At 42.3% G+C, this 66,473-nt stretch overlaps 5 protein-coding genes across 5 annotated transcripts; 2 read left to right on the top strand and 3 right to left on the bottom strand.

Moving 5' to 3' along the window:
* The first annotated feature begins 14,793 nt into the window (after positions 1-14,793).
* On the top strand, positions 14,794-17,663 carry bag1 (BCL2 associated athanogene 1). The gene is made up of 7 exons (XM_080521519.1): positions 14,794-14,903; positions 15,876-16,001; positions 16,378-16,460; positions 16,540-16,653; positions 16,740-16,847; positions 16,929-16,991; positions 17,080-17,663. Exons 1-7 carry the CDS (start codon positions 14,867-14,869, stop codon positions 17,167-17,169), a joined length of 621 nt encoding a protein of 206 aa, XP_080377645.1. The 5' UTR covers positions 14,794-14,866; the 3' UTR covers positions 17,170-17,663.
* A 1,036-nt stretch (positions 17,664-18,699) lies between these two features.
* mul2 (mitochondrial E3 ubiquitin protein ligase 2) lies at positions 18,700-27,693 on the bottom strand. The gene is made up of 6 exons (XM_080521518.1): positions 27,556-27,693; positions 25,488-25,628; positions 24,885-24,972; positions 24,521-24,641; positions 21,098-21,329; positions 18,700-20,464 (listed from the first exon to the last, which is right to left on the bottom strand). Exons 2-6 carry the CDS (start codon positions 25,602-25,604, stop codon positions 19,961-19,963), a joined length of 1,062 nt encoding a protein of 353 aa, XP_080377644.1. The 5' UTR covers positions 25,605-25,628; positions 27,556-27,693; the 3' UTR covers positions 18,700-19,960.
* A 315-nt stretch (positions 27,694-28,008) lies between these two features.
* Positions 28,009-35,300, top strand: alg3 (ALG3 alpha-1,3- mannosyltransferase). The gene is made up of 9 exons (XM_080521511.1): positions 28,009-28,209; positions 29,452-29,551; positions 29,862-30,009; positions 31,873-32,033; positions 32,164-32,284; positions 32,361-32,566; positions 33,188-33,263; positions 33,428-33,573; positions 34,091-35,300. The coding sequence occupies exons 1-9, from the start codon at positions 28,017-28,019 to the stop codon at positions 34,272-34,274; spliced, it is 1,335 nt and encodes a 444-aa protein (XP_080377637.1). The 5' UTR covers positions 28,009-28,016; the 3' UTR covers positions 34,275-35,300.
* Positions 35,301-35,346: 46 nt separating this feature from the next.
* Positions 35,347-55,185, bottom strand: vwa5b2 (von Willebrand factor A domain containing 5B2). The gene is made up of 20 exons (XM_080521522.1): positions 54,948-55,185; positions 52,214-52,414; positions 50,418-50,643; positions 50,147-50,304; positions 49,531-49,662; positions 49,317-49,441; positions 49,040-49,216; positions 48,825-48,935; positions 47,388-47,590; positions 45,290-45,404; positions 44,062-44,247; positions 43,361-43,981; positions 41,586-41,829; positions 41,165-41,506; positions 39,350-39,481; positions 38,895-39,023; positions 38,768-38,818; positions 37,470-37,581; positions 37,146-37,269; positions 35,347-36,067 (listed from the first exon to the last, which is right to left on the bottom strand). Exons 1-20 carry the CDS (start codon positions 55,105-55,107, stop codon positions 35,360-35,362), a joined length of 4,257 nt encoding a protein of 1,418 aa, XP_080377648.1. The 5' UTR covers positions 55,108-55,185; the 3' UTR covers positions 35,347-35,359.
* Positions 55,186-58,087: 2,902 nt separating this feature from the next.
* Positions 58,088-60,394, bottom strand: LOC308148095 (calcium homeostasis modulator protein 2-like). The gene is made up of 3 exons (XM_080521525.1): positions 60,251-60,394; positions 59,431-60,040; positions 58,088-58,797 (listed from the first exon to the last, which is right to left on the bottom strand). Exons 2-3 carry the CDS (start codon positions 59,980-59,982, stop codon positions 58,384-58,386), a joined length of 966 nt encoding a protein of 321 aa, XP_080377651.1. The 5' UTR covers positions 59,983-60,040; positions 60,251-60,394; the 3' UTR covers positions 58,088-58,383.
* Between the last annotated feature and the right edge of the window lie 6,079 nt (positions 60,395-66,473).

Raw genomic sequence — 66,473 nt, forward strand, 5'->3', positions numbered from 1 at the left:
GTTTTTTTAAAACCACAACAGAAGAGACATCGGATTTAATACTTATTTGCTCACAACATTGAAAACGCCACCATAATGTTCATCATGTGCTTCAACATCATTCGTTGATCCCAACTGACCCATCATTGGTTTCACAAATGCATTTCAACTGAACACAATTTCTGCTTTGAACCAAGCTTCAGGTTTCTCTTTATCAGCTGACATGAAACCCAACAAACTTTCATGTACACATTTGGTGTCATTGCACACCCAAATCAGCCCATTTTGTACCCTTGATTGGTTGTTTGCCATGAAACCTTGGATGCGATCCCTTACACCTGCTGCTAGGTCAGGCTTAGCCTTCGAGTTTGTAGCCCACTCATCATGACAAGGTGCCAAGTAGGGACAAGACATACTTTGCACACAAGACAAACCCAGACAGGACAGCATACAGGAACAAGACTAACAAATGGTATTGCAGCTGTGAATTCTTGACAATTAAAAATTCAACCAATATGAAATAACTTAGAACCTACTAAATCCAGGCTTTTCCATTGAATCAAGGTTTTTTTTTCTTTACTACAATGAAAAGGTGCTGATTTAACCCGTTTTCCCATTGATTTGCCAACAACATTGTAAACGCCACCATCATTTTCATAATGTGCATTACCATTGTTTGAAACTCAAAGTTGCATCTCAGAAATGCTTTTCTTTTTTAACACCATTTTTACCTTGAAACAAGTTTCAGCCCTTTGTTTAATCAGCTGACATGAAACCCAACAAACTTTCATGTATGCATTTGGCATCATTGCACACCTGAACCAGGTCTGTCAAACCATTTTGTACCACTGATTTGTTGTTCGGCATGAAACTTTGGATGTGATCTTATAGTGGCTGTAGGTCCAGCTTTGCATTTATGATCCTGGGATGAAAAACAGTTAGACTGCTTTCCTTTTCCTCCTTGTGGTCATGACTGATTGGTTGAGAAAGATTCACTCCATTGGATATTTTCCTTCAGTCTCACATCCTCCTGTTCATTATGCGATGGTTTGAGTCCTCCATGTCCAGGCATTTCCAAGGTTGAGTTGCTGGATTTAAGGTTCCGACAGATGTCATTTTACTTTTCACAATAAGAGCTCATTGCTTTTTAAGAGGCTTGGGGAACATCCAGTTTCTCTGACATTTGACTGGTTGTTTTGCAGATGTTGCAGCAAGGTTTGCTTCCAGGTCAAGCAGCTCTTCCTCCGTTATTCTTTCTGCTCCTCCAAAGCATATCTTTCCTTTACAAATGCAGCCTTTTCAGCATCTGCCCTTACTGCAGTAGAAGAGGGGCTGGATTTTATACTTTTATCTATTGATTTGTCAACATTTGATCCACCACCATAATTATGTGCATCACCATTGTTTGCAACCCAGTTGCACCTCAGAAATACATTTCATTTTGAACACCATTTCTTTCAACAACTTTCAGGTTCCGTTTTTAAATCAGGGGAACTTTAAACCAAAGAAACTTTCATGTATGCATGTGACATTGCACAACCGAGCCAGCTCCGTCACCATTTTCTTTTTAACAATTTGTTGTTTGACATGAAACCTTGGATGCCATCCCCTATGCTGGCTGCTAGGTTATGGTTAGCCTTTGACAGTTTTCAGCCCTTCACATTTAGCCACAAACCCCTCAGCAGTCAGTTGAATAATTCGTTTTTTCATTGTTTATTCCCACACCATCACTGCAATCAGCGGCAGACACCAGAGTCAATGGGGACATCAATCATAGCGCTGCATGTCTCCATGGTAACCGGGAAGTAAAAGTTCAGTGTCAAAAAGTCCTGCAACTTGCTATAGCAACCAATGCATTGGATTAACAACTATTCTTCAAAATACAAGTGCATATGATTTTTATTTAGACATGTATTGTGTGACGCTACATGGAAATCTACCTCCTTGCGTTGGGCGCCATGCATGCAGTGATTTCCAAGTCCAACGCGGCTCCAAGAACACTCCAACAGCTCCACACCAACTACAAAGCCCAGCATAGGATGAGAAGTAAAATATGCAAGCCAACATGCTGTCACCATTGAAATACTGATCGAGTAGAAACACTCACCTGGCTCCAAACTGTTTGGCCTTGATGTCCAAGAGAAACATCCATGTGGCTCTAAATTATTGGTCGTGAGGCTGATGTCACCTAGAGAACAGAATAAATGTTTAGTCAATCATCATTGAAACAAACATCCAGTAGAAACACTCACCTGGCTCCAAACGGTTGGCCATTGGTCTGTTGACACAAGAACAGAAAATAATGCAAGTTAAAATATCACCATTGAAATACACATCCAGAAGAAACTCACCTGGCTCCAAAGTATTTGGCCTTGACTTGCAGTATAAAAACACACCTGGAGCCTTTCAGCTGATGTCACCTGGAGAAAAGAAATTAAGTCAAATATCATTGAAACACCTCTAGTAGAAACGCTCACCTGGCTCCAAGCGGTTGGCCTCCACCTCCAGTAGAAACTCATCTGGCTCCAAACCGTCGGCCATTAGGCTGATGTCACCTGGAGAACAGAACAAATGTTTTCATAGTCATTGAAATAAACATCCAGTACAAACACTCACCTGACTCCAAAGCATTTAAGCTCGACAACTCGAAATTGTAGGCCATTTGGGTGATGACACCTGGAGAACAGAAGGAATCAAGTCAAAATATCACCATGGAAATAAATATCCAGTACAAACACTCACCTGGCTCCAGACCTCTTGACCTTGATTTCTAAGAGAAACACCCACATGGCCATTAGGTTGATGATCTAAGGACTTAGGAGAAACATTTTTTAAAACATTGTCACTGTAGTGACTTAACAAAAAAAATGTCTCACTGAAGTTCAAGTTATGACAATATGGATATGAATATCTGATACAATATGTTCAAAAATATGCAACTCCAATTCCCCTCCCTTCTCTATCACTCTTGAACAGGACAGAAGTTCTTGCTGCCCAAAACAGCCACCTCCAAACCAGTTGAGCAGCCTGGAATGACTGCCTCCCACCCCATGGTTAAAAAGGAAGATTTCACTCCAGTGATGTTCACCTTCTGCATTAGATGGCCAGAGTAAAATGTTGACAAGCTTCCCAGGTCTGAGAAGGCAAAAGTTCCCATCATGTCACTTCCAAGTTGTTTCACTGAAGAATGGATGGGATACACCAGTCCTCCAACTCCTTTATGTCCACATGCCTGGGGTGAAAATTGTTGGTCTGCTTTCCTTTTCCTCCATGTGGTCATGACTGGATGGTTGAGGAGATTGACTCCATTGGACATTCTCCTTCATTCTTACATCCTCCATTTGTGATAGTAGAGTCCTCCAGGTCCACGAGTTTCCAAGGTTGAGTTGCTGAATTTAAGGCTCTGACAGATGTCATTTTACTTCTTCAAATTACAGCTTATTGCTTTTTAAGCAGCTTGGGAACATCCAGTGTCTTGCATTTGATGAATCATTTTGCAGTTGTTGCAGTAACGTTTGCTTCCAAGTCAAGCAGCTCTTCCATCCTAGTTCTTCCTGCTCCTCCAAATCAGACCTTTGTTTTAAAATGCAGCATGAGAAATGCATGCAGCAGTGCTGCATTTTACACTTTTGCCCATTGGTTATTTGTCAACAACATTTGAAACACCATAATGTGCATCACCTTCATTGTTTGAAACCCAGTTGCACCTCAAACACATTCCTTGTTGAACACCATTTTTGCTTTCAAACAACTTTCAGGATTTTTTGTTTATTTTAAATCGGGGAAATGAAACCCAACAAACCTTCACATACGCATGCAGCATCATTGCACAAACAAACTAGTTCCCTCACCATTTTCTTTTTTGCAATTTGTTGTTTGACATGAAACCTTGGCTGCCATCTCCTATGCTGGCTGCAAGGTTCAGCTGAGCCTTTCACATTTAACCACAGACCTCTCAGCAGTCAGTTGACTGTTTTTTCAGTGTTTATTCCCACACCATTAATGATGGACACACCAGAGTCAATAGGGACATTAGACATAGCGCTGCATGCCTCCATGATAACGAACAAGTAAAAGTTCAGTGTCAGTCAGTCAAAAAGCCCTGTAACTTGCTACAGCAACCAATGCATTGGATTAACAACTACCCTTCAAAATACAAGTGCATATGATTTTTATTTGTATTGTGTGATGCTACACGCAACTATACCTCCTTGCTTTGGACGCCATGCATGCATTGATTTTCCAGTCCAACACTACTCCAACATGACTCCACACTCCAACTCCAAAGCCCAGCATAGGAGAAGTGAAAGATGTAAATCAAAATGCTGTGACCATTGAAATACACATCTCGTAGATCGACTCACCTGGATCCAAAGCATTTGGCCTCCACCGCCAGTAGAACCATTCACCTGACTCCAAATCATTGGCAATTAGGCTGATGTCACCTGAAGAACAAAAGGAATCAAGTCAAATTATTAACCATTTAAATTTATATCCAGTTGAAACGCTCACCTGGCTGCAAACGGTTGGCCATTGGTCTGGTGACACCTGAAGAACAGAAAACAATGCAAGTTAAAATATCACCATTGCAATACACATCCAGGAGAAACTCACCTCGCTCTGAAGTATTTGGCCTTGACATGCAGTATAAAAACACACCTGGAGCCTTTCAGCTGATGTCACCTGGAGAAAAGAAATTAAGTCAAATATCATTGAAACACCTCTAGTAGAAACACTCACCTGGCTCCAAACGGTTGGCCTCCACCTCCAGTAGAAACTCATCTGGCTCCAAACTGTCGGCCATTAGGCTGATGTCACCTGGAGAACAGAACAAATGTTTTCATAGTCATTGAAATAAACATCCAGTACAAACACTCACCTGACTCCAAAGCATTTAAGCTCGACAACTCGAAATTGTAGGCCATTTGGGTGACGACACCTGGAGAACAGAAGGAATCAAGTCAAAATATCACCATGGAAATAAATATCCAGTACAAACACTCACCTGGCTCCAGACCTCTTGACCTTGATTTCTAAGAGAAACACCCACATGGCCATTAGGTTGATGATCTAAGGACTTAGGAGAAACATTTTTTAAAACATTGTCACTGTAGTGACTTAACAAAAAAAATGTCTCACTGAAGTTCAAGTTATGACAATATGGATATGAATATCTGATACAATATGTTCAAAAATATGCAACTCCAATTCCCCTCCCTTCTCTATCACTCTTGAACAGGACAGAAGTTCTTGCTGCCCAAAACAGCCACCTCCAAACCAGTTGAGCAGCCTGGAATGACTGCCTCCCACCCCATGGTTAAAAAGGAAGATTTCACTCCAGTGATGTTCACCTTCTGCATTAGATGACCAGAGTAAAATGTTGACAAGCTTCCCAGGTCTGAGAAGGCAAAAGTTCCCATCATGTCACTTCCAAGTTGTTTCACTGAAGAATGGATGGGATACACCAGTCCTCCAACTCCTTTATGTCCACATGCCTGGGGTGTAAATTGTTGGTCTGCTTTCCTTTTCCTCCATGTGGTCATGACTGGATGGTTGAGGAGATTGACTCCATTGGACATTCTCCTTCATTCTTACATCCTCCATTTGTGATAGTAGAGTCCTCCAGGTCCACGAGTTTCCAAGGTTGAGTTGCTGAATTTAAGGCTCTGACAGATGTCATTTTACTTCTTCAAATTACAGCTTATTACTTTTTAAGCAGCTTGGGAACATCCAGTGTCTTGCATTTGATGAATCATTTTGCAGTTGTTGCAGTAATGTTTGCTTCCAAGTCAAGCAGCTCTTCCATCCTAGTTCTTCCTGCTCCTCCAAAGCAGACCTTTGTTTTAAAATGCAGCATGAGAAATGCATGCAGCAGTGCTGCATTTTACACTTTTGCCCATTGGTTATTTGTCAACAACATTTGAAACACCATAATGTGCATCACCTTCATTGTTTGAAACCCAGTTGCACCTCAAACACATTCCTTGTTGAACACCATTTTTGCTTTCAAACAACTTTCAGGTTTTTTTTGTTTATTTTAAATCGGGGAAATGAAACCCAACAAACTTCCACATACGCATGCAGCATCATTGCACAAACGAACCAGCTCCGTCACCATTTTCTTTTTAACAATTTGTTGTTTGATGTGAAACCTTGGATGCCATCTCTTATACTGGCTGCAAGGTTCAGCTGAGCCTTTCACATTTAGCCACAGACCTCTCAGCAGTCAGTTGACTGTTTTTTCAGTGTTTATTCCCACACCATTAACGATGGACACACCAGAGTCAATTGGGACATTAGACATGGCACTGCATGCCTCCATGATAACCAGGAAGTAAAAGTTCAATGTCAAGTCAGTCGAAAAGGTCCATTTGTAACTTGCTACAGCAACCAATGCATTGGATTAACTAGTCTTCAAAATAGTGCATATGATTTTTATTTAGACATGTATTGTGTGGCGCTACATGGAAATCTACCTCCTGGTGTTGGGCGTCATGCATGCAGTGATTTTCAAGTCCAACGCAGATCCAAGAATACTCCAACTCCAAAGCCCAGCATAAGAGGAGAAGTAAATGATTTAAATCAACATGCCATCACCATTGAATTACTGATCTTGTAGAAACTCACCCGGCTCTAAAACTTTTGGCCATTAGGCTGATGTCACCTGGAGAACAGAGGAAGAGAACTTTTTCACCAAGACACTCACCATTGAAATGCACATCCAACTGAAACACTCACCTGGCTCCAAACAGTTTGGTCTTGATGTCCATGAGAAACACCCATGTGGCTGTAAATCATTGGCCATTAGGCTGATGTCACCTGGAGAACAGAACATATGCTTTGTCAACAGTCATTGAAATAAACATCCAGTAGAAACACACCTTGCTCCAAAGCATTTAAGCTCCATGTCTTAAACACCAACTCAAGATTGCTTGACATTAGCATGACGACACCTGGAGAACAGAAAAGGAATTGAGTCACAATATCACCATTGAAACGCATATCCAGTAGACACTCACCTGGCTCAAAATCACTGGCTGACGACACCTGAAGAAAAGACTTGAGACAGTTTAACATTGTCACCGTCGCGACTTCTAGCCAACAAAAGTCAGAGGCTGAAGTTGGAATTCTGCACCACTGACTCGTTCCACAGAACACCCCACTTGTGTTCTTTAGTGTATAGGTTTATTTGGATTGTCAGGCAGAGAAGGAACAACATCTTTCTCACTGAAGTTTAAATGACAATATGGATATTTGAATATACAATGATACGATACATTCAACAAAAATATGCAATCCCAAGTCACCCTCTACCTCTGCCACACAGGACAATATAAACCTTCCAATCAACCACATTGGCAACACCCACATGACATCAGCAATAAAAAACATTGCATGATACGGCTCCTACAGTCACCATCAAAATACACATCAAGGAGATACTGAACTGATGACTGAGAAGGTGGACGAACTTCCTGGGTCTGAGAAAGCAAAAGTTCCCATCATGACACTTCCAAGTTGTTTTCGCTCATGGAAGAATGGATGGGATACACCAGTCCTCTAACTCCTTTATGTCCACATGCCTGGGGTGAAAATTGTTGGTATATTTCCCTTTTCCTCCATGTGGTCATGACTGGATGGTTGGAGATTCACTCCATTGGACATTTTCCTTCATTCTCACATCCTCCAGTTTGTGATAGTTGAGTCCTCCATGTCCAGGAATTTCTAAGGTTGAGTTGCTGGATTTAAAGGCTCTGACGTGTCATTTTACTTTTTCACATTATAGCTCGTTACTTTAAGAGGCTTGAGAACAGTCAGTATCTGGCATTTGACAGATCATTTTGCAGTTGCAGCAATTTTTGCTTCCAAGTCAAGTGGCTCTTCCTGCTCCTCCAAAGCATGCCTTTCCTTTAAAAAAAACAAACAAAAAAAACCAGCACGAGCAATGCCTGCAGCCTTTTCTGCATCTGAAGGTGCTTCATTTAACACTTTTACCCATTGATTTGTCAACACCACAATTACATGCATCCCTCCATTGAAACCCAGTTGCACCTCAGAAATATTTTTTGTTGAACACCGTTTCTTTTAAACAACTTTCAGGTTCTCCCTTTTTAATCAGGGGAAATGAAACCCAACAAAGTTTCACATACGCATGTGGCATCATTGCACAACCGAACCAGCTCAGTCACCATTTTTTAAACAATTTGTTGTTTGACATGAAACCTTGGATGCCATCCCCTATGCTGGCTGCTAGGTTAGGGTTTGACAGTTGTCAGCCCTTCACATTTAGCCACAAACCCCTCAGCAGTCAGTTGAATCATTAGTTTTTTCAGTGTTTATTCCCACACCATCACCACAGTCAGCAGCAGACACCAGAGTCAATTGGGACACCAATCATAGCGCTGCATGCCTCCATGGTACCCGGAAGTAAAAGTTCTGTGTCGAAAAGATCTGTGACTTGCTACAGCAACCAATGCATTTGATTAACAATTATCCTTCAAAATACAAGTGCATATGATTTTTATTTGGATATGTATTGTGTGACGCTACATGCAATTCTACCTCGTTACGTTGGGCACCGTGCATGCAGTGATTTTCCAGTCCAACACGGCTTCACACTCCAACTCCAAGGCCTAACATAGAAATGAAAGATGTAAAACATGCTGTGACCACTGAAATACACTTAGTAGAAAGACTCACCCGACTCCAAATCACTGGCCACTAGGCTGACGTCACCTGGAGAACAGAAAAGGATTAAGGTCAAATTATTAACCAATGAAATACATATCCAGTAGAAACTCTCCTGGCAAAAATCTACCTTGCCAGACTGGAACCGTCTCTCCCTCACTTGGAAACATGCAGGTGTTCAGAATCTGAAAGGTCCAACAAATTATACATTTTAAATATTTATCAAATCTAAAACTAAGCTGAACCACTTCAGATCATACATTGAACCATTTTAAGATGTTTTGCAATTGAACTCACCAATTAAGACACCAAACAAATGCTGCCTCAGCTGCTCTCACTCAGGTGTGTCTCAGTGCAGGAAGAATGCTCAGGTGAGCCAACCACTCCTTTTTATAGACCCCCTCCCCTCTTCCTGCAGATATCCTTTCACATCTGACTTCCTGTTGTGACCCTGTCACAGACATGCAGTAGAAACAATCACCTCACTCCTCTCATGTTCACTTCTGCCTCCACCAGTGATTCAGTTCTGATCATCCAATAGCTCAGGAAAAATTGTTCTTGGAGATCCCCACTTCTCTAGAGTGTCCTGTTGTAAAACATTGGAGTTAAAACAGATATGACAAAGAAAAAGGTTTATTATTCATCAATTTAACAAGACTCGAGGAGGTTGAAACTTTGGGTTTGTGCCAAACAAAACTATAAACACAATAAAAACCAGCATCACTGGTGCTTAACTAAACTAAATCACTTTGATCTGATCAACAAGACAATACATTTTTCATTTTTAAAGCTTTAACCCATTTCTTTTATCAATGTATTTTGTAATTCTTTGTAAAGCACTGTGAATTGCCCCATTTTGAATGGTGCTCTCAATGAATTAATCTTACCTCACAATAAAACCAGCATCACTGTCCAATAACTAAAAAACTGAAATATCCTGAGATTTATGAATGTAGCTAAAGGGAGCGCTAGGCTCCAGATGGGAGTTACCTGGCAAGAAGTATATAGATGGGAAGATCCCATCATGTGATGCTCACTCTATGCTGCATGCCATGTGCTAATAAAGAATGCTAAAAAAAAAAAAATTGTGGATTTCCTGCATCCTGAAATTTTCCAGGAGTCAAAGTTATAAAAGCTAAACTATATTACAATTAAACCAGCCTAACAGTTTCATTCACATGAATGAAATCTAAAGGGAACCCCAACTTACCTAAATACTCAATCACTACAAACCACTGCCTGTGGTTCAATCACCTGAATGCCCAGCGCTTCAAACACACAGCAGTTCTGCCTGGCAGAGGGGAATCCAGTGAAGAAACCTCCTGATCGCTGCAGGACCTCTCATGAGCACCACTGCAGGATGTGATTGGCCAGTCTGGAAGGAGGCAGGTGGAGGTGATTGGCCAGTCTGGAAGGAGGCAGCAGCAGCAGGTGGAGGCGATTGTGCTGATGACACCTGGAGAGCAGACAGAGGAGGAGGAGAGAAGAGCAGGAGGAAAACCACACCCACAAGCCAAACTTCACTGCACATGCCTGGCATGTAATGTGGTCAAAGATGTTAAACATCTGAATATTTCATAAGTACTTTTAACAATCTGTAATGCACTGAATACAGACAATCTGTAATACATTCAGAAGTGAGCTACAAACAGCCACAGGAATGAAGTCAAGTTAAAGAAAGTAATTTGAACAGTTTCCATTTTATTGTCATGTTAGATATCCATAACACACTAAGGACAAATAGAAACTATATTGTATGAATGAATACATGAATGATATGTGAAAATAATATTACCTGTCAAGGTTTATCAATAAATACTGTCAATGTTTGAGTAACTCATAATGACAAATGAGTAATTGTTTTCAGAACATTTAGAAAACATCGCACTTTATAAGATTAATTATTTTATGTGGAAATCAGAAAGATTGTAAGTTGATTTTTCACTAAATATGTAAGATATATTCCTGGTCTTCTTATTATGTTGTACTTGTACAAAATGCAGCTAAAGTGACTTTAAAATGGAAATAAATAGTTTAAAAACCTTCAGTTCCAGGGGGGCCTGTGGCCCCAAGACCCCCAGACCACTTTCAGCTGAAGTCGGGCAGTCGGTCAGTCAGTCAGTCAGTCACACAGTCAGTCGGTCAGTTGGTTGGTCAGTCAGTCAGTCCTACAGTCAGTCAGTCGGTCAGTTGGTTGGTTAGTCGGTCAGTCAGTCAGTCAGTCAGTCACACAGTCAGTCGGTCAGTCAGTCAGTCAGTTGGTCGGTCAGTCAGTCAGTCAGTCGGTCAGTCAGCCATCCGGTCAGTCAATCAGTCGGTCAGTCAGCCAGTCAGTCGGTCAGTCAGTCAGCCGGTCAGTCGGTCAATCAGTCAGTCAGTCAGTCAGTCACACAGTCAGTCAGTCAGTCGGTCAGTCAGCCGGTCAGTCAGTCAGTCAGTCACACAGTCAGTCGGTCAGTCAGCCAGTCAGTTGGTCAGTCGGTCAGTCAGTCAGTCAGCCGGTCAGTCGGTCAGTCAGTCAGCCAGCCAGTCAGTCAGTCAGTCAGCCAGCCGGTCAGTCAGTCAGTCAGTCAGTCCATCAATCAGTCAGTCGGTCAGTCAGTCAGTCAGCCGGTCAGTCGGTCAGTCAGTCAGTCAGTCAGTCAGCCGGTCAGTCGGTCAGTCAGTCAGTCAGTCAGCCAGCCAGTCAGTCAGTCAGTCAGCCAGCCGGTCAGTCAGTCAGTCCATCAATCAGTCAGTTGGTCAGTCAGTCACACAGTCAGTTGGTCAGTCTGTCAGTCGGCCGGTCAGTTGGTTTGTCAATCAGTAAGTCAGTCGGTCGGTCGGTCAGTCGGTTGGTCGGTCGGTCAGTCACACAGTCAGTCTGTCAGTCAGCCAGTCAGTCAGTCAGTCAGTCAGCCGGTCAGTCGGTCAGTCAGTCAGTCAGTCAGCCAGCCAGTCAGTCAGTCAGTCAGCCAGCCGGTCAGTCAGTCAGTCCATCAATCAGTCATTTGGTCAGTCAGTCACACAGTCAGTTGGTCAGTTGGTCAGTCTGTCAGTCGGCCGGTCAGTTGGTTTGTCAATCAGTAAGTCAGTCGGTCGGTCGGTCAGTCGGTTGGTCGGTCGGTCAGTCACACAGTCAGTCTGTCAGTCAGCCAGTCAGTCAGTCAGTCAGTCAGCCGATCAGTCAGTCAGTCAGTCAGTCAGCTAGTCAGCCAGCCAGTCAGTCGGTCAGTCGGTCAGTCAGTCCATCAGTCAGTCAGTTGGTAAGTCAGTCAGTCAGTCACACAGTCAGTTGGTCAGTCTGTCAGTCGGCCGGTCAGTTGGTTTGTCAATCAGTAAGTCAGTCGGTCGGTCGGTCAGTCGGTCGGTCAGTCACACAGTCAGTCTGTCAGTCAGCCAGTCAGTCAGTCCGTCAGTCAGTCAGTCAGTCAGTCAGTCAGTCAGCCGGTCAGTCGGTCAGTCAGTCAGTCAGTCAGTCAGTCAGTCAGTCAGTCAGTCAGCCAGCCAGTCAGCCAGCCAGTCAGTCAGTCAGTCAGTCAGTCGGTCAGTCAGTCCATCAGTCAGTCAGTTGGTAAGTCAGTCAGTCAGTCAGTCAGTCAGTCACACAGTCAGTTGGTCAGTCTGTCAGTCGGCCGGTCAGTTGGTTTGTCAATCAGTAAGTCAGTCGGTCGGTCGGTCAGTTGGTTGGTCGGTCGGTCAGTCACACAGTCAGTCGGTCAGTCAGCCAGTCAGTTGGTCAGTCAGTCAGTCAGTCAGCCAGCCAGTCAGTCAGTCAGTCAGTCAGCCGGTCAGTCACACAGTCAGTTGGTCAGTTGGTCAGTCTGTCAGTCGGCCGGTCAGTTGGTTTGTCAATCAGTCAGTCAGTCGGTCGGTCGGTTGGTCGGTCGGTCAGTCAATCAGTCAGTCAGTCGGTCAGTCAGTCGGTCAGTCAGTCAGTCAGTCGGTCAGTCAGTCAGTCACTCCGTCAGTCAGTAAGTCACACAGTCAGTCGGTCAGTCCGTCCGTCAGTCGGTCAGTCAGTCAGTCAGTCAGCCAGTCGGTCAGTCTGTCAGTCGGCCGGTCAGTTGGTTTGTCAGTCGGTCAGTCAGTCAGTCAGTCAGTCAGTCAGTTGATCAGTCAGTCGATCGGTAGGTCTGTCAGACTGCGGTCAAGTGAGCCCACACTTGATTTTAACGATGCTTTTATTAGCGCCTTTATGGTAAAACACAAGATAGCTTATGGCCGACACAGACAGACAGAATGACAGATAGATAGATAGATAGATAGATAGATAGATAGATAGATAGATAGATAGATAGATAGATAGATAGATAGATAGATAGATAGATAGATAGATAGATAGATAGATAGATAGATAGATAGATAGATAGATAGATAGTCTACAGTTTACAATTTGTCATGAAACACAAGTATTCATAGGTTTACACCCAATTTCACTTCAGTGGAACACTAGACATTCCTTTGTCACTACAAGCAATATCAAAGACAATTACTGGAGAAAGTTGGAGTAAAGTACTGTTAAGCTTGGAGCAAATTATCGAAGATAATGGTCTCTCGTCTGTTTTCAAAATGCAATAAAAAAGAATCCTTCATAGGTTTACATCTAATTTCACCTCAGTGCAATACTAGACATACTCCTTTATTACCACAAGCAAAACAAAATAAAATGACTTTAGAAATGTGGAGAAAAGTACTGTTAAACTTGGAGCAAATTAATGAAAATAGTGGTCTCTCGCTTGTTTTCAAAATGCACTAAAAAAGAATCCTTCATAGGTTTATGCCTAATTTCATGTCAGTGCAATACTAGACATACTTCTTTATTACTGCAAGCAAAACAAAAAAAAATTACAGTAGAACTTTGGAGTAAAGTACTGTTAAACTTGGATCTGTTGGTCAAAAATAATGGTCTCTCACCTGTTTTCAAATTGCAATAAAAGAATAAAAAAGAATTCTTCATTGGTAGACATACTCCTTTGTTACTACAAGACATATGAAAGAAAATTACTGGAGGAATAGTACTGTTAAACTTGGAGCAAATTAACAAAAATAGACCCGAGACGAGACCATTATTTTCGACCAACAGATCTAAGTTTAACAGTACTTTTCTCCAAAGTTCTACAGTAATTGTCTTTCATATTGCTTGTACTAACAAAGGGGAATGCCTAGTATTGCACTGAGGTGAAATTAGATATAAACCAATGAAGGATTATTTTTTACTGCATTTTGAAAACAGGCGAGAGACCATTATTTTTGTTAATTTGCTCCAAGTTTAACAGTACTTTTCTTCAAATTTCTACAGTAATTTTCTTTCATTTTGCTTGTGTTCATAAAGGAGTATGTCTAGTATTGCACGGAGGTGAAATTAGATATAAACCAATGAAGGATTCTTTTTTATTGCATTTTGAAAACAGGTGAGAGGCCATTATTTTCATAAATTTGCTCCAAGTTTAACAGTACTTTACTCCAAATTTCTAAAGTAATTGTCTTTGATATTGCTTGTAAGGAGTATGCCTAGTATTGCACTAAAGTGAAATAGGGTGTAAACCTATGAATACCTGTGTTTCATGACAAATTGTAAACAGACTATCTATCTATCTATCTATCTATCTCTCTATCTATCTATCTGTCATTCTGTCTGTCTTTTGCGGCCGTACAATAGCTTGTGTTTTACCGTAAAGGCGCCAATAAAAGCGCAGTTAAAATCAAGTGCGGGCTCACTTTACGGCAGTCCTGAACTGAAACCAGACACCTTCAGTCTCTACACTCTCCTGAAGTTAAACCAGACACCTTCAGCCTCTCCTGAAGTTAAACCAGACACCTTCAGCCTCTCCTGAAGTTAAACCAGACAGGTTACTGCCTCTTTGAGACATTCAGAGGTATAAAACTACTCGTTATTTATTTTGACCTCACACAGCCACGTTAGTTTTCCACGAAGCTACGAAACGAACCGTGAAAGCTAGCGTTAGCTTCCCAATTTATTTACACCCATGACGGGAGAAACTTGCAGCCAATAATCATGCTTAACGTCATCATAGCCAATCATAATGTAAACGTCATTAGAAAGCGCGGGTGCAAACCCCGCCCAGGACAAATCTGGTCGCTCAGGCGCATGTGCAAACCCCGTCCCGGACATATCTGGTGCCTCCACACAGTCCGCAAGCAGTTAGCGTTAGCTGTGCGCCGCAATCTGTGGTTAAAAGACGACAAAAGCAACAACATGTCGGAGCAGACGGTGACTGTGACCGTCGCGTACGGTAATGGCTTGTTACATTCTTTATATAAAGCCGTTGTTAAACAGCCTGAATGTATTTTTAAGAACATGTTTTGCTGCTGTAGCTGTGATCTAACAATCCGAGCTGCCTGAGAGTAAAATGTTTAAGAATAATGTTCTAGTCATCTAAAAGTCAGATAACATCGTTCTTTGGCAGATAAACCTCAGTGATACTTTACTTACTGTTCTTCTGTATTTATTTACAGTATATTTCTGAAGCGATGTATAATTTGACTGTCTTCATGACTAATTCACTGAATTATTGTGGAAAGTATTTATTTTCCTCCATAAATTGTGAGGTTGAATGATTCATGACATAAAACTTAATGCAAAACAAAATAATTTTTTTCTAGTTTGAAAAAAGCTGTGTGTCTGTCTGTGTGTTCAAATATTATAAGGTAAGGAATTCATATTTTTGTATTAAAATGAAGTTTGAGGCTGCATAATGTTGAATGTTTATCTCAGGCAAACAGTTCTAACGATTTGGTCACAGGAAGTGACGTTATCTGAGGCCATTTATAACATACGTTTTGGGTGATCTGATGAAATGTGCCCAGCCTTGACACAGACACTTGTGTGCAGCATGTTTCCTGTAGGTTGCTTATACTAAAGCCGCTGTTCCACCGTTGTACGTGACGTAGCGGAGCGCAGAGGTTACGGTACAGCAAAGTGCCCCCAGGACCAAGTCTGTCTCTGGTCCCACCACAGGAAGTATGGTAAAATGTAGGCGGGGCTATGAACAACTACGGGACGTGTCCAGCGAAGAACGTGGAGGCGGCCTTCAAGTCATTCTGTGACTCAGATTAAACATTTTCATTGACCATCCGAGAAAGTGGTTTGGAGTGAAAAAGCCTTTGTTGCTTGTTCACACTTGTCTTTGGGCTCTTCACTTGTGATCTGATCACCTGAAATACATGTCAATGCAGGTCTCTCTCTCTCCCTCTCCTCTCTCCAGGATCAGCGAAGCACAATGTGACGGTGTCAGGCCAGGCTGGAGGAGGACCGATGGTTAAAGACCTGTCCGACGCTCTCGCACAGCTCACCGGAGTCCCGGGCGCTTCACAGAAAATCATCTTCAAAGGTCACCTCTGAGTTTTCTTACTGCAACAGTTCCAGATAAGTTGGTAGTTAAAGTCTAATCAGGACTCATTTATAACTGAAGTAACAGTGTGTTGCTTCCTGTTAAAAGCTCACAGGGAAACATGTGTTCTGTCATAATTACAAGTGGAAAACGGTACAGGTCAGGTTGAGTTCGGTTCTGTTGATGGGCACTACAGAAGTGATGATGAGGGAGGAGGGGAAGAGGAAGGTCAGTGATGGAGAAGATCAATGTGAGGACGGATGACAGCAGACTGGAGGAAGATTCTCCACTGTGGAAAACAGGATATACAGGAGAACACTGAAACAAGAACAGGTGGCCTTGTATAAAGCTTGAGTTTCCATTGCGTCCATTTTAGGCAAATCACTGAAGGACATGGATGAGAGTCTGTCCAGCTTCGGAGTGAAAGAAGGTTGCAAACTCATGATGATTGGAAAGCGGGTAAGACTTTTATTTTTCAGCGTCTGCAGTGCATACATTTGTTTTTGATGTCAAACAGTGTCTTTAACTCCACGAACAGAACAGTCCTGAAGAGGAAGCCGAACTGAAGAAGCTGAAAGACATTGAGAAGTCCATGGAGCAGACGGTGAAGAAGCTGGAGAAGGTGGACGGGGAGCTGACAGGACTGAAGAACGTGAGCTGTGGATTAGTCTTTACACTGCAGGCCATTGTTTGATCGTCGTTCTGCCAGACCTGCTGAAATGTTGTGCTGTCTTTCAGGGTTTCCTGGCCAAAGACCTGCAGGCACAAGCACTGGACAAACTGGACAACCGGGTGAAAGCAGCAGCTGAGCAGTTCATCAGGATCCTGGAGCAGATTGATGCCATGGTAACTTTACTCTTATTTACACAAGTGTTTATTTTAACACTGAGCTGAAAACAGAACCACGAGCGGCTCCTGTTGTTACAGAGCGTCCCAGAAAACTTCAACGACTGCAGGATTAAGAAGAAGGGTCTTGTAAAAATGGTGCAGGTCAGCTCCACTCCACTCCCTGATCATAAGGAAACTTTATGCTTTTATAGAAATTCACAAAATAAGTGTTTCTGTTCTGTGATTGTAGGATTTCTTGGCCCGGTGTGACAAGATCGAGGCGTGTATATCTGAGCACCTGTCGAAGATCCTGTCGAAGAACCGGGCCCTGGCAGACTAGCAGAGCCTCTCTCCACGTCAGCCTTCTTACTTTGCTCTGTGAGCAGCAGCAGGACGCAGATCGCTGTGTGTGTGTGAAGAACACCCTGTTTTATTTATTGTGGGAGGATCTTCAGGGGACACGCTGATTTGATGATGACGTCTGGACGTAGCAGAGCGAACCGTCAAAGCATCGCAACCGACACCTCAGAACTCCATTGACATGGGTTTGGAGATCAGAATTCACCTGCTTGTTGTGTGTGTGTGTGTGTGTGTGTGTGTGTGTGTGTGTGTGTGTGTGTGTGTGTGTGTGTGTGTGTGTGTGTGTGTGTGTGTGTGTGTGTGTGTGTGTGTGTGTGTGTGTGTGTGTGTGTGTGTGTGTGTGTGTGTGTGTGTGTGTGTGTGTGTGTGTGTGTGTGTGTGTGTGTGTGTGTGTGTGTGTGTGTCCCTCCAAACTGAAGCTGAAAACAGATTTGAATTATTCGGAGAGCTTTTGACTCAAAATAATAAAACGTATTTCTGGGATCACATGTCTTTGTCCTCTCTGTCGCTCCCTCATGGCGGCATCGCAAAGTGTCCACATGAAGAATGACTGCAGCGTCCAGTATGTCCTCGGTGGGATGCTGCCAAGCACAGCTCCATAAAGTCCGGTTCACCTGACGTGTGTTTTAATGCAGAGTCCCGCCAGACGATCCAGGACGTGGATTCAGCTTTGTCCAGACGTGTTTCACTCTGCTGATTTTTTTGTGCTTCTGACTTCCATCCTATTTTGGCTTCATTAATCTCCTTAGGGAAATTCCTTTTTCCATGTTGAGCCATCCTATTTCTAGCTAGATTGCTGTGTTTCAGAGAGCTGGTGAGGGTCCTCCGGGAGATGAAATACACGTTAGACTGAGAGCAAGTTAAAAAGTTGAAGGGTCTTGCTCAGGGAGTCACAGTGGGAAATGCTCCACAAAAAAACCTTTTGACTGGTAAATCTGCACCCGCTTTCCTTTGATAGATCCAGTCTACCTGGAAGGTTGACAGTTCAGATCCCGCCTCAACACGCCCACTTTCTACCATAAATGATCAATGCAAAGTGTCTCAGAAATTTTTTTTGCATCTCAATCAGCCTGCTGGACCTTTACAATCAATCGTGGCAGAGATGAGAAGGAATTTGTGTGTGAATGTGTGAGCGCCACCTGGCTACCACAACCTTCAGTGTGAGAATGTGAAGTGATACGGAAGATATAAAACTCACTTTTCAGGAGCAAATACAAAAGTTATGATCTATTGTCAGGTGTAGCAGGATGATGACAAAAAAAAACATGACGTGTCAGGTCTCACCACGACAGTGACACTGTTCCACACCAGCCAGTGTTCTGGCAGACTGGTGCAGGAGGCAAATTAATGATTAAAAAGTGAATGTGGTCTTCAAAAAAAATCTGAAATGTGATTACAATTTCACACTAAATAGTTCGTCTGGTTCGTTATTAGTATTCAAATAACAAGATATGTTTAAGTAAATAAATCAACACAGAACAGGAAAAAATTAAAGGAACAGGTAGAGCAAAGTTTATTTACATTGGAAGATCTTCAGGAAAGGTGAAGCCCAAGACTCAGTATTTAGCCACTATTTCTTTTTGTAAAACTATCAGTGTGATAGTTATGAAAGGTGCAGAAAGAAATGTAACTGGATAGTTCCAATTTAAAGCATCTGATCAACGCAAGTCGTTATATTATGGATCCCAACAGCAGTTAACAATAACTTGTCAAAAAAATAACTTTCTGCATTAACTGAAAATTACCATTTTAATCAAAACACACATGAAGAAAACCTTCGAACGAAGGTTCAACAAGTGGCTTTGTGAAGAGCAGCAGATTTGTTTTGCTTACTTTCATGTTCCTGAGCTTTGTACTGGTGATATCATTTCTGCCACGAATATTCCAACTGGTGATATCGTTTCTGTCACGAATATTCCAACTGGTGATATCGTTTCTGCCACTAATATTCCAACTGGTGATATCGTTTCTGCCACTAATATTCCAACTGGTGATATCGTTTCTGCCACTAATATTCCAACTGAATCAAAACCTCCACTTCTGACTGATCGGCTCCAAAAGGTGCAATAGACAGCAGCCGTACAATAGGGCGCTCCACAATACGGACAGAAAAAAGAAAAGTTAGTCTCATTGATGATGTGCCCCTCACATTTATTGCTTTTGCCATTCTGATGAGACAAGTGAAGTTTCAGCTCAATATCTTTGCGAGTGATGAACCAATTCTAAATCATAAACTCACACGAATGTGTTCTGTAAATGTTGTAAATACACAGTATGACTCAGAATCCAAAGCAATTTGATTTCTAAAGTATGCATTTCGGTAGAGTAAGAGAATTAAGTTAATTTCATAGAGTCAATGTTACCGAATTAAGCGGTTCTTTGATTAACTTGAATGGTTTTTGCAATAAAAGTTGTTTTTTCTTATTAAATCACCAAAATATTCTTAAATCATTTCACCATTTAAAGGCCCGTGAGCCACCTCTTTAAATTATTCAACTGAGAAAATATTTGGGGATGTTCATTTGAATGATAAAAGGAATAGAATTAGGGGGTACCATCAATGATGAGTGAGACAACATTAGTGTCCATAAGGCACCAAAATATTTAAATATTTGGACTTTAAAAATGTACAAATTCCAATGTTCCTCTAATTTTCACATCTACGTTCAGACACAATGACCCAACAGGAGTCGTCTCGTGAACAAAAGCTTTGCCTTATTTTAATCCACATTGACTTCTGAGCTGATGAACACACTCACCGCTGAGAAGTGTCAGGTGTGATACAGTGGAATCACTCTGGTGACGTCCTGTCTGCAGATGGGGCATGTGCGGCGGGGTAAGGCCTGATAGCAGGTGTAGCAGCAGCACACGTGTCCGCAGTCCAGCAGCACGCAGTCCCGTGGCCCACTCAGGCAAATCACACAGGTATGATCCGTGTGGTGGTCAGCTCTGTCCTGTGCACCAGTGACATGCAGTCTCAACGTCTCGGCTCGCAGCCTCTCGAACTCCCTTCGTTCCTTCTCTCGCTCCCACAGAGCTTTTCGGTGGCGGTAGTAGCGTAGCCCCACCCAGAGAAGGACCGCCGCTGCTGCCAGGGCAGAAGTGACCAGCAGCGTCTTCCACAGGACGGCCACATTCTCGTTCTCTTCGCGCAGAGCGTCAAAGTCTCTCATGCTCAGGAAGTACTCGGAACCGTTGGAAGGAGGCCGGAGACTCAGCGAGCTGCCGTCTGTGTCCAGGATCAACTCGCCCACGCCGGTTAAAGTCGAGCCCACCTGGAAAACAAGCGTTCATCATGAAGCTGATTCCTAGGCTCTGTTTCCACGACAACGTTTCATGTGACAACACCTAATCCGTTAATATAGAGTGTGTTTCCACTGCAGCAGCGGACACAGACAACGACTATGTTAGTATGCCGGGCCACAGTGGGGCACTGTTGCTTGATTTTGTAATGAAACCACACAGACGTGTGTGCAGAGAACAAAACTCTATAAATGTGAAGAAAATGCAGAGAACCTGACATCCTAGTCGACTGATGAGGCATCGGATGCTATCAGGGAGAGTCTCAACTATAAACTACTGATATGGATGATAAAACTACAATACTGATACCACTGCGCGTGCGCCATGCTTGTTTACGAGGGGTGGGAGGGGAAGGGAGGGGGAGTGGCAGTAACATGCTCCGCCTCCTTCAGTCTCTGCAGGAGGAATGAGCGGCCGTGAAACAAACTTTCCACCTTGGGACCCGGATTAAAACCTTGGCAGATACCGTGCATCCGCAGACTGGTGTCGTGTGAACGGACCCCCCCACAGTGAAGAAAGTTTAGGGGATACACTGGTAATCGTTGTCATGGAAACGGGGCCTTCGAGGTAAACGGGTGTGTACAGAATGTGGTTTCACTACAGACCTTCAGCATTTCCTCAATCTCCAGTTGACCTTTCAGCTTCTCCCCACTGAGGTATTGTCCTACAAGGTCGCCAAAACCGTAAACGCCCTGCTGAAACTTCTGGTGTGTGGTCTCCATGTGCACCCCGGAGGCCTGCAGGGGGCACTGCACCCTGACTGTGGTCTCGTCTGATCCCACCAACAAGAAGGGCACCGCAGACACTCGCTCGTGCAACACTCGGTCGTCGTCCGTCCTGCAGCGTCACACAGGTAACAAACCTGCTTTACAAGCCTGATCACTTTTTAAACAACGATCAAAGTAAATTCATTACATTTAGTAGTATAGCTTATTTTGTTTTACTAAAAAGGAAAACGGAAAAAAAAAATGCCCCCGGCCTATAATTGACCAAAAAATAAATATAAAAAAACGAAGATCATGTACAGATAAACAACTAAATACATACATTTTACAAAAATATAATACTTAAGGATAAAGTACATTACAAAGACAGAGCAGCAGCAAGAGGCAGTTTGAATCAGTCAGTACAGCAAATAATATTTCACTTTAGTATGTGGAGTAGTACGAGTAGTACTCCATGTTTAGTTGTGTTTTGGTGTGTATCTGTCCCATCAGTCCCCCCAGGATTTCTGTTTTATGATTATTGCAGTGCCACAGAACCTTTTCCACAAACTTGTGGTAAAAGTTGCAGTGTTTTTAATTTCTATTTGTTGCAGTAAAATAGTAAACTTTATTTATTTAGCGCACTAGGTACTTCTACAGTACAACAACTAATTTACGTGAGCAAACAGAAATGACTGTGGAAAGGAAAAACTCATTACAAATAGGAAAAACCTGCAGAACCAGACTCAGAGGAGGAAGAAACCTGCAGACCCAGACTCAAATGAGGAAGAAACCTGCAGACCCAGACTCAGAGGAGGAAGAAACCTGCAGACCCAGACTCAGAGGAGGAAGAAACCTGCAGACCCAGACTCAAGTTAGGAAGAAACCTGCAGACCCAGACGCAGAGGAGGAAGAAACCTGCAGAACCAGACTCAAGTTAGGAAGAAACCTGCAGACCCAGACTCAAGTTAGGAAGAAACCTGCAGAACCAGACGCAGAGGAGGAAGAAACCTGCAGAACCAGACTCAAGTTAGGAAGAAACCTGCAGACCCAGACTCAAGTTAGGAAGAAACCTGCAGACCCAGACTCAGAGGAGGAAGAAACCTGCAGACCCAGACTCAGAGGAGGAAGAAACCTGCAGACCCAGACTCAAGTTAGGAAGAAACCTGCAGACCCAGACTCAAGTTAGGAAGAAACCTGCAGAACCAGACGCAGAGGAGGAAGAAACCTGCAGAAGCAGACTCAGAGGAGGAAGAAACCTGCAGACCCAGACTCAAAGGAGGAAGAAAACTGCAGAACCAGACTCAGAGGAGGAAGAAACCTGCAGACCCAGACTCAAAGGAGGAAGAAAACTGCAGAACCAGACTCAAAGGAGGAAGAAACCTGCAGACCCAGACTCAAAGGAGGAAGAAACCTGCAGACCCAGACTCAAAGGAGGAAGAAAACTGCAGAACCAGACTCAAAGGAGGAAGAAAACTGCAGAACCAGACTCAAAGGAGGAAGAAAACTGCAGACCCAGACTCAAAGGAGGAAGAAAACTGCAGAACCAGACTCAAAGGAGGAAGAAAACTGCAGACCCAGACTCAAAGGAGGAAGAAACCTGCAGACCCAGACTCAGAGGAGGAAGAAACCTGCAGACCCCGACTCAGAGGAGGAAGAAACCTGCAGACCCAGACTCAGAGGAGGAAGAAACCTGCAGACCCAGACTCAAGTTAGGAAGAAACCTGCAGAACCAGACTCAAGTTAGGAAGAAACCTGCAGAACCAGACGCAGAGGAGGAAGAAACCTGCAGAAGCAGACTCAGAGGAGGAAGAAACCTGCAGACCCAGACTCAAAGGAGGAAGAAAACTGCAGAACCAGACTCAGAGGAGGAAGAAACCTGCAGACCCAGACTCAAAGGAGGAAGAAAACTGCAGAACCAGACTCAGAGGAGGAAGAAACCTGCAGAACCAGAGTCAGAGGAGGAAGAAACCCTCAGACTCAAAGGAGGAAGAAACCTGCAGAACCAGACTCAAGTTAGGAAGAAACCTGCAGAACCAGACTCAGAGGAGGAAGAAACCTGCAGACCCAGACTCAGAGGAGGAAGAAACCTGCAGAACCAGACTCAGAGGAGGAAGAAACCTGCAGACCCAGACTCAGAGGAGGAAGAAACCTGCAGAAGCAGACTCAGAGGAGGAAGAAACCTGCAGACCCAGACTCAGAGGAGGAAGAAACCTGCAGACCCAGACTCAGAGGAGGAAGAAACCTGCAGAACCAGACTCAGAGGAGGAAGAAACCTGCAGACCCAGACTCAAGTTAGGAAGAAACCTGCAGACCCAGACTCAAAGGAGGAAGAAAACTGCAGAACCAGACTCAGAGGAGGAAGAAACCTGCAGACCCAGACTCAAAGGAGGAAGAAAACTGCAGAACCAGACTCAGAGGAGGAAGAAACCTGCAGAACCAGAGTCAGAGGAGGAAGAAACCCTCAGACTCAAAGGAGGAAGAAACCTGCAGAACCAGACTCAAGTTAGGAAGAAACCTGCAGAACCAGACTCAGAGGAGGAAGAAACCTGCAGACCCAGACTCAGAGGAGGAAGAAACCTGCAGACCCAGACTCAGAGGAGGAAGAAACCTGCAGAAGCAGACTCAGAGGAGGAAGAAACCTGCAGACCCAGACTCAGAGGCGGAAGTAACCTGCAGAACCAGACTCAGAGGAGGAAGAAACCTGCAGAACCAGACTCAAGTTAGGAAGAAACCTGCAGACCCAGAGTCAGAGGAGGAAGAAACCTGCAGACCCAGACTCAAAGGAGGAAGAAACCTGCAGAACCAGACTCAGAGGAGGAGAAACCTGCAGAACCAGAGTCAGAGGAGGAGAAACCTGCAGAACCAGAGTCAGAGGAGGAGAAACCTGCAGAACCAGAGTCAGAGGAGGAGAAACCTGCAGAACCAGACTCAGAGGAGGAAGAAACCTGCAGAACCAGACTCAGAGGAGGAAGAAACCTGCAGACCCAGACTCAGAGGAAGAGAAACCTGCAGAACCAGAGTAAGAGGAGGAGAAACCTGCAGAACCAGACTCTGGTTTTATTTTTATCTTAATTCTGGAACATTGCATCAGAAAGGTACTGACAGCACCTAAGAGACGGGCAGCAGGAATGGCGGCCTGCCACTCCAAAATGGCTGCTGCTTCCTTCACTGTGTAAATGTGTATGACAACGTGAAGCATCATTGAAGATGGAAAACTCACTTTTCAGAAGCAAATACACGAATATAAAAGTTATGATCTATGCAGTATATTTTGAGAGGCATTGAAGTGTAGCTGGATGATAAAAAGATGTCAGTTCTCACCACGACCGTGACAGACTGTTCCACACCAGCCTGTGTTCTCGCAACATGAACTTCTGCAGCACACCAACATTTTCTTTGTGGAAGTGGCTGGTCAGAGGCTCCCCTTCTGGCTTCACTGCCCCTATAAAGAACACACACACACACACACACACACACACACACACACACACACACACACACACACACACACACACACACACACACACACACACACACACACACACACACACACACACACACACACACACACACACACACACACACACACACACACACACACACACACACACACACAAGCAGGTGGGAGAACACACATTGTCACATTCAAAGAAGTTTGTTTCTGAAAGAAAAAGACTGTCATTACCTTCGATGACAACATACTGAAGACATGCTCCTGGCGTAACTTTCAGAATGTCTTTTAGGTTTCCGTCTACAGCGAGGCGCGGAGCATTCTGATAACATGACACACACACCATCAATACACACATGTAGCTCCTACTACAAAACAGTGAACAGCACTCGAGTGTATCATGTCCAGCTTGAATTGACTACTTTTTCACCAGCTTGTGATTTCTCCAGTGAATTCCTGCAAAGTGAACTCAATTCAAATGGGACTGACTTGTGACTGCATATATTCTGATATGTCTTTAATCAACCATGTCTAACGAGCGATAAAATAAACTTCAGTACCCCAGAAGTTGATTTTACAAATGTGTCGCGTATCACAGAAAAATTCTACTTCTACACTTTCTGGTAAATGTTGTAAGGCAAGAGCAAATGTATTTTCTGAGCACCATTCAAACACAAGCTACTTCACAGTGTTTAACAAGAAAATATATAAAATAAAGCCAAAAAGAAAGGAAATAAAGTTACATCTTTTTTTTAAAGATGAAAGTAATAAAATAAGTAAAATTATTTTTGAAGACCACTGGTATATACAGTATAGTATAACAATCAAAGTACTCACATCCAGTTTGTCCACAGTCGCTCGGCTCTTCCTGTACAGGTAGTAGCAGAAGCCTGAAAGAGCCAGACTGCTCCCAAGACCGGCTGCCTCTGCAAGAGTCACGGAAAATCCAACCATCCCCTCATCAGCTCCAGTGACAGCCTGAAACCACCACCAGTGTAAACACAAAATAAATTAACTATCCATTCACTGTTTCTACTTCAGTCATTTGTAACAGTGAGGATTCAGAGAGGTTTCTTGTACCTTTGATGGGAAAAAGTAGGACTGACAATGTTACTCAATGAGATAATGACCTCAGCAATGTATAATTTAAAAAATCATGAAACATTAATGAAACATACTTATATATATATATATATATTACCACATATGTCCCATGAAATGAGGCACCATATCACCAACATATTCAATTCAACTGTATTTCTGTAGCGCCAATTATAACACAGTAATCTGAAGACAATGTTACAGAGGAAAAATCAACAATTCCACATGAGCAAGCAGAGACAGATTGATATGAAAAACTCCCATTGAACTGGAAGAAAGCTGCAGAACCAGAGTCAAAGATGGAGGCATTTTTAAAGAGGCCATTCCCACCTGCTTTGTATGGGACATTGTTTTGCTGGGTTTTTGTTGTTGTTTTTTTTCCTTCCAATTTTTGGGGGTAAAACGATTATCCGAATCATTAATAAAAGTTGTAGCAACCCACGTCCCGAATTTAAATAGCTGTCTAGGATAATAATCCATGTGCCTTGCCACCAAGGCAGGCAGAAGAATAAACCAAAAAAACTCTTCATAACTGTAAAGCCCAAACCCTGGATTTACCCATACAAATCCTCTCACGGCAGAAATGGAGCAAAAATCATGTGTAAAAAGAGCCAATTGTGAAGCAGCTTAGCTGCTTACTGGTAAATCGTCTGGATTCTCAGTGTTTGAAGCTGAAAACGTAGACTTTTCATCTATGAATGTATTTGTACGTATTGACAAATCATTGACAAATCTCATTACATGTACAGATTGGCATTTTTTTTTTTTAACACATTTGAAAACCTAATAACAGGCAGCCAAAATATGACTTAAAACTTGCAAATTCCATTTCACATTGACAAATTCTTTTACACATTGCCAACTCTCATTATGGACAGACACAGCTTGAAATACAGATAGACAACTCTCCATATGTACTGAGAAATAGTTTGGCTGCAATAATGTCCTCATACATAGCTGTAAAATATACATTACATTACTAAATTATGGGTTAGGGTTAGCAACACTTCATTACCAGTTTTGTAAATTTAGGAGATATTAAAAAGTCAAACTTCTTTAAATGTAACATTCAAAAAATTCATTCTGGAAATACCAACAACATGCCTTTGGGTTAGCAATGTGTGTGTGTGTGTGTGTATACATATATATATATATATATATATATATATATATATATATAACACCTAACATAAACGTAATTATTATATGAGGGTCATTAAAAAGTGGCTACATTGCAAACATAAAGGGAAATGCGAGCAAAGCACTGACTGTAATTTAAATATGCATAAGTTTGGTATAACTTTAAAAACAGCGATTTAACACGTCATATTAGCAATAAACAAACACCCATATATTCACAGATAGTAACTACAGCTATGTTAAAGCAGCACTAAAACCCATGTTGTGCACATGTTTAATTAAATTATATTAATAATGACTTTACTACCTTTATTCAGTCACTTAAAAGTGAAGCTACAACTGGCTGAATAAAACAACCTCCTGACTTCTAACCAGATAAACACGACGACAGCAGTCATTTAAATGAGAAAACTCATTTCCCAGGAACAATTTCGATTCAGAGGACAATGTTTGAGGGGCTGTTTTAACCGTTTTTAATGCCGGTTTTAGAGTTTTCGATGGTATTTTTAGCTTTTTTTTAGCCGCTAGCTGCCCGCACGACCAGAGAAAGTGACCTCTAAATATGTCCTTCAATAAACATGCTACTTAGAGAGAATCGTATCTATAATATAAGTTCATACACGCGACACAACATGAAAAACGCTGTTTTAATTGTGTTCAGTACCTGAAATAAGACGGAAATCTGTCGACCGTAACGAGTGCTTGAAGCTCTTCTTCGGATTTTTCAGTCCACAAAATAGTACCATGGAGCCTCTATTGCCCCCTGGCGGACCGAATCATGTGTTGAAGTTGTAGTTGTTCTCCTCCTCCTCCTCCTCCTCCTCCTTCTTCTTCTTCTTCTTCTTCTTCTTCTTCTTCTTCTTCTTCTTCTTCTTCTTCTTCTTCTTCTTCTTCTTCTTCTTCTTCTTCTTCTTCTTCTTCTTCTTCTTCTTCTTCTTCTTCTTCTTCTTCTTCTTCTTCTTCTTCTTCTTCTTCTTCTTCTTCTTCTTCTTCTTCTTTGGTTTAGGCAGACGAGACACATAGTTGTTGTTTTTTTTTTTTTCAGGCATGCAACGTCGCAGCGTCACTCAACGTGCTACGTCACGGGACGTCGCTGCGTCAGTTGAGGCCTCACGACCAGTGAACATGGCAGGAGGTGTGCGGAGAAAGGCTACGGCCTCCCTTGCGGGCTCCACGACCCCTCTGTGGGGGAAGCTCCGCACAGTCTGGCAGGACAAACACGTCGTCCTCTTCAGGGCGGAGTACACGTTACTGGTTGTGTCAGTGTTATGGTTTCTGGAGATCGGGATCAACGTGTGGGTCATTCAGAAAGTAGCGTGTAAGTGATTGCAGCTTGTTAGCATGCTACAGTGTTTCACCATGTCAATGCTCGCGCGCGTGCTAAGACACGAGCGCGAGCAGACTCACCGCGTTCGCCTGTCAAAAGGCACGTACAGGCACTTATTTCAGCAAAGGTTCCCCTTGACATGTCGTTAAAAGCTGTTTACTAATTTAAACATGTTTTTTAAATAAACTGCCCCAACAGCTCTTAAGAAAAAAAAACAATTTTTTTTAAGTGAGTTTGTGTAATTTTCTACTGTGTAAATTGATTTATTTAATTAAAAAAAGAAAGCATTCAAGCGTACAACGCGGGGGGGGAGCTCGTTTTCCAAGCTCAAAACGACGTATTGAAATTGTGCTCCAATAGGAAATTGGTGAATGAAATGCATGTATTCAAGTTAAGTTAAAGATTATTAATGACAAGTGCCGTTAATGCCATCTGATTAAACTTTTAATCACTTGTGCATTGTTGTTCTCAACAGAACACAGATTGACCCTGTTTTGCAATTTATCTCAAATAAGTCATTTATCGACAAGTGTATTTCAAAAATAACAAGTAGATTTACAGGACTGTGGTACATAAATGACTCTTTACAACCTTGTCCCAGACCCAGCTCATCAAATTATCATCTGCCATCACAGCTTATCTGTGTACACACAGAAGGTCCTGAACTAAATAAAATGACTCACAATTTGAAATTATATTTAAAGTATTGTACATGGACACATTGTTGTTTGTCTGGCAACTTGTCACAGGAGTCAACAAAAAGGATTTTTTTAACTTCCTTAGCGAATTGAAAGTTTCAAATATAATTATTTTGTTGATCTATTGGCCATCACACTCAGGCCAGGGGCATTGTAACTGTGAAATGTTAACCACTACAATGAAAAAAACATTCTCAGTCATTTCCACACCAACAAAAATAATTTGTTGAGTTAATGCAATTTAGCCATGTCACAAATTTCCATCTATTCATATTAAGTATGTTGAATCCCATTTATTCACATCTGAACGTGTATTAGAATGAACCATGTAACAACAAGAAACCTAATATGCTCATGTTAATCAAACATATTTCCCATATGTAAACTGAAAAACTGCATAAATTATTTTTTTATTAAGTGTACATGTTGGACTCGCTTGGCACTTTGGTTCAATTTATATTGCATCTGATTTCTGAGCTTTATAAGACAAATCATCTGTGACTACATTTTCTTTTGTTCATGTGATTCATGGCAGACACCGAGATAGACTGGAAAGCGTACATGGACGAAGTGGAGGGAGTCCTCAACGGGACGTATGACTATACCCAGTTGAAAGGAGAAACTGGACCTCTGGTGTGAGTTTCAATAGACCTTCAGTGATTCAGGTCTAAAGCCTGACTTGATTCATTTGTATTTTATGGCTGTTGAATTGCCAAAAATATGTCATGAGTTAGTGTTTCAACACCATTTTTGTCACAAGATAACTTTAACTTTTAGTATTTTTTTTAGATGGGCACTGTGAGAATGACGGAAACCTTTATATATCTGTTTTGTAGTATTTTGTATTTATTTTTTAATCTTAAATGGTCAAGGAGTTATTGTTATGAAAAGTATGCATGTCATGTCCTGTGAAAATTTAATGTTTCTTCCACTATGTCCTTGCAGGTACCCGGCTGGATTTGTCTACATCTTTGCAGCTCTGTACTACGTCACCAGCCGTGGGGTGAACATCCGTCTGGGCCAGTACATTTTCACTGTGTTCTACCTCATTACATTGCTGCTGGTCTTCAGGATATACCATCGCACAAAGAAGGTTAGTCTTAAAATGTCACCAAACAACTTTCCGCAGCCTTGTCAACTGTGAATATATTGGGCATTTATGATGTATTCCTGAGTTTAAAATGGCCAAATGGTGGAAGATTGACAGCACTTTGCAAAACTTTCAAAAATATAAATGTTTTTATTTTCTTTAATGTTATCACACAGAAACAGCCTCTTGCTTCCACTATGGTGATAGAGGTGGAAAAAACTGTTTGGCAGCCACCGGTTATGCAAGTTGTCCCACTTAAAAAGATGAGCGGTCTGTAATTTTCATCATGGGTTCACTTTAACTGTGAGAGACAGAATGTGAAAAAGCAGTCCAAGAAACCATGTTGTATGATTTTTAAAGAATTTATTTGTAAATTCTTGGGTAAAGTAAGTATTTGGCACCTGCGAACAAGAGAGAATTATCGCTCTCACAGACCTGTTACTTTTTCTTTAAAGCAGTCATATCACACAACTTTTCAACACTTCCACATGGTTCTTATTTTTTTCCAAAAACATTTACCGTATTTTCCGCACTATAAGGCGCACCGGATTATAAGGCGCACCTACATTGATTGACATAATTTATAACTTTGTTCATATATAAGGCGCACCGCATTATAAGGCGCATGGAATAGACCAGTGGTCAACAACCTTTATAGCTCAAAGCCATTAGGTTACATTTTCCACTGATTCTAACACCCAGAGAGGTGCACGCACTTTATTTTGATAGTCCTACCTGCAGCCTATGCCAGGAGGACACTACACACAAAACCTTCTTCACTGCTGGTTGACAACTTACAACTACCGGTAATAAACTAAACTACATGAACTAAGCAACAAAAACACAACACAACACAATTATTACCCACACCACAAACCAAATATAATCCCCAATAATTGCATTTAAAACACCACAAACAGAAACTCCCATAATTCATTGCAGCTATCGGCTGCACTGAGGAGCTCAGGATGCAAGGCATGATGGGAATTCATGTTTTGTGTTGTTGGAGGTTATTGTGGGTTGTTGTTGGGCTTGGTGTTGTGTTTATGTGTTTTTGTTCCCCAGTTTAGGGAGTCATTATTTCATCTAGTTTATTTTGGTTTGTTAGAATGTTGGTGTGCAACCATGAGTGATGAAGGTGTTGTGTGGAGTGTCGTCCGCTCTGAAGATCCGGTTGCGAAGCTAGAGTTGTCAAAATAAAAGCTTCTGGTTCTTCAGCTGTCAAATAGCAGTCTCGAGTAGAGCAATTCTTCCATATATAAGGCGCACCGGGTTATAGGGCGCACTGGCAGCTTTTGAGAAAATGTGAGGTATTTAGGTGCGCCTTATAGTGCGGAAAATACGGTAATTCAAAGTTTTTTTGCCCCAAATCCAGCTTGTCCTTGATTTTCATCCAGTTGAATATTCAACCATTGAGCCTCATTCAGTATCTGCTGGATTTCAGGGAGCTGGACTGGCTCCGCCCACATGCCCATATTAGGAAGAGGAGGAAGGGTTAGTTGTTTAATCGTGAGAAACAAAAAGAGAAAGTCTGGTTATTGTTTGTATTGAGTCTTTGAAACAATGTAGAATTTGTAAAACATGATGTCCTTATTCTGTCTCTGTAACGTCTTGTCAATAGTTTTCTGCCCCATGTAAATGAGATGTGTCTCTACCAGATTACCTGATTAAATACGGTTTGATTCAAATGAAATACCAAATGGACTCCACAATGTTGAGATGTGGACTGTTTGAGCCTCACCATTATTTCTAGTACTCCTGATCCATGCTTTTACTTGAACAAGTTTCTTAATGACATTGTTTATTTGATTGGGATTATCAGTCAATCAGACTGTGACGATGAATAAAATGTATTTGTTTGTGTAGGTTCCTCCATACGTATTCTTCTTTGTGTGCTGTGCGTCCTATCGGATCCACTCCATCTTTGTCCTGCGTCTCTTCAATGATCCAGTGGTCATGATGCTGCTGTTTGCAGCTGTAAACCTCTTCATGGATGGAAACTGGACTCTGGGCTGCGTTCTTTATAGGCAAGTATGAACTCCTTCCTCATCAGACGGGTGCCAAAGTGTAATAAATGCTTATGTCGCCAGTATTTGGTCAAACAATAAAGATTTAAGCAACATAATGACCTTTGAACTCTTCCTGTCTTTCTGACAGTTTAGCTGTTTCTGTGAAAATGAACGTGCTGCTTTTTGCTCCTGGATTATTTTTCATTCTCCTGATGGACTTTGGCCTCCTCAAGACAATCCCGAAGCTTCTGCTGTGTGCGGGCATACAGGTCACACACACACACACACACACACACGCACACACACGCACGCACGTACTTCACTCATCCTTGATCTCCACCACAGCTTCTGCTGGGCCTTCCTTTCCTCCTGGACAACCCTGTTGGCTACGTGAGCCGAGCTTTTGATCTGGGTCGTCAGTTCATGTTCAAGTGGACGGTAAACTGGCGTTTCCTTCCAGAATGGCTCTTCTTAAACCGTTACTTCCACCTGTTGCTGCTCACGGCTCACCTGCTCACATTGCTACTTTTTGCTCTGCGCCGCTGGAAAAGGTGAGAAGACGAGTTTACATCACAGCATCTCTAATCCTATTGACCTTTCTGTTCATCTCACTTTACTGATATCTACTCTGTATCGTAATTATTCCACTTGTATTATTCTAATCAACACACAGAAATTAGGAAATGTGTGTTTAGTAGTTTATTTATCTCGTAACAATGGCTATAGCTTGGCTATACAACTTCTATATTGTTAGAACGTTTGGACATTTTCCTTTGAACTAATTTCACATTTGTAAGAAATTGTATTTGTGGGATGAGGAGCAGAGCTTCTGTGGGAAAAGCTTTCTACGTATGTTACTACTCACATGTGAAATGATTTACCAGACACAATGGCCTTGATCGGGGGTGGCCAACCTGTGGCTCATGAGCTCTTTGCATGTCAATGTGGGACTCTTCGATTTATTTCCTGAGCTGGTCTAGCTGATCTAACTGGTCTAGCTGATCTTCATTTTATATCGTTTCGTGTTCGTGTGAGAGAGATTTGGTTTGTAGGTCCACGTGTGTAGTGAGGCTCATTTTTGTGGCTCTTGGTCTCTGACTGGTTGACTTTTTAATACAAACTGTCAGGAAATGCTGTCACCGCTTCATAACCTCTCCCCCCCCCTGCACCAGACCAGGACAAAATGTCTTTGAGCTCCTGAAGGAGCCCAGCCAGAGGACCGTCCCGGCTCAGAAAGTGACTGTGGATCATATCCTTTTGTTAAGCTGAGTGTTCGCCTGCATGGCGACTCTGACCAGGGCTCATTGTTCTCGCCAGGGCATTTCAGAGTAACGGGCCTTTAAGCTGTCACTACTGTCGACGCTGTGACTCGGCCGTTACGCCGTCTGCCGAGGGCCTTAACCCAATGATCACAGATCGTGCTGATTCTCTTCACTTCCAACTTCATCGGCATGTGCTTCAGCCGCTCGTTGCACTACCAGTTCTATGTGTGGTACTTCCACACACTGCCTTACCTGCTGTGGAGTGAAGGAGTCAAGAAGCTGCCACACCTGCTCCGGTAGGAGGGACTTGCAATCCTACCACCTCCATTTTTCTTCTGTTGTTTTAGGCCCCATTCACAAGACATTTCAACTGAAAATGCATCGTTTTGTATTTTTGTTTTTCAATTGGAGTACACAGACATTCCTATGGACAGATTGTCATTATGTCGACAGTCGACAATTAATCTACCAAATACCAGGAGAATGTGAACTGGGAGTCATGACACTTTGGAGCTGTGATTTCTATCGACTTAGGCATGCTCAGAAGAAATATTTACTACAACCATGGTGTGCATGCACAATATCAACGCCTCCGCCATCTACAAGGAGATGGAGCAGGAGCCTTTTCAAAATAAGAGTTTTTCGGTCGCTCTGTGGCCCACCTTCAAAATGGTACAAAAGTTTTGCGTTTTCACTCGAAAATATTTTGTGTGAACGGGCCTTCGACACACAGACAAGCGTTTGTGAACACACACACATTGGTTACCGGTCAGTGAAAAGCACTTGTTTGTTTTTTTTCTTCTTTTCATTCAGGGTTTTGATTCTGGGTCTGATCGAACTTTCGTGGAACACGTATCCGTCCACCAACAGCAGCTCGGCTGCTCTTCACGTTTGTCACTTCATCCTCCTCCTCTGTCTGTGGCTGGCTCCACCTCTGGCCTCTGCCTCCACTCCAGGAGAACTGCAACAAACATCTGGCAAGGACAAACGCCAGTGAGGCACAGCTGATCAGAGCGGGAGCTGCAGACAAACGGCCTCCGTCCTGCTCGCAGCTCGGCTGCACAGGGAATCCTCTGGCTGGATTGTTCAGGAGCCATTTAAAGCTTCTCATCTCCGCTTGCTGCTCAAAGTGAAAGGTGCCATCAGGCTGATCGGCACAGAGTATCAACCTGCAGTCAAAGAGATGAGAAAATCTTGATTCTCAGGTTTCATTTTCACACAGTTTAAAGGAGAAGTGGAGAAATCTTAAATGCTTTACTGTGTGGAAATGTTTTGGTTTTTTTTACATGGGATTTATTTCTATTTGTGTTAAAAACTTCATTCTCTCCATATTTCCTTTGGCTTACTACTTTTCTGTGCTTTCATGCTCTGTTAACTTTTATATGTGCACAGACACCTGGCAGTTTGTATTAGGACAAGAGATGGAATGAAACAAATGAAAATAGCTTTCAAGGAATTCTGTATTAGGCCTGTTGCCCTGTAGGAGTATTTTGTAAAAGTAAACTGATAAGACAATCAGATGGAAATATTTTTTGATGAATGTCATCCTGTTTTGAGCCACAGCTTGATTTAATGTGAAAAATATGCAACAGACTGAAATATGGTTCTCTCTCTCTCTCTCTCTCTCTCTCTCTCTCTCTCTCACTCTCTCTCACTCTCTCACTCTCTCACTCTCTCACTCTCTCACTCTCTCACTCTCTCTCTCACTCTCACTCTCACACATTACTGCACATAAATATTTTATTGTCCAACAACGGCTTCATTCATTAAGTGAATTAGTTTATTAAACGATCATCCTGAAATCCAGATCATCTTTGTGTGTGGTTACACTTTTGGCTTCGTAGTACATTAGAGGTACAACACGCTGAAACCTGGACTCCACAATATCCATTCACATCATCAAAGGCATTACTGTGATTGCATCAAGCAGAAAGAGGAAACAAGGCAACTCAGTATGGTGTGCAAAGTTAGAATGCCACAAAGTGAATCAAGTACATGATAGGATTTATTTCCCCATACGAAGGCTTCTATAGTCACTAGTTGCTAACGGTGTGTCAATCATTAGGCTTGGCTGTGGGTGTGTCACATGTTTTTGGGGTTGTAACACAGCATGTTGAGCTTGATGTTTTCATCCCAGTGGCGCAGCAGCAGGAAGAGCTGCCTGGCGGCGCCTTTCAGCCCAGCCAGGTCCACTCCCTCAGGCAGCTCCTGACAGCGCAACCACAAGTCGGCTTTGGCTGCCACCAGTTCCCACTCCATGAAGAATCCGGCGCAGCGGTGCTCCAGCCAGGCCAGAGCCACAGCGGTGGCCCAGCTGGAGTCCTCCAGATCCTCCCGAGGCACCTGGCTGCTCCCACCCAGCTCCGCCGAGCAGTTCTCACCAACGTCCGTCTCCGAGCCGCGGCCGCTGTCGGCCTGGGCGTGGCTCCGGCTCGGAGACGGATCCAGGGAGCCCTCGTCGGGGCTGGGCGGCTCGGGGGGAGAGACGACGATGTGTCGGTCCGACCGGCGTCTCCGTTGAAGCCTTGAAGCCATCAGCGGGGTGTCGTGAGGTCTGGAGAGGGAGCAGGAAGAAGGAGAGAAGGTAACGTGATGGCTGGGTGCTCCTGGGGGCTTGGAGGACGTGGACAGAGACGGAGCGCTGGGAGACGTGCAGCGGAAGGCTGGGCTGAGGCTGCGGTGGTGCAGACTGTATGGAGAGGCTCGTCTCAGGCGGTCCAGAGGGATCTGGACACAGTTTGAGTAGATCTCCGTCAGTTGAAATGCTCCTGATGCCAACTGAAGACACACCTGAGAGGACGACCACAGACACTAATTAACACTGGTTATATAACACACACACCCAGCTGTATATAGGTAGTTAGAATCTGTGTTTTATTTGTTTTCATTGTAAATAAATATAATTTTTGGAATCATACTTGCTGTTTTATAAATCCTTCAAGCTTTACTGTTATTTCTGGTAATTGTAATTAATTTAACTATTAATTCAAATTCCCGATAAACTGTGTACTATATCTTATGAGACTGATAGAACTGAATTGGCTATAATTTCCTGTTAAGACAGGTGTGGCTCAGGAGCTATCTGATACAGACAGAATAGTAGCGCTACCATAGTAATGCTCCCATAGTAATGCTACAATAGTAACACTACCATAGTAACGCTCCCATAGTAACGCTACCATAGTAATGCCACAGTAGTAGCGCTACTATAGCAGCCAATAGTAACGCTACAACAGTAATGCTACAATAGCAACATTACAATAATAATGCTACAACAGTAATGCCACAATAGTAAGGCTGCCACAGTAAAGCTACCATAGTTACAAAGCTGCAATAGTAACACTACCAAAGTAGCCAACAGTAATGCTACAATAATAATGCTACAATAGTAATGCTACAATAGTAACGTACAGTGACTTGGAGAAGTAACTTTAATCTGATTACTGTTTGAGAAATAGTAACTCGTCAAATTACTGGCTACTGAGAAAAGTGGTTATAAGAGAGTTAACAAATAACCTACTGCCACATCAGGCTTTGTCGGGGTTTTTTTTCTTTTAGTTCTTTTAGCTGTTTGACTCTAACTTGGAGAAAAACTTTGAAAATGAGTCTGGTGTGAAAATATATTGAAAATAAGGTTAAAAAAATGTATCTCAATATTTCCTAAAAGCTTCAGCGTCCCACTACAGAAGGGCTAAAAAGCCACATGTGGCTCCAGAGCTGCAACCAGAATGGTTCCACAACCCTTTCTATCAGTTCCCCCTTGGCCTTTATGTATGTGCTCTTTAATATCCAGAGGCTGCTGCTCAAGCCTTGTGTGAAAGGTGATTCTCAATGCCCAAGCCCTGCTGCCAGCGTTAACAGTGCTCACCAGAGAAAGATAATCTGGATACTCGTTTTCAGATCGTTTCTCCGTCTCTGCAGATAAACAGTGAGACTTTAAAGGAACCTGCTTTCCAGATGAAACAGATGACCTGAGTCTTCCCAGTGGGAACCTGCAATAGAAAACAACATTTATTCTTTTGGCGGGGGTGTTTGGACACAAATCTTTGAGGAGGTCAAATAAGTACAAACTGTAGAGGACATGAGGTGATGTCGACAGAGCATTTTAATCAACTTAATATCATCTGTTACTTACCTTGAATTTGCATTGCTGCCTTATACATTTAATTACAATTGAATGAGAATGTCTTACTTGTTACCAAAGAAGCTTTCCATTGACTTGCTTTCAATAGATCGATGTGATCGAGTGCCCAAGCCCCCAGGGTCTGCAGGCACTGTGGGACAGTAGGCCCCTGCTCTGACATCTAAAACAACACAGTGGAATAAACACTAAGCAGTCTGGAAAAGAAAGTGTCAATCATTTGTCTCTTCAATCTTACACGGTTGTATTGCTCAATAAGAAAAAAAAAATATTTGAAGTTTTCAAAGAATCAGTTCTCATTTTCCACAGAAAACTTGAAGTAAAAGTGTCTTTGTGAAGATGACAAACTGTATTGCTTATGGTGTCACTGGGGCAGGGATGGCCTCCTGGCAAAGGAGGCGAGCCTGTGATCGGGAGTTTGTAAGTTTGATCCCCACAGTGGGTTCCTAACCAAGACCCTCGAACCCCACCAGCTCCCAAGAGCGCTAAACGGTGGCCAGCCAACTTTTGGATAAAGCGTTTTCCCCAAGGGGATTAATAATGTATGAATATTTTATATAGTGTTGTTTTAAATTGAAAATATTGGGTGTGATGTCTCAAAACCTTGATAGATTAGAAATGGGAGTTGTTGTGTAATTTCACTGAGAAGAACTACTTCAAAGTCTGTGTGGTTCCAGAGGCAGAGCTCCAAGCTGGACAGGACTGTGACTCAGCAATGAAACGACTCGACCATTTTACTATTCGGCTTATTGTGTTTCTCTCTTTAACCAAACGATTTGATCAAACCATGCCACCAAGCAAAGGGATAAAACAGGCTTGACAAAAAAAAACAGATTAAAAAGAGTCAAGATTGTATAGTCAATGTGGAATCAAGCAAATTTCCTGAGGCAGTGGAGGCACTGAGACATGAGTTGAGGAGTGTCCAAAAAGACCTTAGTCTTTCACTTGGCTCCGTTAACGGTGGAAAAAGAACCATTTTTTTGGTGGTGCTCGTTTAAGAACTGCCCCTGGCACCGGCCCTGAACTACCTCCTGGTTCTTTCTGGTGGAAAAGCCCTAATAGTGGTACTGGAAGTTCATGATCTGAAGCTTCCTGAGCTGCAGTGAGTGGATCTCTATCCTGTTTGTCTGTCCTCCTTGGAATAGAAAGTCTCACCTCTGAGCTTAGTTCTACAAAGGGAGTTTTACCTTTCTACAGTAGCTTATGCTCACTTTATAGTCACTTTTTCTGTGTAAAAGTACCTTGTATTTGGTGCTATTCTGTCATTTCTCTTCTCACAGACTAAGCAGAGTTGTGACCTGTCTGTACTGAGAGGGTATTGTGTTCACTGAGTGGGCAGCCATACTTACTGGAGTCCCAAGAAGTGACACTACAGGGTGAAGCTGGGGTGTCATCTTTATCTGAGAGATACAAAGATTGTCCATGATTTAAAGTCTTTGAACAGAAATGCATACTGGTGTCACTGAGTCTGCTCACTTGTTGATTTCCAGGTGTCCTCCACCTCTTGGCTGTCTCTGCTGGTTCGTCCTCGGCCCAGGCCCACTGAGAAGGACCGCTGTTTACGACTGCCAGACTGAGAAGCCGGCCTGCTTCCCAAATGTAACCCTGCACACAGTCATACACAACCCATTCATACACTGTGACTGTGCCCACCTAACACCTTATGATGATTTATATATCACAAACAGTCACATTACAGATATTATTGCTAGCAGTTACACAACTATTCTTGTGCTAGTTAGAAATGTTTAATGTGATCTGTCTCTCTGCATGCACCTGTCATAACTGCACCAAAGGTTATAATATTAATTAAAATGGGTTCCACTTATAGTGAATTCAGTCCAAAAAAAATGTGTTTCAGTAAAATATTGACTTCATTTAGTTTTTTCAGATTTATTGATTTTTCTCTGTGAGGGGAGGAGTTTGCAGACCTGTGTTTTGGGGCTCCGTGCTCTTGGGTTTATTGGAGCTGCCGTCAGTTGTCGTGAAGGTGGTGTACATGCAGATGATGTTACAGTGCTTACTTGTCTGGATCGCCTTCATGCGGTTTCGCTTGGCGGAACCTGAGAAAACATTGAATACAACAGAGTTCAGTGTACACTTCAAAAAATTAACAAATTGCCTCAACTTAAAAATGATGTACACACTTCGTCCCCTAAAACTTTTAAGCTAAGGAAGCTCATTAATGTCAATAGTTTGGTTTCCGAGAGGATGATAACAACAACAGTAACAACAACAGCAATAATAATTAAAGCTGCAAGCAGCATTGGTCTGGACCTTGCACCTTGTGGGACTCTGGGCCGTCGGGGTGGACCCAATCATGCCCTCTGGCCCCTAATTTATATTGGTCAAATATACATTTTGAAGGTTTTAACCAAAAATTACTTTTTTTGAAAAATATGGGGTCAAAAGTTAGCGGGACCCAGCTATTTAGCTAGTGATTCGTAACCACAGCCCCCCCATTAGGCTACCCACCAAATATCAGCTCATTTGAACAAACTTTGTTGGCATTCTTACTGGCATGCTCGGCTGCGATCTACCTGATGTACCTGAAAATCACACAGATTACTCCCCAGGTGTCCCTGACCTGGAATCTGGTCTTATCTCATATGTTAATATGCTAAGCTAACTACCCGAGCTATCCATTCAAAAATTGAACTGAATTATTGAGCAGAAGAATCTCCTGAAGATAGCGTTTGCAAATCTTATTTTGAAAGGCAAATTGCGGACTTCTTGTTGAATTTTGGTCCGGGGTATCAGTGTGTGATTTTTAGGTCTTGATGAGACAATCAATTGCGTTAGGGTTTGATCTCCATATGACATTCCTACAGGCCATGGTGGATATTTTTGTATTACATTTGTATTTCGAGGTGGTGCTATATTTTTCGCCAGTCTTGATGAGCGTGCTAAATTTGGTAAGCAATTGAGTGAGTTTAGGGCATAATAGCATTTGGGCAAGGTCCTTTTCCCGGTGACGCTGGAGAGCACATTTTGGCACTCTGCGGTTGCATTTTTACACTTCCTTCATTTTTTTGGTCAAATTTAATCAACATTTGAGTGTGTTTAGTGGATGTTTCAGGAATGAAACAAACAAAGAAGAAAGAAACATAGGAAATGCAAGAGGGTCCTAGCCTCTTTTGGACTCAGGCCCTAATAAAAACAGGGGTGTGGATATTATGTAATATTGGTGTATTATGAACTAATGGAACATTTTGTAGTAATGTGTTGTAATTTGTATTAAGATTCTTGAACTCATATTGTGATAAAGTGTGCTGCATTCCGAATTAATTTCTTACATATTGGAGAAGTTTCTCCAAAATGCAGGTGGAATTTGATGAATTATGAAACAAACCATTAAAATTGATGCCTTATTTACAAAACTATCATATCATATCATACTTGAACCGGATGTTTCATTGAGCAGATGTTTCATTGAGCAGACCTAAACTAAACGTAGCTGTATCATTATAAAAGAGAATGTGTTTACAAGCTGTGGACAAAAGCTACTCTAATTAAGTATTATTGGCACAAAAATTATGAAAATATTATATGTAAAAGAATCAAAAACACAAAAACAAATATGGAACTGGAAAAAAACCTCTTAGAGATATTTAACATTGTTTGAAAAAGCTTCAATGGTCTACTTAATCCCCAAAGATGTTTTTCAAACATGAGCACTTTGAGTCTTTAAGTGAATACAGTGAGCTGAAGTTAGTGAAGAAGAGAAAAGCCTGGTGAAGCCTGACCGTGTCCAGTGTCACTCTCTTTCTCTGCCATCTTTTCAAAGTCCCTGATGACTGAGCGAGCTGTGAGCTGGTGGATCATCTCCTCCCAGTGATTCCCCCCTCGTCCTTCCCGCCACCCTCCACCACACGCTTCAGCCTCGGGGAATTCGGGGCCTTCCTGGCTCCAGAGGTGTCCCAGGTCCACGGTGGCCTCCCAGGACACGGGCCGGCCGCTCAGCAGGCCGTGGATCAGCGAGCGGCACTGACCAGGAGGAGGGTCGCGGGATGGAGCCGCAGTGAAGAGATACTCAGGGTCAGTGAAGCTGTCCCAGTCCAGGGGAGAGGCGGGGAACAGGAGGCCGTCTGACAGCCACACAGGAAGTCAACTGTTTCAAACATCACGTCACAGTGAAGACAATCAGAAGGTGGTTCTGTTTCTTACTTGAGCCAGTGAGACTCCTGTGGGACAGAGTTCCTCCTGATGAAGGTTTGGTCTCACCATCACTCTCTTCCAGCTTCCCTCCTAGTGTCTGGTCGAAGGAGACCCGCTCCAGAGCTCTCCTCAGGCGGTGCAACTCCAGTTCTCCCTGAGGCGATGAGAAGCTCCGAGCTGCCATGGTGGACCGGGCCAAAGCTTTCTGCCTCCTCTGGGACTCGTCACCTCCATCCAGATGCTCAGGCTGCTGCTGCTGCAGGAGGGAGAAACCAAACGGGTACAGATATCATCCCAACTCAAAGATAATTACCGTATTTTCCACACTATAAAGCGCACCTGAATTTAAGCTGCACCTGCAAAATTTAACAAAAGAAAACAAAAAACATATATAAGCTGCACTTGACAATAAGCCGCAGTTGTCCATGTTGTAATAGGGCAATAATTTCACTGCAGGAACATGAGGATTGATCTTATTTTCATCAATTCTCGCAAATCTGTCTTTCATAGTGCTGGAGCTGCACAACACAGGCGCCTGCTGCGAAGCCCGTAGACAGACACAGCGAGACAGATACATAACCAGCAGGTGTTTTATCTCTGTTGATAAAGTATTTTATCGGTTATCGGCTGATTGTGATTCTGAGGAAGAAGATTTTTCAGCCATGAAGTCCAGTGCTCTAGTTTCATGATGCACCTGAATGCAAAATTCATGGTGGCAGACAGACAGAGAGAGACATAGTGAGACACAGAGACACACAGAGAGACAGAGAGTGAAAGATACATAATCAGCAAGCATAATCAGCATTTTTTTTTTATTCTTAAAAAAAAATGTAGAATAAGATTTGGGAGCATATGGAAGAATATCAAGCAGGACAATATATTAGTGAAGCTGGAATTTGAGAATTTGAACTGAAATGAAAAAGCCTTAAAGTTGAGTGTCTGTCCAGTGGATGCCTCACAGTGACAATAGCTCAGGTTGGACACTAAGCGGAGAAGACCCAGAAATGGACCCAGGTATAATCCTATTTTTAGGTTGGATTAGGAGCAACACAGGATCAGTTTGAGGAGACACAAAGGTGTGGGTTTCTTTATGAACTATGTGGACTACTGAGGAGAGAGATGGGCTGGATGGAGGGAGGGGTTTTCTTAAAATCCCCAGCAGATTTAGTTTAATGCTTCAGAAGATTTGAAGTCTGTGGTTTATATTTCCAAAATACTTTTAAGCAAAGGGAATATTCTTGACAATGTAACAGCCTACTTTTACAATAAATCCATGAATAAATTCATGTTGAATTAGTGAATCATTTGCTTCTTATCCTAAATTCTAACAATTTTCACAACAAATGGGGAACTCAACTGTGAACTTTATCCACCTGAAAAATACGTATAACTCCATCAATGTCACAAGCAATGAGAGGAAATACATTGATATGCAGTTTATAACTGGATTTTATTGTGTTTTTATTGTCTCTAATTCACTTTATTTTGTCCATTTTGTCATATTTTCATAATTGTCCATTGATGAATTATTGTTTTCTTTTTCAATATGTAATATAATTAGTATCCATTTTCACTTTCACTGAGTGTTTCATCATATTTTGGAGTTCTTAATAGCATATGGGAAACATTATTAGATGTAGGCATTAATTCAGCCTTGTGAACTGTTGGCACACTTTAGCTCATTATCTCAGTATTATCTTGTTGTCTTTTATGTGTATGTATCATAACTGGGGCAAAATAAAAGAAATGAATAGATAAATGGTTTTTCTGACCCTTTTAGTCACATATTCAGGCGTATCCGCTGAAAGGCTTTGCTGCCATGCTGAGTCTGCCCAGCGAGATAGAGAAGACCTCTGTTCTTGAGGAGGCTGCATCTTCTCCAGATTTTGAGGCAGAGATCCAGTTTCCAGAAGCCCCCCAGAGGAATGGGAGTCTGGCCTGAGGCCCTCGCTGGCACAGTCTGAGGTGCAGGTATGTATGTGTGATTGGGACTGTGTTTGCATACTTGGCTCACTGCTGAGGGAGCAGTGGGTGAGGATGTACTGCTCCTGAATGTAGGAGTTCTCCTGGATCCTCCTCCACACGTCACTGGAGCAGTCCAGCTCCAAGCCTGAAGCACAAGCAACAGTTAAACTCTGACTGAACATGCTGGATGACAACTTCTGTTGTGAGTGAACGAGCTGACAGGTACCAGAGCCTGTGTCTCTGGCACAGGAGAACTCCGAGGAGATTTCTCGAGTGATTTCCCTCAGTGCCTCCTCCAGGCCAGCTCCATCTGCAGACGTCACCACCGGCATGAGCTCTGAGGCGGGAGGAGGCGACAGCTCCTCATTCGACTGTCCAAACACAGAACCTGAGGAGCCACCATGCAATACATTCTCGGCCTTATATTCCCGGTCTCCAGACTGCAAAACACAAATTTGAGATGCAGATTCTTCACTTGCAGACATATACCAACACATTTTGAAATGTGTGCACAGTATACCTCTGCCTTTTTTGCTTTGAAGTATGTCATGTCATAGAGAGTGCAGTATCCTATGAGGCGGTCCCCAGGGTAGAGAGGAGGGATCTCACTGGGCGAAAGAAGAGCCTCCATGTTTTCGGGCAGGTACCAATCAATCCGTACGTCGGTCAGCACAGGCTCGAAGGCTTTTTTCAGTGACTTGATTAACTGTCAGAGAGAAAGGACATTTTTCGAGGGAGCACAGTTGCCTTGCACGAGCTGCCATGTGGTGAGAATGTTCTTTGTTAATAAATGTGTGTGTAAACTCATAACTATCTCAGGTCTGTGGTCCTCAGCCAGCCACAGTTTTAGAACATGCAAGATACTGAAATGTTATTGCAGGAGTAAATGGCAGTCATTCAATTCAATTCAATTCAACTTTTTCTTTAAAGCACCAAATACACATAGTCATTCCTCTGTGCTTTTAACAGAGAAAACAGAAAAACCCAACGGATCCACATGAGCACCAGGTTTACTTGTGACTGTGGAAAGAAAAACTCCCTCTAACAGGAAGAACCTTTTCAGAAACCAGACTCAGAGGTGGAGGCATTCTGCTGACCGGTTGGGGTGAGAGGATAGTATCCTTAAAAGTAGAGACTGTTTCAGCCTTCCTAACTGAAACTGGGATCTGGTTCCACAAGACGGGAGCCTGAACGCTGAAGGCTCTGCCTCCATTCTACTTTTAGAAAACCTAGGAACCTCCAGGGGGCAGTACTCTGAAAACAAAGTGTTCTTGGGAGGTAAGAGACAAAAGCCCCGTTTTGCCCCGGATTTGGCTCCGGTCACGCTTTGCCGTACCGCTCCGTAAGGCTCCGTTCTGTCCCTGCACTTTTTGTGCAGTGGAAACACGGCTTAACAGTTCTTTAAGATATGATGGAGCCTGGTTGTTAAAAGCTTTATAAGTTAGAAGAAGGATTTTCAATTCTATTCTAGATTTAACAGAGAGCCAATGAAGAGAGGTTAGTATTGGAATGATGTGATCTCTACTTAGTCATGTGACCTGAAATCTGCCCGCACAAAAAAATAGGAAGATGAAACATGCCGATGTTATTATCTGGGAACTTTTTTGTGCACTTTTGCGAAATGACTAAAAGAAAAATTATCTGTGGATAAATTAAAGTATTACACACTTTGGAGTGAAACTGGGTTGGCTATACAGCAAAGTACTGCAACAAAACCTATTTTACCAGAAGGTGGCAGTGCTGCTGACCTTGGGCTGGAGTCTCTCCTCATCATCTGAGAACTCAGTGGTCCCTCCTGTCAGTTTGGCAATGCCCAGTAAAACCCTCCTGCAGGCCCTGGGACCCAGGCCCAGACCAAAGCATCTGCAAAAATTACATTAATACATTGAATTAGCCTAATGGGAATTTCAGTACCAGGTCTACCTTGAAATTCAAAATCCATATATGTGGACTGTTTTCATTAATTGATCTTTAATGTTCTGCCTGCAGTAAAAATGCAATGCTGCTTCCATATGTGGCTGGAAAAGAAAATGTAGTCATCAAGCAGACAAAGCTGGATCACAAGGCAGTGGAATCATTCAGAGCTTAAAAAGAGCCAGGACAGGATTATTAAAAAGGTTGAGGTAAGCTGGTGAATACTAATGAAGCTGAAACGTAGTGATTCTGCACTGATGGAGGGCCTGGAGTAGAGCAGAGGGGCGTGGTTCACTGCAGAGGAAAGCACTTTAAAGTATTACAAGGCGGGGCTGAAAAATACTTCAAGTCTTTCTTTTCTCCCCTCCACGTTGCTTTGCTTTCTTTCATTCATGATGCTGTTTGCTTGTGTCTCCTCCCCTCTGCAAGTTGTCCTCGCAGTCCTATTTTTTGCATTTTTTTCAAGCAGTAGTTCAAATTACTGTCTGATAACCTCCGCCAAGGAGTTTATCTATCTATCTATCTATCTATCTATCTATCTATCTATCTATCTATCTATCTATCTACTTTATTTATACAGCACAATTTTCTGCAATCAATGTAATAAAAAGTGCTGAACATGATTTAAAAACAGCGCAAAGACATAATAGATAATTAAGTAACAAATGCACACACACACACACACACACACACACACACACACACACACACACACACACACACACACACACACACACACACACACACACACACACACACACACACACTTCATAATGGTATGAAGACATGGCAGGGCACCGAGAACTAAGGTGAGGACAGGGCCACATTTGTGGGCCGTCCACACTGGGGGTGACACAGCCTCTAACCACCGGGGGCACTGCCACACAGGTTCCCCGAGCCCAGGCAGACCGGCGAGTCCCACAACCTACGTAGGGGACTAAGCTGGTGCCTGGGATGGAGAAACCCACAGGACGGCACCGCCAGTGGGGAACCCGGCCACCACCAGTGTTGCGAACCCTGAGAGGAACCACTGGAGATAAAAAAATTCAGTTAAGAACCTAATAAAAGTAGATTAATAGATAATAGATAAAGTAGATAAATTAATAGATAATACACATGTCTGCATATATATACATATACACATATATAAAAATCAGTTAAAAGCCTGATCAAAAAGGTGAGTTTTTAACCTTTTTTAAAAAACCTCCATGGTCTCTGCAGCCCTTAGGTTTCCCAGCAGGCTGTTGCACAGACCGGGGCCATCGGAGCTGAACCAGCCCCCCGGTGTATCTTGATTCTAGTTTGAGGGACAATTAAAAGGCCTGATGATTTTATTTTGTATTTATTTTGTATACATATTTCTATATATAATATTGTATATAATATATATTATATACCTGTGCATATATGTATATATTGTATGCATTTTTATGTTGGTTTGGTTATGTGCTTTTAAATAAGTACATTTTTTCCATAACATATTTGGTGCTTGGTTCATTCAATATCAACTGGTCCTACAATTTACCACGTCACAGTGTGGTATTTAGTAGTCCACAATGCATTACAATGCTCCATTTAAGGTCTATCTTTTCAGTCATCCCAGGGGAGTACACCCCTGCTTTATATTATTACATGCCTGTCACTTTTAATGACAAGTGCATTGTGGGAAAAGGAGTTGTAGCATTCTCAACTACGATTCAGACGATAATATGGAAGAAGGTAAGAATAGTGTCTTATCTAACCCTAACCCTGTTCTTTCAAACTTATGAAATCAAATCATGGGATCACCAACTAAATAAATGAAGAAAGGCAGTTGGTCTGATGTGGAATGTATCATTTCCCTGTGTCCATGTCAACCGTTGGCGGAGGTCAGAAATCTCTAATTGCTCATGTTTTTCCATATAATTCGAATAACTGCACATAATTTCATACCTGCCAGCACATGCATTTCTTCGTACCAGCTCCAACACTTTGGCCACTTTGCTGATGGATCCATCAGTGATGATGAAGACCTGACGGGGATGCGAGCGCTGCATAGGCTGCTGGTAAAGCCAGGACAGCACGCCTAGGAAGTCGGTGCCTCGCATGTCGGCTCTCATCTTCTGCACATACTCAAAGGCCTGCATTAGGGTTACCTGGGATACAAGGAGGAATGCAAAAAGATCTTCAGAACAGGAGAATACAAAAAAAAACCCTCTTCATCTGCCCTGTTTGTGCAAAAACCTTGAATGTGATCAAACATACATTTTACAGTTTGACATCAGATTCATATGTGAGGCGAGAAAACAATTCAACCAGTTCTTTTTCAATGAAAAGAACATATAATACCAAGTACATGAATGTGCACCTTGACTGACACTGTGGACACACATGCATGAGGCCACAGCTGAAAATGCATGAAAAGCCACAATATGGTGAGGAGAATGTGCAAAGACTGCTGGTCCTTGTGGCGCCTGGTCCAGATAAAACCTGATACTCCGCTACTAAGGCAACGCAAGGATCTGACCTATTCCCTGATTAAAGAGTTGACAAAACAGAAGAGAAAGTCCTGCCATGGTTGGAAAACATATGCATCTGGGAAACATGATCCAAAGGCTCCATGTTCTTTCTTTTACTAGAACGCATTCATATGTAGTAAATGTGGTGAGAATGATGACGTGTGGTGCTGGCTGGCCATGGAAGTTGAATGTGGCACAATGCATATGACTGTGGGAGGATACCGGAGTACTAAGAGGAAACCCTCACATATGGGGGAGAAATGCAAACTCCACACTGTATTTGAATTCACGACCTTGCTGTGAGGCGAGAGCGCCACCCACAGCTGGGACTGGAACGCCAGTCTCCCGCGTAAACCAAGAATTCTACCACTTGACAACCAGTAACTCCACAAGTTCTCCGCATTTCAGCCGTCCTAGAGACGAGGAGCAGTGAGCTGTTATCACGACCCTCGTGGAGAAGGTGAGACAAGGAGCATTGCTCAGGGGCCCACAGCAATGACCCATCAACCCTCAGATCCCAGGTCTGTTTCTCTAACCTCTAGACCATCCCGGCTTTTCGGAGGAACTGTGGCACAATGTGGGTCGAGCACCACAAGGAGAAAGTTCATCCTCTAGAACAGGGGTGCACAAACCGGGTCCTGGAGGGCCAAAATGATGATGTCATCACCAAGGTTGTGAAAAAGCCCAATAACAAGCCCCTCATTGCAATCAGCTGTGCTGCAACTGGGAGGAGCTAAAGCCTGCAGGACTCCGGCCCTCCAGAAGTTTGGGCACCCCTGCTCTATAACATAACTTCTCTCAATAAAAAATCCCACAGAAAAGTAATTATTAAGGTAATTTTCTTCTGTAACAACAATAATGTCAAACTAACATCGGTGCAGAGCTTGCTGCCGGTGAACAAGGGTTTGATGGTGGTCCCAAAGCCCACAATGTTGAGCATGGTCCCAGGAGGTAGACTCTTCAAAGCCAGCACCATGGCATCCTGTGGAAACCAGAGATGATTTGTCAATCCTTTGGAGCTCTTCTGAATGTATGTGATGAAAAGTGAAGCTTCACTGTCACTGGTGTGTCTGTGACGAGGCTCACCTTCACACGGTGGATGTTGGTGCCGCTCATGCTGCCGCTCCGGTCCACCAGGAACAGGAGCTCCCTGGTGGCCTTGTGCAGCTCCAGAGGTTCACTCAGTAAGTCGGGACAGAAATTCAGCATCAAGACAGGGCTGCTCAGGACATCCTTGTGGTATCGTTTCCTTACAAACTCCAACTGCAGATGGGACATAATCATGGAAGGTTTCATCATCACTTCAATTAGTAAGAACATAAAGATGGATGAATTACAAGGAGTCGTGTAACTATTCACCAACCTTCCTCTCGGGATCTGAATCCTTGCGGGTGCAGCGAATGAAGTCACGACGAGAACTGATCAGCTGTTCATACTCACTGAAGGAGAGTCTACCTTTTTCCAAGATGAGTAGCGGGCTGTGGGATTCTGCATGTTTGAGGATGGAAACTCAATTTAAAGCCAAAGAATACAACATGAAGAATCAGAATTTTTAAGGAAGGTTCCTCAATACTGACCACTCAGGTGCAGAATGATCTCTATGTGTCTGTCATATGGATGTTCCTGAGCCAGAGTGATGTAGGTTGCAGATGCACTTTGGGCACTGGGATCTGCATCAGCTCTCAGAGCGTGAGTGGGGCTCTCCAGTCCTTCAACAAGACAAAATAACAAACTATCTTTCATGATAAAGAAAATTAGGCTTTTGTTAAGAACATCAAACACCAGTCATGCAATGTGTCGGTCAAGATAAATTCTGTTTTTCATTTCAATTTTGATTTTGCCAGGATATTTCTTGAGCCGACGTTTCTTACCATAACTGGGACAAGGCAAAAATGGAGGTGTTCCTAATGCAATCAAGCTGACATCCTGTCCAAGCTAAGATAAATGTTGACAGCTGAAAATCAAGAAATTACATCTTCTTTAATTTTTTTTAATTTTAACCTTCTTTAAAAAGTGAAGGCATGGCATGTGTACTGCATGCCCTGAGGCATCGTGTTGAGCCGTATTCATAGTGACGTGTGGACAGATTTTTTTGAAAATGCCAGAGAGAACAAAGATCGTTTTGTCTCGTGTGGATGGGGCCACTTGCAGATCCCCACAGGTTTAATTGTAGTGGATTAGAAGGGTCAGTACCAGCCAGCAGACAGGCCCCTCGGACCAGCAGCTGGAAGTTGAGTTCATAAGGCATCAGGTTGACCGCAGCACCGGTGAAAAGACTGTGAGCACACTGCTGCTCCAAGTTGAACGCCCGGTCAGGTTTTCCTGAGGTGGAACCAAAACAACTGGTTGCCCTAAGGAGGAGCACACAATAAGATTACTTCACAAAGGATTTACAGAAGTCAATTTAAATAGCATATATCTTCATGAATATACAGAGGGAAGTAAAATCTATCAGCCAAAATACCCAGTTTCATTCATTTTCCCCCCATTTTCACTCCTGCTGGTAGTCATGTGACCAGTGATGATAGGAGTCAGTAGCGTGGGGTAGACAATCTGAATCGCTCCATTTTCCAACGTGGGGAGTTCATGTGTAGTGCTAATGATGATGGACACAGTGTCCATGGGGCCAATGACACCGGTTCCAACAATGAAAGTGGTTCGCTCCAGATCCTCATCCAGGATTAGATGGCCTAAAAGAACGAAATACACCAAGTCATCACACAAAAATTAATTCAAACAATTTGTCTGCTTGTGCACATGGAAAAGTAGAACTTTGGTTTGGATGTGTGTGAGCTTGTGCATTCAGGTGCATCATGTAATTCCGCGTAGCTGCGCTAACCCTAACCCTGACCAACTGTTCTCCTCAGAGGAAAGTCTCTCCTCGGAAAAACAATCAGCAAATACTTTATCAACATAGATAAAACCCTCACTGTTCAATTGCCCACTCTCCCTCGCTCTTTTTCCCTCCTGTCCATCGCCGCACCACGGCAGCCATGTTTAAAACTCATTTTTTCTTAACCAAGCTGGTCCCACCAAGCAAAGATGTTAAAGGGGATTTATACTAGTTTTATTTTGACATTTGATTGTACTTTGCACCAGAAGGTTTCACTAAAATGGACTTTATGTTGAGATTGTAGTCATTTTCAGTACAAACTGTTTGATCTTGTAAAAATATAGATAGTTTCATTCTATACACTGTGACCACAACAAACAAACACTTTGAAGTGTAAATGTAAAGGTTATTATAGCAATATTTTACCAGTCTGGTCACTCAGGATGAAACTGGACTGTATGTGGTCCATGAAGTACATAAAATCTTATTTAAACATTATCAGCAACACCATCATTAAGTTGGCGGATGACACCACGGTGGAGAGGCTAATCTCAGGACTAGAACAGGCTGCTGACAGGGTGGAGGTGGAGAGTCAGTCAGGCTGGTGCTCCACCAACAACCTCATCCTGAACGCCTCCAAGTCGAAGGAACTGATGGTCGAAACCAGACATTCAGCTCATCACCATAAATGGGGAAGGGGTGGAGATGGTGTCAGACTTTGGTTTCCTGGGCATCCATGGAAGGTCTGGGCCTTTCTGTGTGTGTGTGTGTGTGTGTGTGTGTGTGTGTGTGTGTGTGTGTGTGTGTGTGTGTGTGTGTGTGTGTGTGTGTGTGTGTGTGTGTGTGTGTGTGTGTGTGTGTGTGTGTGTGTGTGTGTGTGTGTGTGTGTGTGTGTATGGATGAAAGAAAGGATGGAAGGATGAGTGGAAGGATGGGTGGAAGGAAGGATGAATGGATGGATGGATGGAAGGATGGATGGATGGAAGGAAGGATGCATGTATGTATGGAGGGATGGATGGATGGAAGGAAGGATGGATGGAAGGAAGGATTGATGGATGGAAGGAAGGATTGATGGATGGATGGATGTATGGAGGGATGGATGTATGTATGCATGGAGGGATGGATGGATGTATGTATGGAGGGAAGGATGGATGTATGTATGTATGGAGGGATGTATGGAGGGATGTATGTATGTATGTATGTATGTATGTATGTATGTATGGAGGGATGTATGTATGGAGGGATGTATGTATGTATGTATGTATGCATGCATGTATGTATGTATGTATGTATGTATGTATGTATGTATGTATGTATGGATGGATGGATGGATGGATGGATGGATGGATGGATGGATGGATGGATGGATGGATGTATGCTGAGGCTGATGTCAGTACAAGGACCTCGGTGGCTCCACAGAGACTCACCATTGGTGCAGTGCATGTCGAGGCTGGAGCCCCCGCAGCAGCCCCAGTCCTGGCCGTCCACACCAGAACCAGGGCAACAATCCAAACAGCAGTCCTGCAGCTTGCCCCGGCTCTGGATCTGGACCCCGACCAGGCGGTCCACCATAACAGCTTCAAAACCCACCACAACCTCTTTTTCCCCCAGAGGGTATACAAACACACCTAAAGGGAAGGTTAGACACACAACATACAGTATATAACGTTGTTTTTAATCATTTAATGCTCAATTATTAATTTCTTAGAAAAAAGGTGATTCTTAATTAAAATATCTGCCAATTGGCTTTTGTTAACCGGCACTTATTGGACAAGACACTATTCTTATTTCTACATGTTGCACCTTTAAGAGTAAAGAAAAGATTTTGATGTCATTCATAAGCTGTCTTTTCTTGTCTTCTTGTCTTATCTTGTCTTCTACAGGACACTTTTCAGCTCTTTATTTTAACAGTCAGAGTACTCACAATGTTTACTCTTAACAGACAATTTAAATTAAAAATGGAACAGAAAATATTAAAATGATAGTACTGGATAGTGAATTTAAACCCGGGTTGTATTAATCAACATTTAAGACAAAAATAGAATGACTGCATTTTGTACTGCCACAGGAAATGGAGAACTAAGACTTAAAGAAAAGTTTTGCACTTAGGAATCAACACTTGTTTAGAGCACTACAATTGAGGGAATATTCAAATTTTTAGAGCGATACACCAGAAGAAATGAACCAATTGATGAAAATTATGTTTAAAGCATACAATCAAGAAATATTAAGGGTCATATTAAAACTCTACCATAGTCTGATTGAAAGTCAGATTAAATCAACACTATACATTTAATACAAGTTGGGAAAAGAGTTAAATATGATTTCTGAAGAAGAACAGTTTCACACGGATGACACTCAACAGACATCCACAAATTCAATTACATGGAGAGAATTTCATTGGAAAAAGTTAGGGTTAGGGTTATTTGGTGTTACTTTTTTTAACACCAAATTTAAAAAGCAAACAATTACTAAAACAAGCTGGAAGCAATATGGTCAAACAAATGCAAAATATCTTGTGGTATTGCCCAAAAATAAAGTACATTTGGGATAAAGTGAACTCTGTGATAAATGAGGAAATTGGATGTACAATTAACAAGAAGTGGTCAACAGAGTATCTGGGAAATAAAGGTAAAGTCGTCCTGGAGGAGGATAACGATCTACCTAGAATTCTTCTCATGACTGGCCGGAAGGCCACAGCAAGAAACTGGCTTGCTTTACTCAACTACACGAACAGTGTTTGTATGTAGTATAGGAAATATATCTGATGGGAAAAAAATCTTATTGATTAAGAATAAAAAAAAGGATTACATTTAAAAACAAAGACACCAATATTTAAGTGATAATATGAATAGAAATGAAAACTAATATAAACTGTAAACTGTGAACCCCCACTTGTTAACACTTAGCTGATCCCACTTGTTTTATTTTTCTGTATTCATGTATACAGCGGGTGAACTAAGTATTGAACATAGATAGATTGATAGATAAATACTTTAATGATCTCCAAGAGAAATTCACATGTCACTATTTAAATATATTTCACAATATGCTATTGATATAAAAACATAACCACTTGTTAACGACACATGTAATCCACACATGCAAAGAAATTGAACCAAAAATTGAATAAAAAACACAGGAAAAAGCATTAAACACGCTTATTGACATTTCTTTAATACTTTGTACAAAACCTTTGCTGGTGATGACAAGTCTTTAAACCCCTCCTGTGTGGAGAAACGAGCCGCACGCATTGTTAAGGTTTAATTTTGGTTGAATTCTTCGATTTTCATTGAGAAAAATTGTGACGTGTTCAATGCTAATGTTACCCACTGTATATGTGAAAAAGTAAAGCAGTTAAAAAAAAAAAAAAAAAACTATGGGAATACACAGACATTTGTATGGACAGACAACCAAGTCCTATAGATGTTACAGTGACTCAACTATAAAGCTACCAAGTTCCAGGTACGGATGGAAAATGATGCGATTTTTGTGACTCTGATTCCATTTTTGAATAGTTTTTTTTAATCATTTCTCATTTGGAAATGAAACCTGCCGTATTAACAGCAATAATAACAACTGTTTCCATCCTTTCTTGTGAAATGTAACAAAACTGTTGAGCATTAGTGTAGCTTGGGGCGTCATGTTTCCTGCTGGCTGCACTGGAGAATGACAGTATGTCATTTGTGCCACTCTGGAGTTCACAATTTTTTCGAGCATAACCAGAAGAATTATTATTCAGCCAAGAGCAGCCCCCCCCCCCCCGTTTTGAAAGATCTGTGTTTTCAGTGGCTCCAAGTACCATTTGCATTTTCTCTTAAAAATATTGTCATCCAAACAGGTCCTAGGAGTAGAATAGACTTCAAGTTTTCCTTCTTTTGTTATCAGACAGGTGTCTTTACTTTTTCACTCTTGATGTTCTCGGGTTAAATGCTGCAGAGAAATGGCATTCCCCTGATCGCCCTTCCGATCTCTGGCGCCCCCCCATGGAAGGCTGACTTCACACTTGGAACATTAGTTCTCGTTAATTAGTTTGGACATAATTTGTAGACATATAGAACAGCTTTTGGTCCTGCTATATTTGAACCAGTAGTGACACATGATGAAAGACTGATGGTGTTAGACTGTGCTACAATTTCAAAGCAGGATCCTCATACTCACCTTCTATAGCCTCCTCGCCTGTGTTGGCATATGTGAGCTGTGCAGTGATGCCCACGGAACAGCCGTTGGCACACGACTTGATGCAGGAGGATTTCAACAGAAGTGGTTCCCATGTTGAGCGGTTTCTCAACCCCACCATTGTTCTTGTACCTGAAAACATACAAGAACACAGTTCAATGAACAGCAAGACTCGGGTTACGTGAGTCACATCTATAGTCTGCCATTTTCTATTCAGTCATTTTTGTCATTCAGACCAAGATTTTTCTGCTGAAAGCCTCTGAAATGAGAAGACATTTTCATCTGTGTATACAAGGATTTTGTTTTTTTTAATCTTATTTGTTTATATGTACGCATCAACCTTTTCCCTCCCTTCAGGCTCTTAGCAACCCTGAGAGAGTACAACAGGGCTGGTTAATCATTAACACTGGAGGTCAGCTCTTATTCGCCTTCGGATCACACATAGCATCTGTCATCACTGCTCAGTTTGGATGCAAATGAATGTAAACAGCTTCAACTTCACTAAATGTAGTGCCACTTTGCTCCTTGAACAACTTCTACATTATTCTTTTTTTTTTTTTTTTTTTTTTAAGTTTGTCATTAAGTTTTATCAGAAAGTTACCAGACCACCAACTATGCACAATTTCCATTCACTCTACCTGTAACCTAATGACTGGCTGCTTAATAATGTTAAGTGCAACAGGTGCTGCTGCAGATCTCTTAGTGACGGCCAGAATCCATAAACCAGTGTGTGTGTGTGTGTGTGTGTGTGTGTGTGTGTGTGTGTGTGTGTGTGTGTGTGTGTGTGTGTGTGTGTGTGTGTGTGTGTGTGTGTGTGTGTGTGTGCATGCATTTGAGTAGGTCCACCTGATTGCTTTGTGTGTTCATGTCTGTGCCTTAGCTGTGATTCAGGAAACAGTCTTTTTTCCACATCTGCTTTTCTAACAGCTTCTGTCTGACTTCTTTGGTCTCGGCTGATACGCTCACAACAAGCAAATACATGTCTGGTATATTAAAGTGAGTCAAACTGATGCTGTTAGAGGATACATAGAACACAAAGTGCAACACTGAAATCTTGTTCAAATGTATTCAGATCTCTGGACAAGATGCTGAATAATCAGATCAGAAAACTCCAAAGAAGAAGAAGAAGAAGAATAAGAGGATGAGTAGGAGGAGGAGGAGGAGGAGAAGAAGAAGAAGAAGAAGGAGAAGAAGAGTACAGGAAGACTTACTGTACTGATCAATGGAGAGTGATGCTCTGTCGTTATGAGTCCAGTTCCTGCATCACACCATCAGCTTAACTGCAGCAGGTTTCCTGGTATCAGACCTCCCTCTCCCTCTCCCTCTCCCTCTCTCCCTCCCTCCCTCTCCCGCTCCCTCTCTCTCTCCCTCTCCCTCCCTCTCCCGCTCCCTCTCTCTCTCCCTCTCCCTCCCTCTCTCTCTCTCTCTCTCTCTCTCTCTCTCTAACTTAACAGAGAAGAGCTGAATCATCTGCATTTGGTCAGAGCTTGTAAATACTCTGTAATCATGCAGTCTATTCCTTACCAATCACATGCAGCTCTGGAGAAACATACATTTCCTGTCAACATGTGTTTACCTGCTCCGACCTGCTGATCAGCAACTGTGATCATGAACCTGCAAACGAGGCACAGCCTGCTTCTCATCCAGACAATTGGCTGTGAGGGTAGCAGCCCCATAATTCATGGCTAATGGCTGTGCTGGAGAGAGGACGGGGACGATGTGCTCTGCCTCTCCCAGCAGGTCAGCAGCAGACGTGGGAAGGTTGACGCCAAGCAGCAGCAGCTTTCTGCCCTCCAAGATGCATTTTGCTAAAACAGTACCGCGTATGAAATAAAAAAACTAAAATTGATTCATTGTGGTGCATTGAATCACTATAGGAAACAACAACAACACTAATAATAATAACAATGATTGTAATGCACTCCCTATTGAAACAAAGTGCTACAGAAGTGCAAACATTTTATAAATTAAAGCTGCAACCAGCGCACAGGTCCTGGTCCACCCGCACGCTTTGGAACATGGTGCAGGCCGAAGTTTTGTGCACGCCAGAGGGCAATGGAAATGGTGGCTGACAATATCACATGAAAGTGCCATGGCATCGTTGAATTTCTGATTCCCTGTAGGCACAGGCCCCCGCCCCAGCAAAGCTCAGGTCACAGTTGCGATGTAAATGCCCCTGTGTCCGATTTCCTAGAGGTTTACATTACAAGAGTCTTGTCCTTTTTAGCTTGAGAGAAGACTCAGTGATGAAACATTATAGTTCTTTATAGAACTTTTTTTTTGTCTTTTGGAGACAGCGAACAGAGACACTTATTAAGACACTTTTATTAACATACTAGTAAACAAAAATAAGAAGATGCTTCATTATCCCTTTTAGAAAATCAAAGTGTTTGTTGCTAGTTTACTGGAAATGACAGTTTGTCTGAGTTCAGGGAAAACAAAAGGTTTATCAGGTATATTTTCAAAAAACACAGCAATCCATCTTTCAAAGCATTTTAGAATGATTTGAAAGAAACCTCAAAGGAACAAGTGCAAAATAAACAGTTTTTTTAAGCTTTTAGAATTTCAGTAATTAATGATTATGATTATATCTGTACATTTATAAATGTTAACAAACCTGGACACATTTGATAAATTCTGAACACATTTCTATTTGTATGAATTTAAAAATAAGTATGACAGTTTTCATATATATATATATATATATACATATATAAATTCCCCTCTCGCCCTCCGCGGGCGGTCACCTGTTTTTCTATTCCAAGCTCGGGTCCTCTACCAGAGGCCTGGGAGCTTGAGGGTCCTGGTCCTCTACCAGAGGCCTGGGAGCTTGAGGGTCCTGGTCCTCTACCAGAGGTTGTTCCGGGGATCTGCTGTAGCCACTCCTCCAGTTTGGGGGTTACTGCCCCGAGGGCACTACTGTCACCTTCACCTTCCAAGCCTCTCCAGATCCTCTCTGAGCCCTTGGTATTTCTCAAGTTTCTCATATATATATATATATATATATATATATATATATATATATATATATATATATATATATATATATATATGAGATATATATGCCAGCCACCACTGACACACACTACTTTCAATTTCAGTTTTGTTGTTTAATCATAATTGGCTGTCTAAGTACATTTTTGAAATCAGAATCAGAATCAGAGTCACTTTATTGATCTCTGGAGGAAATTCCTTATGCTTTTGTGACTGAACATGGTTTTTGATAAACAAACTTAAAGAAATAAAACAAGAAAAAGATGGAGCAAAGACAGACCTCCAGCGAGAAACAAAGAAATCTTAATGAGGAAGCTGATGTGAGAATCTGATTTCATTTTGTAGATGAAGAATGAATAGTTTTGGAGCTGTTTTGTTGTCCGTGTGTTTTCTTTAAAAACATACTGTTAAACAAAGATTACTGTCAGCTGAATGTATCCATCTCTTTGTCCATTGGGTTTATGTCATGCTCTGCATTTCTTGTGACCCATTTGTGGAGGCGGCTATAGAGAGGAATGTCGTCATTCGCTCGGTACAGGTACACCCCAGTCACTCTGTCCCAGTCAGTGTTGTAGATTGGATTTGCCTTCTGGTGCTCCTCCTTCTCTTCCTTCTCTTCTTTGTTCAGACACACGAAGCCAAAGAAATTCTTCACCTGCTCTGCAGCCAGGAGACGAGCATGGGCGTTTGCTGTGCGTTCAAACAGGCTCTTTTCATTGGAGCGATACAGCTCCCAGTAAGCCTCCTGCCGGTATCCGAATGGAGAGGAGCAGCGCCTCATGCACAGAACGACGAGGACCATCAGAGACATTCCTGCCACCAGCAGCCAGCCGATCAACTGAGAAGAGCAAACAGACAACTTACTGTGTATTCTTTACATTTACTTCAGTGACTACACTTCCATCTGCATCCCTCCAATGCGTTGCTTCTTTTCTTTATCCACTGACCTCCGACCTCCCCTGTCAGCTCCACAATCAATATTCCAGCACCATAATGTTGGTTAAAAATTTGTTTTTGTGCACAAACCTGGTTTAGAAATATGTGCGGTTATAAGTCTCACATGGACATGATCAGCTGCTACACATGCAACTCTCAGTTCCTGATACTCTTCTGTGGTCTGATGTTCCATTCATTGGTTCTTTACTGTTTCCTGGGAAGATGTTCTGCACCTCTGACTCTGTTCATTCTTCCTGTTAAAGGAAGTCTACATTCTGTAAAGACAGCATGTATTTCTAATTTTACGGGAAGCACACCACAGCTGAAAAACAGAGTGTACGTGTTCTCTAGCGGATCAGAGATTAGAACTGAAGGATCCATAGCCTGAATTTAATACGAGAGAGCTCAGAGGAAAAAAGGAGGACGACCACTGACAGCCTTCAAACATCACACTCATTCTTAGGAGTGAACAAACTAAAATAAAAGTAATATTTAGGATATTGTACGAGTCCAGGTAGTAGATGAAAAAGAGTACCTGAGATTCATACTTCAGCCGTCGTTCAATCACAGGCCAGAACTTCTGCAGCTCCTCTGGAACAGTTCCCTCACAGGGAAATTTGGCCAAGACTTCTGCTCCGGTGTCCTCGGGGAGACCCTCCAGTGTGCTGGGGTCCACAAACTCACAGACAGCACATGTGTACGCTTGGCCCTGAAGCAGAGAAATGACTGTCCATGTGAGGGGAGCCACCACAGCTCGACCGATAATCGTCCCCAGCAGCGCAAAAGCAGCCGCTCCTGACAGCTTCCTGCAGTTTCTCAGTCGACACTCGGACACCAGGTCCCAGGTGCTCTTGTTCATTATAATTCCCACCAGGAAAAACACCAGTGCCGGCACTCCGATAGCAGCCAGGCCGTAGCGGTAGTTCCTCTCAGAGGAACAGGGGCAATCAAAAGCAAAAACGTTGTATGCAGTCTGGCTGGCCACGGTACCCAGAGCGATCAGGCCATTGAAGATCATTACATCTTTACTCTTGAAGAAAAGGGACACAAACTTAAAGTTCTCTGTGACCAGAGCAGTTGCAGCCATGTTGGAAAGGAGGGTCTCCTCGACAGTGGAAGTGAAGAACTGTGAGTGTGTTCAAAATCTACACAGGCAAGAGAGAAACAGATGCAGTTCTGCTTTTAAATACAGAGTTTTGATTTGTCACACTGATGTGTGATCGGCTGAGTTCTGTTTTACTGACAGAATAGACGACTTTCCATAAACAGCAAAAATAACCTGGAAGTTTCTGATGAAATAAGTTGGTATTTTCAAAAACAAAGAGCTTCTGTTTAATGTAGTCATGCAAACTTACACCCTGTCAGCATCCTGAGGCGGTCATATGATTCTTTTCAATTCGTTCCAAACATCCTGTCTCGCGTTCACCATCAAGAATGCCCAGCAGAAAAAAGATGAGTCCACAACATAAAGATCGATTTGCAAAAGCTTTTTTTGCTTCCTGTTCTCAAAGTGAGCAGGGTGGGCACCAGTGGTGACTCAGTCAGGAAGTACCCGTCAGTTTCCACTGCAGCGCAAAAAAAATAGAAATGCTGTGGGCTGTAAATGAAAACATGTGCTGAGAATCAACGAGCAGCAGCGACTTCAACCAGCAAGTATGTAGCCTGGATTCCTACCTCCTGTCAGGGCACAACACTTATAACCACATGGTTATAATGTCTTCAATGTCTCTGCCTCAGGCACATTACAGATATCAAATACATTTAGAACAATCCTACACAAGTACAAACAAGAATAAAAAAAACCCTCCTGTTTGGAGAATGTAACGTGTGTGACCCAGTCTGACTCTGCTCATGATATTTGTTCTGTGTTTAAACTGCAGTTTACTCAGCCTAAGTTACACTATTGACATACACACACCAGGGAGATGAGTTTGTGTCCCTGTGACTTCCCCTCTTCTTCAGGAAGGAGATGTAAAACATCTGGTGGATTACAATAGTTACTACAGTGTTTAGTTTCTTCATCCAGACAGGTCCTGGTTTCAACATGTGCTGTAAATAAATCAATTGTAGAACTGTCATACTACAGTAGTTTGTGGTCTTGTTAGCTGCTCTACTACATTCACACTGAAAGGGAACTAAAGAGAAACTTTGATATCCTGTTCGAATATAAAGAGGAATAAACCTGTAAACTATGTAAACCTGATGCGTTGGTATGTAGCAAAGATGGCGGAGCCAATATAAGATATAAACAATATAAATACATATATACACACATGTATATAAGATATATACAATATAAATACATATATACACATGTATATAAGATGTATACAATATAAATACATATATACACATGTATATAAGATGTATACAATATAAATACATATATACACATGTATATAAGATGTATACAAGATAATGATTAAATAAGATTTAATGTACTTCAGGGACCACATACAGTCCACTTTCATCCTGAGTGACCAAACTGGTAAAATATTGTTATCATGACCTTTAAATCTACACTTCAGTTTTTCTTTGTTGTGTCACAGTGTTGTGGTCCAAATGACTAAACAGAATGAATACTGAATCACAAGCAACAATATCAAATCAGCATGTTCACATTCCCACCCACACCAAGGGACACATCCTGGGCCGGCTTATTTCTGATTATACCTCCATAACAAACCTTCAAGCATACAACCTCAGTAACCATACAGTCATTTCCTTCAAGGTACCATTTCTTTCGCCCTTCTCCAAGCCTAAATGCCAAATCCATTTTCACAATGTCAGAACCATCAATCCCTATATCTTTTCATCAGTCCTCCTGCATACAACCTCTGCCAGCTTCTCTTCAATCAATGAATCAATGAACTATTACAATAAAGCTCTCAGTAATCTTCTGTGCCCGTATTCACAAAGCATCCTGAGCTTAAAAGTATCTCTTAGTGATGTCACTCTAAAACTACAATTCTTACAATTCCTCACTTTTTAAGATTTTTCTTAGAATTTTCCCTTACTAAGACAAAAGTAATTCACAAAGTATTTTAAGCTCTAAGAGAGCTCCTAAGGTGGAAAACCGCTAAAAGTAATGAGCAGGACTTTTAAGACGCCTCAGACTTTCTTCAATGGACAAGATGGCGGAAAGACAAAGAGAAAGGAAAGATAGAACGATTTAATTGACACGCTACCAACTCGATCGTGCAGGAATCATATTTGCGGTCGACCTCATCAGGGATGAGCTTGCAAAGCAACACAGTAACGCCCGAGGTGAAGCTGATCACAACATTGAGGCAGTGTCGCGGTGATGACTGGGTCTGTCCCAAACCTCCATCTGCAGAGTGTCAGTCTGACCGCTACGACGCTTTCATTGCCCCACATTGTTGTGCATTTTATTCGTTTCCCATTGGATGCTGATTCATTGCAGGCAAACAAACGGACATTCATGGACATAGCGGGTTTCCCTGGTGTTCTTGGTGTCATTGATGGCACTCACATCCGCATCTGTGTTCAGTGGGCTCTCCAGCCCCGTGAGGAAGCAGCTGGATGTTGTGGACCACCTGGGGGGAGGCCTCTCCATCGTCACCAGGATCAACCGCAGACTGCATAAGTATAGTAAGGAACATCAGCAGTAACAGCCCTTCCCCATCTCTGCTTAGGCTCCGCGGTGCCACCTAGACGCCTGGCACGTTCCACCACCGCCGAGGGTTGAACGTGCCAGATTTAAACATTTATTATGTTGGTATTAATATAACCATACTAAGTTTTGATATGAAGACATATTCCACTTGAATAAGTAATATTTAAATCTACTGGCCTGCAATTCATGTGAATGCATGAGTATTTGGGTGCACAGGCTCCTCCATGTCAGATTACATAAAGAAACACAATACAGAGCTCAAACTTACCACAATGACAACCTTAACAACAATCACGTTAAATAACACCCAGGCATTGTGTTCACTTATGACATTCATTCTCCCATTGTCTGAGGCAGATAACAATTGAAATATAGGTCAGTGGGGTACGCAGAAAAGGTTCCCAACATTTCAGCAGACAGACACTTGAACTCTCTAATAATAGTCAAGCAGAAGCAACTGGTCTGCACAGGCCTGTATGGGGCCATTGTTGCACATGCTGTTAATTAGATCTATTATGACCTCAACATCACAATAACTGCCATTCAATGCGCATTAACCACCAATTGTCCAATGATGCCAAATCTACATTACCTAAATGGAGCCAACATTACAGCATTGTTGATTAAGTTCATATGAAAACACTGCTTGGATCTCTCTTTGTTTTTGCTATCTAACAATGGAAGTAAGGGATTTTATCTTAACTTAAATTGTAATATTTTTATGCATTTTGATCTAATTGTAGTTATTTTAAGCATAGTTAAGTATTTGAATGACAAATGAGTTCTCATGGTAAATGATACTATGGGAAGAAGCTAATCCATCTTTTTTAACCAGGGAGGAGAACAATTAAGGTTATCAGATTAGACTCACCTGCAGCTAAACACAAATAATGTAGTCGTATATACTGGGTCATTGAATCGGTAGGTAAGTTGAGTCTCTCAACGAGGTTGCCTGCAATTATGTTTAAGATCCAGCAGGTGTCAGTATTTAATACCATAGTGGCAGTGCCGCCACAGTATCACACAGTTTGGGTAATGTGCCACAGCATCTTATTTATCTGATCTTCTTCATGTTCACACACCTGTTTTATCACTGAGGTCAGCAAATCAGTTGGTCCTTGTTCTACCAAGATCCAGACTGAAAACGTTCCGCCCCGTCTGAATCGTTTGCCTCTCCACATTACAACAACTCACTGGCCTTTAACTGTAATTGAGCACTTTTATCCTGTTTTTAAGTCGCTGTTTACTAGTTTTGATTTTACCCACTGTTGCCCTGTTGTTTTGTTTTTGCGTTTTTTTGTGTGATTTTTTGTGTGTTATTGTTTTAGTATTACTTTTAACTGTGAAGCACATTGATTAATCTTGGCTGTTGTGTTAAATGTACACATAGTTAGATTGATTTTCCTTTATGCAGGTCTGCATTTTCTACAAAAAAGAAATCACCAATAAACATTTTAAGCTTGTATCATGTTCAGAGTCTGTGTAATGGCCACTGCCCCGTCACAGAGCATCAGATCAAGCCGTTATTCCAGAAGCAGCCTGACGTCTCTGGTTCTGCCTCAGGATGTGTAGGAACATGCTAAGATACGTGTTTTTCCCCAACAATAATCTTTTGGTGTATATAGAAGAGGAAGCATTATGTTTGGGTGATTTTTACAAGCTTCATTAATGTATTTCCTATTAAAGTTTCTCTTTGTTGTTTTATTGATTAACATTATTTGCATCAACCCTGATATTGGGAAATGATTTAATGCTTTTGTTCTCTTTTTTTCTCTTAAATCAGTCGTTTGTTCTGCTGGAAGAGGTGATGGTGACCGAGTCCTGCTCTCAGACGTATGGAGGGGAAGTCATCCTTGTGAGGGAGCTGACTCAGCATTACCAATAGCTAAGAATGGAATTGAACAAACTGGGCAACCTGCTTCACAAAACTGAAGGGAACATCAAAACCCAGAGTAAATATATTTCTATGAAATATTACCTTCATTCACTTACCCAGTTGTGATATTTTCATAAAAATGTAAAACCTCACAATGTTTTCAAAATACATATTTCAAGCTCCAATGGCAACACGTCACGCGTTAACACATTTGCACATTGCAAGCTACCACGAAAAGTTCTCACAACTATGAGGAGCAGTTTGAACAATGGAGAGTTGTATTCAGACAACTTTCGATATACTGCAGGTGGCGCGCTGAGGAAAGCTGCCCTGTGGAGGCGGGGCTTAGTAGCAATCTGACCAATCGCCCCTGGCTCAGTGATTGGCTTAAAGCTGGTTTTGGTTTGTTCGAGTGTGTTTTTATAAGATGTTGAGATGAAGACAACAAGCGGCGAGTCTCTGATTATTAACTGTCACTCTCTTCTAATTTACTCATTTGAAAGGAAAAATTTGGCTGAAAAGCCACTAGTCAGGTTCAACTTTCTCCAGTATAGTTATTTTTAAATGCACCAGAGCCCACGAAGGGACATGGAGGGAAAAAAACATTTTCTCAGGACGTCATGATAACATTTGCAAGATCTCGCAAAGGCATGTCCTTTCCGGAGTTCCGGAAAAGAAGTTCACAACCCATCGTGACGGAACTACGGTGGATTTGGAACATTTCCTGCAGTCAAGAGACATCCCTCAAGAAGAGATGCTGCTTATGAAACAGGACAAGGTACACTGAAAATACAAGTTTTGAATTAACATGACTTGAAAGCCTGAGATGATACTTGAAGTGATGCAATATGGACATAATATTATGCCAACTTTAGCTAACTTCAACTTGAGCGCTCAGTTTTCCTGCTGCAACATCGTGGATGTGTCGAACCGAAAATGCGAACCAACACGGGCTGCCGGTTAGATTTTCCTCCAAGAAAAACAGTCCTCCATCGGCCCATTATTGACGGCCCACTGGGAAATCTCCCAGTACTCCAGACGGCCAGTCCACCTCTGGCGTCCGTCGTTGCTGCTTGCAATGGCAGATGTTGAAAAAGAGACATCAGGTCCATCATTGCGAAGCTTCACAGTAAATATGGTTAAAAGCATCACCGGGAAAGCTACAGATTTCTACCGCTGTTTTAACGTTCACTGCTGTTGCAGCAACAAAAACTAAAGCGGTAACCAGTTAATCTACCACACCAGTCAGTAATGTTAGTTATGATCTGATGTTTGATGTTGGCAAGGTCCAGTCAAATGTACTTAACAGTCCCTGTTCATTTCTCAAAAATCTAAAACAAAAACTGAAAAGAGTTCATTACAATGGGATTTTATTGAATTAAATGGAGTTGTGCTTAGAGTTTAGTAGTTTGGAGATTGGAGTGTCAACTGTTACTATGAAAGTACTGAAAGTGCTTTGTCTTTAGCTGAAGTGAACCATGGTTGGTTGGAAGTATGAAGGTCATGACTGGAAGGGTTAGGGTTAGGGTTAGACAAAAAAACCTCTCATAATAGGTATTTTCAAACTTAGATGACATGTGTGTATTGATCACTTATGTTCAGCATTAAATGTGTTATGTTTAAAGGTTGACAGGGCGGTGCTGTGTGTCATGACTGATGAACAAATGTCAAGATACATCACCTCTTATGGAGACCAAGTTGCTGTTCTCTCTTTCTGCACACAAACACGTGGCTGTGCAGATAAAGACACTGTTTTGCAGAGGTTGAGAGACAAAATTGGATGAAATGAAAAACTACAGGAGTGTTCCAAAAACAAGGTGAAGTAATGGAAATACAGCGGAATAATACTGGAGAGAAGACCTCCCGGAAGACTGGCTTAATGTCACTTGTGATGAATACCATCAGAGGAACATGCATCGATGGAAAAAAAACCCACTGTTGCACAGATTTTGGAAATGGGAAAGGACCTTTTTTCCCCATATGGCTTGTCCTCAAAAGGTTGACCTGAAGATTTTACTATTGATGTCTGTGACTTCAAAAGAAATTAAATTCCTGGTCTTGCATA

Source organism: Blennius ocellaris, assembly GCF_963422515.1.
Source record: "Blennius ocellaris genome assembly, contig: SCAFFOLD_60, whole genome shotgun sequence".
Classification (NCBI taxonomy): domain Eukaryota; kingdom Metazoa; phylum Chordata; class Actinopteri; order Blenniiformes; family Blenniidae; genus Blennius; species Blennius ocellaris.

What these genes read in the sequence shown, in the direction of transcription:
- vwa5b2 (XM_080521522.1), bottom strand. Translation starts at nt 55,107, where the DNA reads ATGTTTTCAGGTACAAGAACAATGGTGGGGTTGAGAAACCGCTCAACA. An exon ending in GATCATTCTGCACCTGAGTG is followed by an intron (nt 49,442 to 49,530) that starts GTCAGTATTGAG and finishes TCAAACATGCAG; the next exon opens with AATCCCACAGCCCGCTACTC. An exon ending in TCAAAGCAAAAAAGGCAGAG is followed by an intron (nt 43,982 to 44,061) that starts GTATACTGTGCA and finishes TGTGTTTTGCAG; the next exon opens with TCTGGAGACCGGGAATATAA.
- alg3 (XM_080521511.1), top strand. Translation starts at nt 28,017, where the DNA reads ATGGCAGGAGGTGTGCGGAGAAAGGCTACGGCCTCCCTTGCGGGCTCC. An exon ending in GGTCATTCAGAAAGTAGCGT is followed by an intron (nt 28,210 to 29,451) that starts GTAAGTGATTGC and finishes GATTCATGGCAG; the next exon opens with ACACCGAGATAGACTGGAAA. An exon ending in AAGCTGCCACACCTGCTCCG is followed by an intron (nt 33,574 to 34,090) that starts GTAGGAGGGACT and finishes CTTTTCATTCAG; the next exon opens with GGTTTTGATTCTGGGTCTGA.
- mul2 (XM_080521518.1), bottom strand. Translation starts at nt 25,604, where the DNA reads ATGGTTGGATTTTCCGTGACTCTTGCAGAGGCAGCCGGTCTTGGGAGC. An exon ending in TCAGTATGTTGTCATCGAAG is followed by an intron (nt 24,642 to 24,884) that starts GTAATGACAGTC and finishes TGTTCTTTATAG; the next exon opens with GGGCAGTGAAGCCAGAAGGG. An exon ending in AGATTGAGGAAATGCTGAAG is followed by an intron (nt 20,465 to 21,097) that starts GTCTGTAGTGAA and finishes CTTGTTTTCCAG; the next exon opens with GTGGGCTCGACTTTAACCGG.
- LOC308148095 (XM_080521525.1), bottom strand. Translation starts at nt 59,982, where the DNA reads ATGGCTGCAACTGCTCTGGTCACAGAGAACTTTAAGTTTGTGTCCCTT. An exon ending in GGCTGAAGTATGAATCTCAG is followed by an intron (nt 58,798 to 59,430) that starts GTACTCTTTTTC and finishes TGCTCTTCTCAG; the next exon opens with TTGATCGGCTGGCTGCTGGT.
- bag1 (XM_080521519.1), top strand. Translation starts at nt 14,867, where the DNA reads ATGTCGGAGCAGACGGTGACTGTGACCGTCGCGTACG. An exon ending in GACTGTGACCGTCGCGTACG is followed by an intron (nt 14,904 to 15,875) that starts GTAATGGCTTGT and finishes TCCTCTCTCCAG; the next exon opens with GATCAGCGAAGCACAATGTG. An exon ending in AGCTGACAGGACTGAAGAAC is followed by an intron (nt 16,654 to 16,739) that starts GTGAGCTGTGGA and finishes GCTGTCTTTCAG; the next exon opens with GGTTTCCTGGCCAAAGACCT.